At 42.5% G+C, this 51,192-nt stretch overlaps 1 protein-coding gene, 1 non-coding gene and 1 pseudogene across 4 annotated transcripts; 2 read left to right on the top strand and 1 right to left on the bottom strand.

The window, feature by feature from the left end:
* The first annotated feature begins 10,321 nt into the window (after nucleotides 1-10,321).
* Nucleotides 10,322-24,542, top strand: 4921509C19Rik (RIKEN cDNA 4921509C19 gene). 3 transcript variants are annotated; one of them, XM_006499820.2, is made up of 8 exons: nucleotides 10,322-10,601; nucleotides 12,790-14,722; nucleotides 15,234-15,307; nucleotides 15,537-15,750; nucleotides 16,466-16,529; nucleotides 16,857-17,059; nucleotides 17,138-17,375; nucleotides 24,359-24,542. In XM_006499820.2, exons 2-3 carry the CDS (start codon nucleotides 12,834-12,836, stop codon nucleotides 15,265-15,267), a joined length of 1,923 nt encoding a protein of 640 aa, XP_006499883.1. In that variant the 5' UTR covers nucleotides 10,322-10,601; nucleotides 12,790-12,833; the 3' UTR covers nucleotides 15,268-15,307; nucleotides 15,537-15,750; nucleotides 16,466-16,529; nucleotides 16,857-17,059; nucleotides 17,138-17,375; nucleotides 24,359-24,542. The 3 variants fall into 3 exon arrangements, with proteins under 3 accessions (XP_006499883.1, XP_006499881.1, NP_941057.1); XM_006499818.2 differs by having other exon boundaries at nucleotides 16,466-17,059; NM_198655.2 differs by lacking the exons at nucleotides 16,466-16,529; nucleotides 16,857-17,059; nucleotides 17,138-17,375; nucleotides 24,359-24,542 and having other exon boundaries at nucleotides 10,439-10,601; nucleotides 15,537-16,048.
* Nucleotides 26,135-27,689, bottom strand: Gm14150 (predicted gene 14150; annotated as a pseudogene).
* On the top strand, nucleotides 50,661-50,796 carry Gm24868. Its single transcript, XR_003954233.1, has one exon. It is a non-coding gene; the product is annotated as a small nucleolar RNA SNORA17 (small nucleolar RNA).
* The last annotated feature ends 396 nt before the right edge of the window (nucleotides 50,797-51,192 follow it).

Genomic DNA, 51,192 nt, shown 5'->3' with positions numbered 1-51,192 from the left:
TCAGCACTGGGGCACACTGGCACTGGCACTCTGGGGTGCCAGCATTCATGTGTGGAGGACAGGTAATTTCCCAGCTCCCCCACTCCCACCTTGCTGGCTCTAACAAGGACACCCTTTGGCTTACATGGTGTCAGCGGTGATGTCTGTAGTATGTACCTCTCTTATTTGGGAGTCCTGAACTTAGCACAGGTGCCTGTGTGGCCAGCCCCCAACAAAACACTGAACTCTGGGTCTGTCACAGATTTCTAGTAGACAGCACAGCATGGAAGCCCTCACAGCTTTTGACCAAGTTCAGACCTATCTGGTTTCATGGAATGAGAACTCTGGGAGCATCTTGACTCTGACTGCTAAAGGGAGGAAGGGCTCTTTGTCACACAATTTGGTAAACATGGTCATATGACTTGTTGAAAGAGGGTCCTTTGAAGCTGGAGTTCTCAGTACCCTTAATTTGGGAATATCTGTCTGAGTTTCTAGGTTAAAGGGTATCCACTAAATTTAAACTATAAGACCTTTCTTGTGAGCACTATTTGTCAAAACCTCAGGAAAGCACAGATATCTGTAAATTGATCCATTTGTCGAGTGTTCTGAGAAGAGAGGGCTTGTTCTGTACATGATGAGTGTGGCTCTTTGCTAAAGAAGGTTTCATCGTGAGACACATACAAGGTTTCTGTTGCTTCTCTATGGTGTGTCTTCCTGAGGGCTCTCCATAGTACATACACATCTTGACTCCTCTTTCTTCAACACATCGCATGTGAATGTCTGCGGCCTGGACATCTGTGACCACTGTCCTTATAGAAGGTAATCACTTCTGAGCATGGTCAGATATCTCCTTCTGTGTCTGGCGCATGCGGCAGTTGAGGAACGACTGTGGATTTGGGTTGCTGCCTGATAAAAGGTGGGAAGCAGAGAGAGCTACAGGGAAACTAAGGACACAAGAGGCAGATACACATCTTCATGTCCGTAAATGCTGCTGCCTCTATATTCAGCTACCAGAGGCATGATGTTAAGTGGTATCTTTATATAATAGAGGTGATATGAAGCATGCTAGCTGACGGGTACAGAAGGTGGGAATCTCTTATAGATCATTTTAGCTCACAGTTCAGGAGATAGAGTCTTCCACATCAGAGAAACAAGCAAGGAGAGATGTGGTCCCGATATCTTACCCAAGAGGACCTGATGCTAATGACCTGATGCCATGGTTTGGTTTGAAGGTAAGGCATCCCCCACAAGCTGTGTTTGAACATTTGGTCTTCAGTTGGTAGCACTCTTTTGGGAGGTTGTGGGGCCTATAGGAGTTGGGAGCCTTGCTGAAGGTAGTGGGTCACTGTGGGGCGGGGTTGGATTCTGAGCTCATATCTAGCCTAGGAAGGGCTCTCTGTCTTCTAGGCCACTGTCATATAGGGAGCTTCACCACATACCAGCTTCTCCAGCAGCCATGCCTTCCTGTTTGTGGAAGACTCTATATCTGAGCAAAAGTAGCACTCCCATTGCCTCTATCAGATATTTTATCACAGCAATAAAAAAGTATTTAATGTATCTAAGTCCCTCCTAAGAGACCCATCACAAGAAGTGTCTATAGCCATGCAGTAGTCCCTTTGGGGGACATTCAAGAGCCAGACTATCTCAAGGGTGTCTTAGGCTGTAGTGAGAAGGCCGCCATTAATCAAAGTGACAGTTTATTGGCACAGGGAGGCATACCCTGCACCCTGAGTATAAGGTCACTTGTATGCAGTCTCCTTGATGCCCAGCCATTGCTGAGGAGCAATCTGCCTCTCCCTTTAAAGGCATTGATGTTTTGATTATAGAATTGATAACCATTATTAAGTATGGTGATGCATCCACATTTTTTTTTACTTCATGCATTGTATCTTTTCATAACAATGCCGATTTGACCCTTCTGAAATATTCAGACTGTTTGTTTGACTTGTGCTATATTGCTAGATCTTCTTGGTTCCCACAGGGCTTCCATTGAATCTGTAAAGGTGATGGCACTCATGCAAATCTGTAGCAGTGTGGCTTCCAGGAGTTGTAAGCCTTGCTCCAGACCCATGCCCCTCAGGTGCTGATGTCACAACCACGAATGCTCACTGTGTTTCCAGTGGTAATAACTTCTAAGTCTTGATGCCATAGTGGCTTAGGTCACAGAGAAAATCAAAATTGTACTCTTTGTAGAGAGAAAGCCCCAAATAAAAGAGCCCCAAATGAAGGGCAAAATCTTATACTCGAGTGTCAGCTCCTTGCTGCTTGAAGCCTGACAGTGTTTGTGATGCAGTTTACAAACATTTAGGACCGATCCAAATAGCCCTGGGTAACTTACCCAATGGTCAGTTTCAGAAAAGGAAGCCAACCATGTCAGCAACCATAGTTGTCTGTCCTCCTAACTACTCAAATAAGAGGCCAAACAAACTTCCCAGGAGACAAGGACAGATATTTCCTAATGACTATAAAACAGACCCCATTCACTCTTAGGCAAAATATTCTCTCTCAGAATTCACCTGCTGTGTGTCTGCCTGAAGTGCCTATCAGTCATTAAAACTTCCATATAAATCTTGGCATGGAAATATTTTATCGTGCTCGTTGAGCTCCTTCATCTCACAATGACAACTTTACTTACTGGAATGCCCTCAGACCTTATGTAAGGACTTTCTACTTTGTCTTTGAGATTCCACCTGATGTCTGTCAGTGGACCTAATATGACTTCTCTCAGGCAGAGCACATCTAATGGTAACCAGCTCCAGTTTGTGGGGCATGGTGTTGGAACATGTGTCCTTCCAAATTTATGTTGAAGCAGTGATAATATTTGGGGCCTTTGGAGATGTCAACCCAGAGGGTTTACCATAATGATAGAATGTGTCACCTATAGAAAAGGGCCTGACACCAAACCCCAACTCTATTGCTGATGCCATGTTGTGCTTGCAGACAGGAGCCTGGCATGGCTGTCCTCTGAGGGGCTCAACCAGCACCTGACTGAGACAGATGCAGATACTTACAGGCAAACATTGGATTGAGCTCAGAGACCCTGATGGAAGAGTTAGGGGAAGGACTAAAGGTGCTGAAGGGGGTTGCAACCCCATAGGAAGAACAATAGTATTAACTAACTACACCCATCAGTGCTCCCAGGGACTAAATCACCAACCAAAGAGCATACATGGGCTGGTCCTTGGCCTCTGGTACATATGTACTAGAGGACTGCCTTGTCTGGCCTCAGTGAAAGAGGATGTGCCTAATTCTGCAGAGATTTGATGCTCCAGGGAGGGGGTACAAAGGGGGGATGAGGTGGGGATGGGTGGGTGAGTGAGGGAGGTAGAGAGTAGGGGCCACCTCTCGGAGGCAAAGGGAGGGGATGGGCTGAAGAACTCTTGAAGGGGGGTCCAGAAAGGGGGACAACATTAAGAATGTAAAACAACAAGAACAAGAACAACAACAAGAACAAGAACAACAACAACAACAAGGTCCCCAAACTCCATCAACTGTTTGGCTGTGGGTGCCTGTATCTGTCTGTATGAGTCAGATGCTGGGTGGAACCTCTCAGAGGACACCATGCTCCTGTCTGCCAACATAACAGAGTATCATTAAAGTGTTAGGGATTGGTACTTGCCCTTGGGATGGGTCTCAAGATGGCCTGGTTATTGGTTGGTCTTCATGTGGGTCCCAAACAGCTGGAATGGGGGCTACCCCAAAAGCTGTTGGCTGTACGTGGGATATGTTATTTTATCTGGACTGCCCTGGCTGGCCTCAATAGGAGAGGAAGTGTCTAGCCTTGCAGAGACTTGAAATGCCAGGCTTGGGGGAATACCCAGGGGAGCCCCACCCACTCCGAGGAGAAGGGGAGGGGAGTTGGGGAAAGGATTGTGGAAGAGGGTGACTAGGAGAGGGTTAGTGAGTAGGATGTGAAATGAATAAATAAAAACAAAATTAAATTTAAAAAAAGTTTAGGAAATCCTTGGGGGCCAGAGGGAAAGGGAACTCTATCCTGTGTCAGCAGGACTTGGCAGGCTGAATTCTATATTTACAATGTATATAAGATGTACACTTAGAGGTCACACAGTGTCTTCTACTTTCCCATGGTTAAATTGTTCTCTAAATTACATATAAAGGATTTGGGAAAGAATAAAGTGAAGCAGAAGGGTGCTTTGCAGTCTTTTCTCTCATAGTAAGGATCCTGAAAACATCAGAAGGAAAAATATGTTCATAGCAGTTCCTTGCCCAAAAAACATTAGTATTTCCCCCCTTGACATATTTAAGTAGCTCCTTTAATATCTCAAAGAAAATATTCTCAATTTTTCTATCAAATTTCAACAGCACTGTTAATTAAAGAAAAAAAAGAAGGAAGGAAGGAAGGAAGGAAGGGAGAAAGAAGGAAGGAAGGAAGGAAGGAAGGAAGGAAGGAAGGGAGAAAGAAGGAAGGAAGGAAGGTAGGAAAGCTGGCTGATCAAACTGCTTGTCTAGGGTTGGTGAGATGGCTTCACTCATCAGTCCAGCCTCATGACCTAAGTCTGATTCCCTGAGACACATGTTGTGGAAAGAGAAAAGTGACTCCTTTAATTGTCCTCTGATATCTACATGTACGTATACCATGATGTATACACACAGAGAGATACACAATTGTAATTTTAGAAACTAAAAGTATGTATCTGGTCTATCTTATCATATAAACTCATTATAAGATCAACAGATAATACACAGGCCCTGGAGAGACAGTACTGAGATTAAGAGCACTTGTTCTTGCAGAGGGCCTGGGTTCAGTAGCAGCATCCCCAGCATAGCGCGCTCACAATACCTGACCTCAAGCTGTACTACAGAGCAATTGTGATAGAAACTGAATGGTACTGGTACAGCGACGGGTAGACCAATGGAATAGAATTGAAGACCCAGAAATGAACCCACACACCTATGGTCACTTGATCTTTGACAAGGGAGCTAAAATCATCCAGTGGAAAAAAGACAGCATTTTCAACAAATGGTGCTGGCTCAACTTGTGGTTATCATATAGAAGAATGCGAATTGATTCATTTCTATCTCCTTGTACTAAGGTCAAATCTAAGTGGATTAAGGAACTCCACATAAAACCAGAGACACTGAAATTTATAGAGGAGAAAGTAGGGAAAAGCCTCGAAGATACAGGGTACAGGAGAAAAATTCCTGAATAGAACAGCAATGGCTTGTGCTGTAAGATCGAGAATCGATAAAAGGGACCTCATAAAGTTGCAAAGCTTCTGCAAGGCAAAAGACACCATCAATAAGACAAAAAGACCACCAACAGATTGGGAAAGGATCTTTACCTATCCTAAATCAGATAGGGGACTAATATTCAATATATATAAAGAAGTCAAGAAGGTGGACTCCAGAAAATCAAATAACCCCATTAAACAATGGGGCTCAGGGCTGAACAAAGAATTCTCACCTGAGGAATACCAAATGGCTGAGAAGCACCTGAAAAAATGTTCAACATCCTTAATCATCAGGGAACTGCAAATCAAAACAACCCTGAGATTCCACCTCACACTAGTCAGAATGACTAAGATCAAAAATTCAGGGGACAGCAGATGCTGGCGAGGATATGGAGAAAGAGGAACACTCCTCCATTGTTGGTGGGATTGCAAGCTTGTACAACCACTCTGGAAATCAGTCTGGCGGTTCCTCAGAAAATTGGGCATAGTACTACTGGAGGATCCCGCAATATATCCAGAAGATATATTGGGCATATATCCAGAAGATATTCCAACTGGTAAGAAGGACACATGCTCCACTATGTTCATAGAAGCCTTATTTATAATAGCCAGAAGCTGGAAAGAGCCCAGATGCCCCTCAACAGAGGAATGGATACAGAAAATGTGGTATATTTACACAATGGAGTACTACTCAGCTATTAAAAAGAATGAATTTATGAAATTCCTAGGCAAATGGATGGACCTGGAGGGCATCATCCTGAGTGAGGTAATCCAATCACAAAGGAACTCACACAATATGTACTCACTGATAAGTGGATATTAGCCCAGAAACTTAGAATACCCAAGATATAAGATACAATTTGCTAAACGCATGAACTCAAGAAGAATGAAGACCAAAGTGTGGACACTTTGCCCCTTCTTAGAATTGGGAACAAAACACCCATGGAAGGAGTTACAGAGACAAAGTTTGGAGCTGAGATGAAAGGATGGACCATATAGAGACTGCCATATCAGGGGATCCATCCCATAATCAGCTTCCAAATGCTGACACCATTGCATACACTAGCAAGATTTTGCTGAAAGGACCCAGATATAGCTGTCTCTTGTGAGACTATGCCGGGGCCTAGCAAACACAGAAGTGGATGCTCACAGTCAGCTATTGGATGGATTACAGGGTCCCCAATGGAGGAGCTAGAGAAAGTACCCAAGGAGCTAAAGGGATCTGCAACCCTATAGGTGGAACAACATTCTGAACTAACCAGTACCCCGGAGCTCTTGACTCTAGCTGCATATGTATCAAAAGATGGCCTAGTCGGCCATCACTGGAAAGAGAGGCTCATTGGACTTGCAAACTTTATATGCCCCAGTACAGGGGAATGCCAGGGCCAAAAAATGGGAGTGAGTGGATAGGGGAGTGGGAGGGAGAGTATGGGGGACTTTTGGGATAGCATTGGAAATGTAAATGAGGAAAATACCTAATAAAAAATATATAAAGAAGAATGCGAATTGATCCATTCCTATCTCTTTGTACTAAGGTCATCTCTAAGTGGATCAAGGAACTCCACATAAAACCAGAGACATTAAAACTTATAGAGGAGAATGTGTGGAAAAGCCTTGAAGATATGGGCACAGGGGAAAAATTCCTGAATAGAACAGCAAAGGCTTGTGCTTTAAGATCATGAATCAACAAATGGGACCTCATAAAATTGCAAAGCTCCTGTAAGGCAAAAGACACCATCAATAAGACAAAAAGACCACCAAAAGATTGGGAAAGGATCTTTACCTATCCTAAATCAGATAGGGGACTAATATTCAATATATATAAAGAGCTCTAGAAGGTGGACTCCAGAAAATCAAATAACCCCATTAAACAATGGGGCTCAGAGCTAAAATAAGAATTCTCACCTGAGGAATACCGAATAGCTGAGAAGCACCTGAAAAAATGTTCAACATCCTTAATCATCAGGGAACTGCAAATCAAAACAACCCTGAGATTCCACCTCACACTAGTCAGAATGACTAAGATCAAAAATTCAGGGGACAGCAGATGCTGGCGAGGATATGGAGAAAGAGGAACACTCCTCCATTGTTGGTGGGATTGCAGGCTTGTACAACCACTCTGGAAATCAGTCTGGCGGTTCCTCAGAAAATTGGACATAGTACTACTGGAGGATCCCGCAATATATCCAGAAGATATATTGGGCATATATCCAGAAGATATTCCAACTGGTAAGAAGGACACATGCTCCACTATGTTCATAGCAGCTTTATTTATAACAGCCAGAAGCTGGAAAGAACCTAGATGGCCCTCAACAGAGAAATGGATACAGAAAATGTGGTACATTTACACAATGGAGTACCACTCAGCTATTAAAAAGAATGAATTTATGAAATTCCTAGGCAAATGGATGGACCTGGAGGGCATCATCCTGAGTGAGGTAACCCAATCACAAAAAAATTCATGAAATATATACTCACTGATAAGTGGATATTAGCTCAGATACTTAGAATACCTAAGATACAAGATACAATTTGCAAAACACATGAAACTCAAGAAGAACGAAGACCAAAGTGTGGACACTTTGCCCCTTCTTAGAATTGGGAACAAAACACCCATGGAAGGAGTTACAGAGCCAAAGTTTGGAGGTGAGACGAAAGGATTGACCATCTGGAGACTGCCATATCGGGGGATCCATCCCATAATCAGCTTCCAAATGCTGATACCATTGCATACACTAGCAAGATTTTGCTGAAAGGACCCAGATATAACTGTCTCTTGTGAGGCTATGCCGGGGCCTAGCAAACATATAAGTGGATGCTCACAGTCAGCTATTGGATGGATCACAGGGTCCCCAATGGAGGAGCTAGAGAAAGTACCCAAGGAGCTAAAGGGGTAACCCTATAGGTGGAACAACAATATGAACTAACTAGTACCCCACAGAGCTCATGTCTCTAGCTGCATATGTATCAGAAGATGGCCTAGCCGGCCATCAGTGGAAAGAGAGGCCCATTGGTCTTGCAAACTTTATATGCCTCAGTACAGGCGAATTCCAGGGCCAAGAAGTGGGAGTGAGTGGGTAGGGGAGTGGGGGGGGGGGAGGGTATGGGACTTTTGGAATAGCATTGGAGATGTAAATGAAGAAAATACCTAATTTTAAAAAACCCAGGATAGCGAAAACTATTCTCAAAAATAAAAGAATTTCTAGGGGAGTCACCATCCTTGACCTCAAGCTGTACTACTGAGCAATAGTGGTAAAACCTGCATGGTATTGGTACAGTGACAGTAAACAGCTCTAGTTTTGGGGCTTCATGTTGGAACATGTGGCTCACAAAAATCTATGTTGAATCTTCAGTCTGATTTGAGGCCTTTGTGGTAGCAACCCAGGTGTTCACTATCATGAAAGAATATAGAATAGGGCCTGACACCAAATCCCAACACTATTGCTGATGTCATGTTGTGCTTGCAGACATGGGTCTTACATGGCTATCCTCTATGGGGCTCAACCATCATCTGACTGACATAGATGGAGATACATACAGGTGCCAAACATTGGACTGAGATAGAGAACCTCTATGGAAGAGTTAGGGGAAGAACTTAAGGAGCTGAAGGGGATTGTAACCTTATATATATGAAAAGAAAAAGAAATGAGAGTTTCATTTCCCAGGACCATGTGAGAATACACAACAAAATACCATGTTAGAGCAAGTAAAAGGCCTTATATACCCTTAGCATCCTGGCACTCAATACACATCAAACATCCTGAATATCCTGTTCTTAACTTCCAATCCCCAAAAGTACAAGAAATGAATTTCTGTTGTTTATATATTTCCCAGTCTAAGGCAATTTGTTGTAGAACAGGATGAGATTTTAACATTTGAAGATTCTCTATCTCCCATGCCTACAGCTTTTGCTGTCTGTAGGACTCTAGGCTGATGTTCTTCTTTTTTGATCATCACGACGATGTCTGCCTTCTGTGTCCTGGGCTTCTAGGTCTCTGATGAGAAATCTAACAAGAGCCTTTTGGGGAAGCTATGTCCAAACTCCCTTCCTCTAAGTCCCACATACTTTAGTAACTTTCCCTAGGGTGTTTGAAAAAGAATATTTTGTGACAGGACAACAACAGTGAGGGGCTTAGTTTGGACAGCAAGTATATAGAGAGAAATGACTACTTTGAACATAGATATGTTGAGGTTTGTAACAGACAATTGTTAGCACAGATTTTGGGTCCTACTCCCAAAGGACATAGGAACATCCTCTGGGTTCTCTTTCTTACTGATAAGTATCAGTCTGTTGTGGATGGTCCTGGTGCTGTTTGTATTTTGATGCTAATTCTGATCTCCTGGGAGGGGCTGTGGACAAGGAGGGAGTCACATACCCAGGTGACTTCTTGTGAACCAATCCCTTAATAAATGAAGGAGCCAATTACTGGGCCAGTAGGAGGGACTTCCCAGTTGGACAGAGAAAGAGAGGAAGCAGGAGAGAATTAGGCTTTTTGGAAGGTTTTAGCATGAGGACAAGATGTAATGAATAGTTTCCCCATTTCAATGGCAGATCCGGCCCGTGGGAACCTAGCAAGCTGGGTGGAGACATTTCAGGAGCTCTGGGTCAGAGAGTCTCCGTGTGATAAAAACAGGTTGGTCATTGCTTGCCAGTGACTGGCCAGCCAGGCACCACAGGACAGAGTTTTGCCGGTGCCTGGCAGCGGTGTGGAAACTTGTTGGTTCTTTTTTAAATACTTCCTGCAACCAGAGTCTATACCCATTAAAGCATAGAGGTTTGGGGGCCTATATTATCATTATTCCTATTACTGTTTCTGTTTCCTTTAAAGTGGAGACCGTTCTTGTTGTGGTTTGAATTAAAAAAAATCCCCTATAGACACTTGTGTCAGAACTCATGGTCTCTAGCTGGTAATACTGTGAAGGGAAGCTGGAATCTAGCGTTAGAAGGTGGGCTCTAGCTCTAGGAAGGAGTTTTCTGACCTGGCATTGGACATGGGGTGACCAGCAGTACTATGTGAACAGCCACATGTTACCACTCTACATCATGCTTTCCCTGTTCCCTCAAAGTGTGAGCCAAAATGAACCATTCTGTTGCTTCTGCTTGGGCACTTGGTAGCAGTGACTGCAGAGTAGCTAATACAGTCTTCTGGACCAGGAGTGTGGCCATCCCTCATTGGTCCATGTTTTGCTCTGACCTCACAAAGAACCACTGTGAGAAATGACAGACACCTGCCCATATAATGTACTGCCCGAGGCTGGTTTGGTGTGGAGAGTGGTTTGGTGGTGGTTTGGGAGACGTGGACTGTGGTGATAATTTTGGACTTGGATACTGGTAACGTTTTGGACTCGGATTCTGGCAACGGTTTTGGACTCGGATTCTGGAGAAGGTTTGGACTCGGATATTGGTGAACCTGCTTGGACTTTGACACGGTGAGCCCTTTTCTCACTTTACTGCTTGAGGTTGACAGGTACTGGATTTAGTTTTTTTTGTTTTTTTTGTTTTTTTTTTGTTTGTTTTTGTTTTTGTTTTTTTTTTAGTTTCTCTTTGATTTTAGATTTTATTTTTTTACATCGTTTAAATTATCATCATTAATTATCTTCAATTTGTGTTTTTCTACCTACTCATTTTCATTGCTGTTTATTTACTTTTTAAAGCTTTTGTTAATAAATATTAAGCATAAAGTAGGACAGTTCCATAAAACATTTCTGAATATGCACATAATGCACTTTAAGAATATTCACCTAATCTAAGAACCTGTACCCCAGTCCCTTCTTTCTTCTTTACGTTCCTAATGAATCCCTTTTACTACAGGCACCTTGCCCTAACTATGCTTCAGCACTTGAGAGCCAGCATCTCTGGACTGGCTTGTCAAACACTACAGTGATTTTCAGCTCCATGTTCTTCTTTTTAAATGACAATTCCATTCTTCAGCTGAGCATGTGATTCTTGCTCTTCCATTTCTATGCGTCGTTGTCAATCGTTGGTGGTTGTTGCAGCCCTGGCATGACTGGATGAATCCATCTTGATCAGGAAGTTTGGTCCTTTCAAGGGCTGTTGAATTCTGTGTGAGGCATTAAGCTCTCAGACTAAGGATTATTGTGTCTGTGTTCACAGTTGTTGACTCTGTTACTATGACTCTTGTTACTGTGTCCATGTGGCCTCAGTATCTGCATAATACATTCTCTAAGGATGAATCTTGATTGCTCCTGCTCCTCTTTCTAGTTTAATGAATAGTTTCAGAAGTACTGGTGTGGGTGCTTTAAAGATTTGATGGAAATCACCAATGAGTTTGTCTGGTCTGGCCTTTTTTGTTTTCATTGTTGTTAAGAAATTCTTTTAAATTACTATTTAAATCTTGTTGCATTTTTGTTTGAGATTAGATTTTTGAGAATTTTACATGATATTTTGGTTGTATTTATCCTTTCCCCTAAGTCCTCCTAGATCCTCCGCTCGGCATTTCCTACTATCCTGGTTTAGGTCTTTTATTTTGTGTCTGGCCATCAAGTACAGTTTCTCTTGTCTTTATCCTCTCAGGTATGTGGCCTTCCACTGAAAAGTAGTCTGTCCAACCTTATCCTTAAGGGGCCACATCCTTAAAATTGATAGCTCTCCTGACAGCTATCAGTTTTGAAGGGCTCATCAGCTAGGTGTGTGATTTCTTGTCCACCTCCCCTCTTCATGCTGAGATTTTGACTGACTTGAGCCTGAGCAGGTCACAATGCTGTGAGTTCATATGGGCAACTCCCTCCTTTACCCAGAAAACACTGTAACTTTTTGCCATCAACTGCCTCTGACTCATACAGTCTTCAGTTTAGATGTTTTCCCTCTTTTTAGTTTTAGTTGGTAGTTTAACGTGTATCTAGAGGTTCATCAATTTCTTCTAGATTTTTCCATTTCATTGGAACATTTTTAAGAGATTCCCTAGTGATTGTTTGGATATCTGGATTCCATTTGTATTTGTTGTATACTGCATTATCTTCTCTCTAATATTGTTAATGCGTATCTTCCTATTTCTATGAGTTATCTTGGTGAAGATTACTTGTTATTGTTATCTTTAGAATAAACAAGTCTTTGTTACCATATGCTTGGCCCAGGGAGTGGTACTATTAACAGGTGTCACCTTGTTGGATGAAGTGTGCCACTGTCCAGGTGGGTTTTGAGCTCCTACTCCTAACTTCTAAGAAGAGACAGTCTTCTCTTAACACTCTTCAGATGAAGATGTAGAACTCTCATCTCCTCCTGCTTCATGCCTGCCAGGATGCTGCCATATTCTTACATTGGTGATAATGGACTGAACTCCTGAACCTGTAAGGCAGCTCCAAATATGTATTGTCCTCTATAAGAGTTGCCTTGGTCACGGAGGCTATTCACACCTAAGAATTCCAAACTAAGACAGTTACTTTGGTCTTTGTATTATTTTTGTCTCCATTTCATCAATTCATATTTTGAACTTGATTCTAATTCTTTTGGATTTTGCTTGTTCTAGTATTTCTATAACTGTGACATGCATCATTAGATCATTTGGACCACTTTTGTGTTTGTATTAGCACAGGAATTTAAGGCTATAAATGTTTCTCTTAGACCCATATCTACTTCCCTTTTATCTTGCATCCCTAGGTGTTGTGGCCATTGACCACAAACCAACTGACCTATCAGTGAAGATGAAGAGATGGCAAGCGTGTCAGGACCTCAGGTCTAACACCTTTGAAGACGCTGCCTTAACAGAACACTATGAAATATTAACAACCCTTGGCCAAGGAACATTTGGGGAAGTAAAACTGGCGAGCCATCTCGTCACCCAGACTAAGGTAGCAATAAAAATCCTCCCCAAAAGCAGGAAAAACTCCCTTGTCCAACCCGAAATTGAAATCATGAAATCTCTTGACCATCCCCATATTATTAAACTTTTACACATAATCGACACCACCAGAAACATTTTCATCGTTCTGGAGCATGCTGTGGGAGGAGAGCTGATGAGCAGAATTGAAGAGTTTGGCTATCTAGCAGAGGTGGAGTGCCACAGGCTGTTTAAACAGCTGGTCTATGCCCTCCAGTATTGTCATGAGAAAGGGATTGTCCACAGGGATTTAAAGCCAGAAAACATTTTATTGGACCACAGAGGAAATGTAAAGCTTACTGATTTTGGATTGGGCACCAAGATAATCATGGGCCAGAAGCTGGTCACGTTCTGTGGAACCCTCCCTTACTGTGCCCCAGAACTGTTTGAAGATAGAGGGTATGATGGCCGGGCCACTGATGTCTGGAGCTTGGGGGTTGTGCTTTATTTTATGGCCACAGGGTGCCTTCCTTTCAATGGATATAGCTATGAAGCAATAAAGCAGAAGATCATTGCAGGAAAGTACCCTAGGAGTTTCAGTCTGTCACCAGAACTTTGGGAGGTGATAGCCAAGTTGCTAACTGTCAACCCTGGAGAGAGGCCAACAGTCCATGACATTGCCAGATTTAAGTGGCTAAAGCCTGACAACGAAGCTTCTCCCGCTTCTTTGGGAGAGAACATTGAGAGTCACCCGGACCCCTCTATAATGGTGCTCATGGGTGTCATGGGATACAATCCAGGAGAGATAAGAGAAAGTTTGCGGGAGAAAAAATTCGACCAGGTGATGGCTACTTATTTAATGCTCAAACAACAGTCAGCCTGGGAAAATAAGACAACAAAAAAACCAGATCCAAGGCTATGTGATAGAATGTTGAGAAGCACAGAGCCAACCATAAAAAACCAAACATCTGTAAGGAGGGCATCTAGTGTGCCTACACATTCCACCTTCAGTTTGCCCAATGAATCAGAAAGTCTTGAAAAGGGAAAGAGAACTACAATGAGCCACTCTATGCCACCCACGAGGAACTGCTTCAACGAGGAGACAACTCCACTCCACAGTATCTGCCCCCAGCTTGTCCAGAAGGCTCACTACAGGAGGAGCATCTGGGGGGAGACAGAGATCAGTGACACTTCAGAAGAAAGCTCTACTGGAGAGTCTTTGGAACATCCATCACTGAAAATCCACACCCTCCAGACATCCATGGGTGTGTCCAAAGCTGGATCTACCTATTCAAAGAGCAAGGGGTCTTCACAGTGTGTTTCTTCTCATCATACCTCTGTGGAAGAAGACCAGTGTGAGGGCACCAACATATCCAGAGAGATCAACCCACCTCTTTCACCAGTCTCGCCTCAGGAGAACCTCATGGGACAGCTCCACATTGTGACTACAGCTGGGTCAATGGACATCATGAACACACAAGTTACATCACCTCCATTCTCCAGGAAGGAGGCCAAGGGTGAGGGTCCTGCTCTACAACAGAGAGAGTCCAGACCATCCTCCCCAAATACACTCCAGGGACACCTCCATGGCAGGCGTCAGACTGTGCCCCAGGCCCCCTTTCAAAGACGGGTCTGGAGGACCCTGAGGAACGGTTTAATCAGAGGCCTGCGAACTTTATGTTGCTGCCTGCCAATCGAAAGGAGAGTGCACCCGACCAACAACAGAGACCTGGCTGTGAGTCAAAAGAGCCATGGAGGTAGCCATGGTATCAGGTAAGTGGAGAGACTACAATGCACTTCTACCTCTAGGTTTTTTTTGTTTAAAATAATGTCAATTTCTTTAAAGAAAAAAATATTTATTTACTGTATGTGCATGGAAGTTAACCGGCCAGAGTCAGTTCTGTCTTTACACCCTATCTGTCTTGGGGAATGGATTAATGTCCCCTCACTTGGCAGCAAATGCTTGCACTCACTGAAGAGTTCCCTGGACTAAATGATATGCTTTGAAATAAACAGGTTACAAGAATATACACTTTAGGGGTTGCCGGTAATGTATTATCACAGCTAAATCTAATCCCACCGTATCTTTGTGAGTAACTTCACCACATGTAGAGGGCAGAGGACAGTGTCTTGAGCCTGGCCAGGTGTTGGAGAAGGGTGGGTGAAGGGATCAGTGGAGCACTGGAGAAGAATCAGCCTGACGGCCCATGCCAGCACAGAGCCAGTAGAGTGAAGCAGAAGTCCTGAAGATTTCTACTAAGATCTCTCTTATGTCTGTTTGAAGAGCATTTAGAGGCACTGTGCTCCCTGAAAAATGATACCAGAGAGTGAAGAGCAGCCTACTGAGGATGCACACAGGTACAGGAGAGAGCCAGGGAGGAATTTCCCATGGTTGGGTGCCGGGGGGTGGGGGCACCATGTCTACACCACAGTATGAAACTAAGGGCAAATTCTTCCTGTGTCTGCAGATTAACAGAGTGTGTCTGGCTTGTGTGATACCCTTCTCAGGTCCTTTGCGACCTGAGGACTGAGCATGGATTGTGGGAGGAAGGTCTGAACTCATGGTTGTCCTGACTTTGCCCTCTAGGTTGGTTCATGTTGGCTGGTGATTCCACAGTTTTGCCAGGCAAGCAAAGTACTCCATAGATCTCAGTAATTCTGGAAACAAGGTACCATGACATGCAGGTCATCATTGGAAAACCAAACCTCAGAGGAACTTCCAGGCATGTAGAGATCATCAGCTGCCTGTCTCCAGATGTACCCATGGGACATTAGAAGAGCAAGTGGACACTGGAAGCAGAGTAGGACCCCAGAGTGTCTGATCTGATCTACTTGTGGTTGTGTTCAAGATGACTGGTGCTTACCAGTTTGGAGCCAGAAACAGAGCAAGGAGAGTGCAGGGAATGTCCATCTTGTGCTCATAAGCAAGATAGAGTGGGCATGAACAGCTAAGCCCATTGCTCATGGTGCAGTTCATAAAACCATCCTGGCTTGCTAGACAGCTTGATTCTAATCCACCATTACTCAGATACCCTCAAAACTCACCCTATTTGGACAGAAAGGGACACACACACACACACACACACACACACACACAGCGAGAGAGAAAGAAAGAGAGAGAGGAAGAGAGAGAGAGGGGGAGAGGGGAGAGGGGAGAGGGGAGAGGGGAGAGGGGAGAGGGGAGAGGAGGAGAGGAGGAGAGGGGAGGAGAGGGGGAGAGGGGAGAGGGGGAGAGGGGAGAGGGGAAAGAGGAGGAGAGGAGGAGAGAGGAGAGGAGGAGAGGAGGAGAGAGGAGGAGAGGAGGAGAAGAGAGAGGAGAGGAGGAGAAGAGGAGAGGGGAGAGAGAGAGAGAGCATTCCTTTGGCATTCTTTCTGCTATTGAAATTTTGTTGAAATGGAGAGAATCTGTATTCCAAAGTATTGTCATATATTTTTTTGTGACTCTAGTTGTCTCTCCAAATTTGTTTTGTCTTGTCTACACCCTTATCTGAAACATTAACCAGTTCATCTTCATAGGATCCATTTGAAGCCAAATCATGTCATGGTGCACACTACCCCAGGGCATATGAGAGCTTAAAAGGTAAAGTCCACCAACTGTGTTTTGAGTGGAGCCAAAGTGAAATATGAAGTGATTAATAGTTGAAGCCACAACAGGACCTGTTTCCAAGCATGTTCATGGATAAGAACCTGTTGTAAGAAAACAAGTTAAGACCCTCTGGTCTGAAAGCAGCGTTTTCCTTTGGGTGGTTTCTGGTCTCCTGCTACCTTCTACCACCTAAGAAAACTTAGGGAATTAAGTCATCAGATTCACACGCCTCCTTATGCCCACATGCTAGTATACGCTGCCTTTCTTATTTTCAACAGTATCTCACAAGATCCAAGCTGTTTTCTTTCTGATACTCCATAGGGATGTTGCTGTTAATGCAGCTATGTGTCTCCAGACAAGACTAGTGCCTTTACTTCCTGAATGGCCTTTTGCTGGGGCCCCAAAGGACTCCTAGGAACACACTCAACAAGGGACAAAGTCTGAGAACAGTTTCATCTGCATGGTGAACAGTGCAGGAGATGCCTGCCAAGCCCTAACACAGTAGACTGAAGATGGCCACACAGGTTATGCTTCCTTGCTCATGCCATGGGGAAGGCATGATTGGCTAACACTCGGTAATCTAACCAAACCCCTGTTTTCAGGTCTCATTGATGGAAGAGTGTCCTGCTGATTGGTAGGGAAGTGGCACGGGAGACAGAGGTGGCATCAGCAGCCAGGTGGACTGGGAGCAAGAAGAGAAGGAAAACATTTTCTCATCTCAGGAACACCCAGCACCTTACCATGACCCTCTGTTGTGCAAGAAGATTATAAGAGGCAACTTGGGGAACTTCCTCACTGGGGCAAAGTTCCTCCCTCTCCAGCAGAAGTCAAGTGATCAGGGTAAGGTGTAGCTCAAATCCCTTCCATCTACCAAGTACACTGCTGTGTATATGGGATAAGAGGTGTCAGATAGTGTGCTGCCCTCTCTGTCACCTAGGAATGGACACCACATCCTAAGTAAAACGTCTAAAGAAACAGTGTCATTTGCATGACCCAGACCCCAGACATATACAACACTGACAGGCATTGTACAGTGGAGAGGGGGATCCCTTTTATTGGGTCCCTTCTAAAGCAGTGGCATCAATCAATACCTACAGAAATGAACCATAAAGATGGCCTTTAAAAAAGGTCCTGGAAGGACTATCCAGAGACTGCTTCACCCAGGGATCCATCACATATACAACCAACAAACCCAGACACTATTGCTTATGTCAGAAAGATTTTATTGACAGGACCCTGATATAGCTATCTCTTGTGAGGTTATGCCAGTGCTAGGCAAATACAGAAGTGGATGCTTACAGTCATCTATTGGATGGAACACAGGACCCCTAATGAAGGAGCTAGAGAAAGTACCCAAGGAGTTAAAAAGGTCTGCAACCCTATAAGAGGAACAATATGAATTAACCAGTACCACGCAGAGCTGTGTCTCTAGCTGCATATGTAGCAGAGAATGGACTAGTCAGCCATCAATGGGAGGATAGGTCCTTGGACTTGTGAAAACCATATGCCCCAGTACAGGGGAATGCCAGGGCAATGTAGCAGGAGTGGGTGGGTTGGGGAGCATGGCTGGAAGGAGTTTATACGGGACTTTGAGGATAGCATTTGAAATGTCAATGAAGGCGCCAGAGAACCGGACAGCTTCTGGGACGGGCAGAAGCACAGAGCCGCAGAGGCAGCAGCCTGGGCGGGCCGCAGACAACCGGCCACCATCCGGACCAGAGGACAGGTGTCCGCCTGGCTCGGGAGACGGCCTCAGCCTCAGGAGCAGCGGTCACCATCTTGGTTCCAGGACTCCCTGGAACTTAGGATTTTAGTCTGCACAGGTGAGAGTCTGCACCACAGAAGCTGACAGCTTCTGGGAACTGCCAAAGCAACACAGCTTCTGAGAGAGGCCCTGTTTTGGGCCTTCTTCTTCGACCAGGAGGAGGTCCAAAAACAAGATATCTGCGCACCTTCCCTGTAAGAGAGCTTGCCAGCAGAGAGTGCTCTGAGCACTGAAACTCAGAGGAGAGAATCTGTCTCCCAGGTCTGCTGAGAGACGGTAACAGAATCACCAGAAGAACAATCTCTAAACAGAGTCAACTATAACTACTAACTCCAGAGATTACCAGATGGCGAAAGGTAAACGTAGGAATCCTACTAACAGGAACCAAGACCACTCACCATCATCAGAACCCAGCACTCCCACTTCGCCCAGTCCAGGACACCCCAACATACCCAAAAACCTAGACCTAGATTTAAAAGCATATCTCATGATGATGGTAGAGGACATCAAGAAGGACTTTAATAAATCACTTAAAGAATTACAGGAAAACACTGCTAAAGAGTTACAAGTCCGTAAAGAAAAACAGGAAAACACAATCAAACAGGTAGAAGTCCTTACAGAAAAAGAGGAAAAAACATACAAACAGGTGATGGAAATGAACAAAACCATACTAGACCTAAAAAGGGAAGTAGAAACAATAAAGAAAACTCAAAGTGAGGCAACACTGGAGATAGAAACCCTAGGAAAGAAATCTGGAACCATAGATTTGAGCATCAGCAACAGAATACAAGAGATGGAAGAGAGAATCTCAGGTGCAGAAGATTCCATAGAGAACATCGGCACAACAATCAAAGAAAATGGAAAATGCAAAAAGATCCTAACTCAAAATATCCAGGAAATCCAGGACACAATGAGAAGACCAAACCTACGGATAATAGGAGTGGATGAGAATGAAGATTTTCAACTCAAAGGACCAGCAAACATCTTCAACAAAATTATTGAAGAAAACTTCCCAAATATAAAGAAAGAGATACCTATGAACATACAAGAAGCCTACAGAACTCCAAATAGACTGGACCAGAAAAGAAATTCCTCCCGACACATAATAATCAGAACAACAAATGCACTAAATAAAGATAGAATACTAAAAGCGGTAAGGGAAAAAGGTCAAGTAACATACAAAGGCAAGCCTATCAGAATTACACCAGATTTTTCACCAGAGACTATGAAAGCCAGAAGAGCCTGGACAGATGTTATACAGACACTAAGAGAACACAAATTCCAGCCCAGGCTACTATACCCAGCCAAACTCTCAATTACCATAGATGGAGAAACCAAAGTATTCCACGACAAAACCAAATTCTCACATTATCTCTCCACGAATCCAGCCCTTCAAAGGTTAATAACAGAAAAAAACCAATACAAGAACGGGAACAATGCCCTAGAAAAAACAAGAAGGTAATCCCTCAACAAACCTAAAAGAAGACAGCCACAAGAACAGAATGCCAACTTTAACAACAAAAATAACAGGAAGCAACAATTACTTTTCCTTAATATCTCTTAACATCAATGGTCTCAACTCCCCAATAAAAAGACATAGACTAACAAACTGGCTACACAAACAAGACCCAACATTTTGCTGTTTACAGGAGACACATCTCAGAGAAAAAGATAGACACTACCTCAGAATAAAAGGCTGGAAAACAATTTTCCAAGCAAATGGTATGAAGAAACAAGCTGGAGTAGCCATCCTAATATCTGATAAGATTGACTTCCAACCCAAAGTCATCAAAAAAGACAAGGAGGGGCACTTTGTTCTCATCAAAGGTAAAATCCTCCAAGAGGAACTCTCAATTCTGAATATCTATGCGCCAAATACAAGGGCAGCCACATTCATTAAAGAAACTTTAATAAAGCTCAAAGCACACATTGCACCTCACACAATAATAGTGGGAGACTACAACACACCACTTTCACCAATGGACAGATCATGGAAACAGAAACTAAACAGGGACACACTGAAACTAACAGAAGTGATGAAACAAATGGACTTAACAGATATCTACAGAACATTTTATCCTAAAACAAAAGGATATACCTTCTTCTCAGCACCTCATGGTACCTTCTCCAAAATTGACCACATAATAGGTCACAAAACAGGCCTCAACAGATTCAAAAATATTGAAATTGTCCCATGTATCCTATCAGATCACCATGCACTAAGGCTGATCTTCAATAACAAAAAAAATAACAGAAAGCCAACACTCACGTGGAAACTGAACAACACTCTTCTCAATGATACCTTGGTCAAGGAAGGAATAAAGAAAGAAATTAAAGACTTTGTAGAGTTTAATGAAAATGAAGACACAACCTACCCAAACCTTTGGGACACAATGAAAGCATTTCTAAGAGGGAAACTCATAGCTCTGAGTGCCTCCATGAAGAAACGGGAGAGAGCACATACTAGCAGCTTGACAACACATCTAAAAGCTCTAGAAAAAAAGGAAGCAAATTCACCCAAGAGGAGTAGACGGCAGGAAATAATCAAACTCAGGGGTGAAATCAACCAAGTGGAAACAAGAAGAACTATTCAAAGAATTAACCAAACGAGGAGTTGGTTCTTTGAGAAAATCAACAAGATAGATAAACCCTTAGCTAGACTCACTAGAGGGCACAGAGACAAAATCCTAATTAACAAAATCAGAACTGAAAAGGGAGACATAACAACAGATCTTGAAGAAATCCAAAACACCATCAGATCCTTCTACAAAAGGCTATACTCAACAAAACTGGAAAACCTGGACGAAATGGACAAATTTCTGGACAGATACCAGGTACCAAAGTTGAATCAGGATCAAGTTGACCTTCTAAACAGTCCCATATCCCCTAAAGAAATAGAAGCAGTTATAAATAGTCTCCCAGCCAAAAAAAGCCCAGGACCAGACGGGTTTAGTGCAGAGTTCTATCAGACCTTCAAAGAAGATCTAATTCCAGTTCTGCACAAACTTTTTCATAAGATAGAAGTAGAAAGTACTCTACCCAACTCATTTTATGAAGCCACTATTACTCTGATACCTAAACCACAGAAAGATCCAACAAAGATAGAGAACTTCAGACCAATTTCTCTTATGAATATCGATGCAAAAATCCTCAATAAAATTCTCGCTAACCGAATCCAAGAACACATTAAAGCAATCATCCATCCTGACCAAGTAGGTTTTATTCCAGGAATGCAGGGATGGTTTAATATACGAAAATCCATCAATGTAATCCACTATATAAACAAACTCAAAGACAAAAACCACATGATCATCTCGTTGGATGCAGAAAAAGCATTTGACAAGATCCAACACCCATTCATGATAAATGTTCTGGAAAGATCAGGAATTCAAGGCCCATACCTAAACATGATAAAAGCAATCTACAGCAAACCAGTAGCCAACATCAAAGTAAATGGAGAGAAGCTGGAAGCAATCCCACTAAAATCAGGGACTAGACAAGGCTGCCCACTTTCTCCCTACCTTTTCAACATAGTACTTGAAGTATTAGCCAGAGCAATTCGACAACAAAAGGAGATCAAGGGGATACAAATTGGAAAGGAGGAAGTCAAAATATCACTTTTTGCAGATGATATGATAGTATATATAAGTGACCCTAAAAATTCCACCAGAGAACTCCTAAACCTGATAAACAGCTTCGGTGAAGTAGCTGGATATAAAATTAACTCAAACAAGTCAATGGCCTTTCTCTACACAAAGAATAAACAGGCTGAGAAAGAAATTAGGGAAACAACACCCTTCTCAATAGTCACAAATAATATAAAATATCTCGGCGTGACTCTAACTAAGGAAGTGAAAGATCTGTATGATAAAAACTTCAAGTCTCTGAAGAAAGAAATTAAAGAAGATCTCAGAAGATGGAAAGATCTCCCATGCTCATGGATTGGCAGGATCAATATTGTAAAAATGGCTATCTTGCCAAAAGCAATCTACAGATTCAATGCAATCCCCATCAAAATTCCAACTCAATTCTTCAACGAATTAGAAGGAGCAATTTGCAAATCATCTGGAATAACAAAAAACCTAGGATAGCAAAAACTCTTCTCAAGGATAAAAGAACCTCTGGTGGAATCACCATGCCTGACCTAAAGCTTTACTACAGAGCAATTGTGGTAAAAACTGCATGGTACTGGTATAGAGACAGACAAGTAGACCAATGGAATAGAATTGAAGACCCAGAAATGAACCCACACACCTATGGTCACTTGATCTTCGACAAGGGAGCTAAAACCATCCAGTGGAAGAAAGACAGCATTTTCAACAAATGGTGCTGGCACAACTGGTTGTTATCATGTAGAAGAATGCGAATCGATCCATACTTATCTCCTTGTACTAAGGTCAAATCTAAATGGATCAAAGAACTTCACATAAAACCAGAGACACTGAAACTTATAGAGGAGAAAGTGGGGAAAAGCCGTGAAGATATGGGCACAGGGGAAAAATTCCTGAACAGAACAGCAATGGCTTGTGCTGTAAGATCGAGAATTGACAAATGGGACCTAATGAAACTCCAAAGTTTCTGCAAGGCAAAAGACACCGTCAATAAGACAAAGAGACCACCAACAGATTGGGAAAGGATCTTTACCTATCCTAAATCAGATAGGGGACTAATATCCAACATATATAAAGAACTCAAGAAGGTGGACTTCAGAAAATCAAACAACCCCATTAAAAAATGGGGCTCAGAACTGAACAAAGAATTCTCACCTGAGGAATACCGAATGGCAGAGAAGCACCTGAAAAAATGTTCAACATCCTTAATCATCAGGGAAATGCAAATCAAAACAACCCTGAGATTCCACCTCACACCAGTCAGAATGGCTAAGATCGAAAATTCAGGTGACAGCAGATGCTGGCGAGGATGTGGAGAAAGAGGAACACTCCTCCATTGTTGGTGGGATTGCAGGCTTGTACAACCACTCTGGAAATCAGTCTGGCGGTTCCTCAGAAAATTGGACATAGTACTACCGGAGGATCCAGCAATACCTCTCCTGGGCATATATCCAGAAGATGCCCCAACTGGTAAGAAGGACACATGCTCCACTATGTTCATAGCAGCCTTATTTATAATAGCCAGAAGCTGGAAAGAACCCAGATGCCCCTCAACAGAGGAATGGATACAGAAAATGTGGTACATCTACACAATGGAGTACTACTCAGCTATTAAAAAGAATGAATTTATGAAATTCCTAGCCAAATGGATGGACCTGGAGGGCATCATCCTGAGTGAGGTAACACATTCACAAAGGAACTCACACAATATGTACTCACTGATAAGTGGATATTAGCCCAAAACCTAGGATACCCAAGATATAAGATACAATTTCCTAAACACATGAAACTCAAGAAAAATGAAGACTGAAGTGTGGACACTATGCCCCTCCTTAGAAGTGGGAACAAAACACCCTTGGAAGGAGTTACAGAGACAAAGTTTGGAGCTGAGATGAAAGGATGGACCATGTAGAGACTGCCTTATCCAGGGATCCACCCCATAATCAGCATCCAAACGCTGACACCATTGCATACACTAGCAAGATTTTATCGAAAGGACCCAGATGTAGCTGTCTCTTGTGAGACTATGCCGGGGCCTAGCAAACACAGAAGTGGATGCCCACAGTCAGCTAATGGATGGATTACAGGGCTCCCAATGGAGGAGCTAGAGAAAGTACCCAAGGAGCTAAAGGGATCTGCAACCCTATAGGTGGATCAACATTATGAACTAACCAGTACCCCGGAGCTCTTGACTCTAGCTGCATATGTATCAAAAGATGGCCTAGTCGGCCATCACTGGAAAGAGAGGCCCATTGGACACACAAACTTTATATGCCCCAGAACAGGGGAACGCCAGGGCCAAAAAGAGGGAGTGGGCGGGTAGGGGAGTGGGGGTGGGTGGGTATAAAAAAAAAAAAAAAAAAAGAAATGTCAATGAAGAAAATATCTAATAATAAGTTTTTTAAAAAGGTCCTGGATACTGAAGGGTGAATGATTTCTGATTTTAGGCATTGTGTGTCCGAGTGAATATCAACCATCGAGGATATCCACAGAGATCTGGGTGTAAGATCTGCTTAGGCAGTAGTGTCACCAAGAGTATCATATGCTGGAACCTGGACACAAATTGTGTGGTTTAAACAACTCAGAATACACAGACTATTTTGTATGTACAGTAAACTTTCTGTGTTTGAACTGTGTGTTACGGTGTCCTATTTTATATCTGTATAAACGTCTGGATGCTGGAACAAGGTAACATGTCTGTCTTCCAAATGCACCATTCTTCCAGCGGTGAGAGCACACTAATCTTCATGATGCACTGTGGTGTTCATCCTGTGCATTACATATTTGCCCTCTTCCTCCTACATACTGCCTAGAATGCATCCTGCAAACATTTCTCCATCATGCTATTGTTTATCAGTAGTGGAGATTTGTGTTTTAGGCTTCAATTAGGCAACATTGGTCTGTTTTGTAGATTATTTTCTTAGCAAAATGTCCTTCAAGTCTACTCAATTTAAGCACAATTCTCTCCTTTATTTTTTATGAGACAAGGTCTTGCTATGTAGCCTAGGCTGGCTAAGAACTCCTGACCCTCCTGCTTAGAATGCTTGGTACTTTTGTGACAGGTTGCACCTCCTGGATTTGAAAGCCCAAATATATTCTTCCTCAATAGACATGTGGAGGTAGGGTAGCCACCTTGTTAAAGGACTCGGTTTGGAACAATTCATATGAGTTCTAACTCCTTCTGCAGTTGTCCTATCTCAGTGTTTTCAAAATCTTTTTATAATTGGGTATGGAGATGTTCACCAGGGCCCTGACTTCTGTTCAAAAAACACTGTGTTTTTGTAGCCTGAAATCTGGGTAACCCACAGCTTGTATTTCTGCCCAGCCATTCATATCCTGTTGAGATGGCAGAGATTTCTTTAGGGCACAAGGGATGCTTTGCACTGCCATGTGAACTAGAGATGGAGAGGCTTCCAAGATGACAGGAGCCCTGGCTTCCTGCAACCAAATCACTGTTTAAAAGAAAATCTAAACAAGCTTGTGTCTCTTCCTGAGGAGGCACAGCCAGCAGGTGCCATCTGGAAGATCCTCTTGGTGTTGTGAGGAATTTGGTACTGTTCTGTATCAGTTCTCTGCACACTGGTTGACTCCAGAGCTTGTCTTTCTTTTCTTTCTTTCTTTCTTTCTTTCTTTCTTTCTTTCTTTCTTTCTTTCTTTCTTTCTCTCTCTCTCTCTCTCTCTCTCTCTCTCTCTCTCTCTTTCTTTCTTTCCTTCCTTCCTTCCTTCCTTCCTTCCTTCCTTCCTCTTTCTTTCTTTCTTTCTTTCTTTCTTTCTTTCTTTCTCTCTCTTTCTTTCTTTTTCTCTCTTTCTGTCTTTTTCTCTCTCTTTCTTCCTTCCTTTCTTCCTTCACTTCTTTCTTTCTTTCTTTCTTTCTTTCTTTCTTTCTTTCTTTCTTTCTTCCTTCCTTCCTTTTTTCCTTTCTTTCCTTCCTTCCTTTTTTCCTTTCTCTTCCTTCCTTCCTCTTTCTCTCTCTTTCTTTCTTTTTCTCTCTCTTTCTTCCTTCCTTCCTTTCTTTCTTTTCCTTTCTTTCTTCCTTTCTTTCTTTCTCTTTCCCTTTCTTTCTTTCTCTCTTTCTTTTTCTCTTTCTTTCTTTCTTTCTTTCTTTCTTTCTTTCTTTCTTTCTTTCCTTTCTTCCTTCCTTCCTTCCTTCCTTCCTTCCTTCCTTTCTTTCTTTCTTTCTTTCTCTCTCTCTCTTCTTTCTTTCTTTCTTATTAGATATTTTCTTTTTTCTTAAAGCTTTTACTTTGAGACATCATGGAAGACTTAAGAGGTACAACATGGAGAAGACATGATCAGAGAATGGAAATGGCATCAGTGCCTGCAACTAATACTGGAGCAGTTTGACGACACAGGGGCTCAAGGAATGGACTTAGTATTCCTCTTCTTTTTCCTCCCCCTTGCCTTCCACAGAATCCACACCAACCTCCTCATAATCCTTCTCTAGGGCAGTCATGTCCTCACGGGCCTCAGAGAACTCACCCTCCTCCATGCCCTCACCCACATACCAGTGCACAAAGGCACGCTTGGCATACATCAGATCAAACTTGTGATCTAGGCGAGCCCAGGCCTCAGCAGTGGCTGTGGTGTTGCTCAGCATGCACACAGCTCTCTGCACCTTGGCCAGGTCACCACCGGGTACCACAGTGGGAGGCTGGTAATTAATGCCAACCTTGAAGCCAGTGGGGCACCAGTCTACAAACTGGATGCTGCGCTTGGTCTTGATGGTGGCAATGGCAGCATTGACATCTTTGGGAACCACATCACCACGGTACAGCAGGCAGCAAGCCATGTATTTACCATGGCGAGGGTCACATTTCACCATCTGGTTGGCTGGCTCAAAGCAGGCATTGGTGATCTCTGCTACAGAAAGCTGCTCATGGTAGGCTTTCTCAGCAGAGATGACAGGGGCATAAGTGGCCAGAGGGAAGTGGATGCGAGGGTAGGGTACCAGGTTGGTCTGGAATTCTGTCAGATCAACATTCAGGGCCCCATCAAATCTGAGGGAAGCAGTGATGGAAGACACAATCTGGCTAATAAGGCGGTTAAGGTTGGTGTAGGTTGGGCGCTCAATGTCGAGGTTTCTACGACAGATGTCATAGATGGCCTCATTGTCTACCATGAAGGCACAATCAGAGTGCTCCAGAGTGGTATGGGTGGTGAGGATAGAATTGTAGGGATCAACCACAGCAGTGGAAACCTGGGGCCTGGGTAAATGGAGAACTCCAGCTTGGACTTCTTTCCGTAATCCACAGAGAGCCGCTCCATCAGCAGGGAGGTGAAGCCAGAGCCAGTTCTCCCCCAAAGCTGTGGAAAACCAAGAAGCCCTGGAGACCTGTGCACTGGTCAGCCAGCTTGCGAATCCTGTCCAGGACAAGGTCAATGATCTCCTTGCCAATGGTGTAGTGGCCACGGGCATAGTTATTGGCAGCATCCTCCTTGCCTGTGATGAGCTGCTCAGGGTGGAAGAGCTGGCGGTAGGTGCCAGTGCGAACTTCATCGATGACCGTGGGTTCCAGGTCTACAAACACTGCCCGGGGCACATGCTTGCCAGCTCCTGTCTCACTGAAGAAGGTGTTGAAGGAGTCATCTCCTCCCCCAATGGTCTTGTCACTTGGCATCTGGCCATCAGGCTGGATGCCATGTTCCAGGCAGTAGAGCTCCCAGCAGGCATTGCCGATCTGGACACCAGTCTGGCCAACGTGGATGGAGATGCACTCACGCATGATAGCAACGGGTTAGAAGGCGAGGGTGAGAGATAGAAGCAGACACCCGGTCTCGGTTACCGTTCCCGACAACTAAGAGTCGAGGTAAGTAACGCAATCAGATATTTTCTTTATTTACATTTCAAATGTTATCCCCTTCATAGTTTCCCCTCCAAAAATCCCCTATCCCCTCCCCTCTCCACCTGCTCCCCAACCCACCCACTCCCATTCCTGGTCTTGGCGTTCCCCTATATTGGGGCATAGAGCCTTTGCAGGACCAAGGGTCTCTCCTCTCATTGAATACTAACTAGGCCATCCTCTGCTACAAATATAGCTAGAGCCACAAGTTCCACCATGTGTTTTCTTTGATTGGTGGTATAGTTCCAAGGAGCTCTGAGGGTATTGGTTAGTTCATATTGGTGTTCCTTCTATGGGGCTTCAGTCCCCTTCAGATACCTGGGTATGTCTCTGGATCCTTCATTGGGGACCTTATGTTCCGTCCAATGGATGACTGTGAGAATCCACTTCTGTAATTGCCAGGCACTGGCAGAGCCTCACAGGAGACATGCTTTCACATTTTGAGGAATCTCCACACTAGGTCTTATAATGGTTGTGTAGATGTTTGCTCTGCCAGCACTGTGCTAGGGTGTCTATTTTATTTGCTGGAAAATTATTTTGTCCTTTGATAATTTTCACACTCGTTTCCTATGGTGACACTTATGACAACTCAACTATCAATGGTTTGCCATATTTCCTGGAAAAATGCAGTTCAATTCACAAATGCTAACTTATGCCTCGGCCTTAGTTTGTTGCCCCTACTTTTCTAATATCAATTTTAGAGTTTCGTGTCTTCTTTAAGGTCTTCAGTCTATTTGGAGTTGATTTTTATGCAGGCAGAGACAAAGATGCAGATACAATCTTGTACATTAAGTGCCCAATTTTCTTTTAACCACCATTTGAGGTTTACATAGAAAAATTCCATGCCAGTCTGGGCTAAGAACTGAGATTATATCTGTACACAAATAAATACATAAATAGAAAATGCAGCAGATGAGTAACTAGGATTCAAATAATTTTCCCTTTTCCAATCATCTCTTAACTATGGGATCACAAATAATTATGAAGATGCTGAAACAGGAGGTTGTTCAGCCTCTTGGATTCTAAACTATACTGAAGGTAAACATGAGCTCCATTTAAGTGTTAATTTGAGTGTTTTGTACAACATTTGCCTTCTATTAGAGACGTGGGGCATTTAGAAGTCAGCCTATATATGCACTCATTGATAAGTGGATATTAGCCCAGAAACTTAGAATATCCAAGATACAATTTGCAAAACATATGAAACTCAAGAAGAAGTAAGACCAGAGTGTGGATACTTGCTCCTTTTCAGAATGGGGAACGAAACACCCATGGAAGGAGTTACATAGTCAAAGTTTGGATCTGAGAAGGAAGGAAGGACCATCCAGAGACTGCCCCACCCAGGGATCCATCCCATATACAACCACCAAACCCAGACACTATTGCATATGCCAGGAAGATTTTGCTGAAAGGACCCTGATATAGCTGTCTCTTGTGAGGTTATGCCAGTGCCTGGCAAACACAGAAGTGGATGCTCACAGTCATCTATTGGATGGAACACAGGGCACCTAGTGAAGGACCCAAAGAGCTAAAGGGGTCTGCAACCCTATAGGAAGAACAACAATATGAACTAACCAGTACCACCCAGAGCTGTGTCCCTAGTTGCATATGTAGCAGAGGATGGTCTAGTCAGCCTTCACTGGGAGGAGAGGTCCTTGTTCTTGTGAAGATCATATGCCCCAGTACAGGGGAATGCCAGGGCCAGGAAGCAGGAGTGGGTGGGTTGGGGAGCAGGGCGGGTATAGAGGTCTTTGGAGATAGCATTTGAAATGTAAATGAAGACTAATAAAAAAGTCAGCCTATAACCAAAAATAATTGCCTATCACCCTCTGACATTAGAAAAATTAAGAATTTTATTTAATTGCTACAGTTGTTATCTTTCTATGATTTTGTAACTTGGTCTACCCTCATCACAGAGTTAGGCAATGGCTGATGAGACTCACAGCAGCATCTTTTTTTTAAAAAAATTTTATTAGGTATTTTCCTCATTTATATATTCAATGCTATCCCAAAAGTCCCCCATTCCCTCCCCCCAACTCCACTACCCACCCACTCCCACTTCTTGGCCCTGGCATTCCCCTGTACTGAGGCATATAAATTTTGCATGACCAATGGGCCTCTCTTTCCACTGATGGCCGGCTAGGCCATCTTCTGATTCATATACAGCTAGAGACACGAGCTCTTGGGGGGTATTGGTTAGTTCATATTGTTGTTCCACCTATAGGATTGCAGATCCCTTCAGCTCCTTGGGTTCTTTTACTAGGTCCTCCATTGGGGGCCCTGTGATCCATCCAATAGCTGACTGTGAGCATCCACTTCTGTGTTTGCCAGGCCCTGGCATAGTCTCACAAGAGACAGCCATATCTGGGTCCTTTCAGCAAAATCTTGATAGTGTATGCAATGGTGTAAGCATTTGGAAGCTGATTATGGGATGGATCCCCCGATATGGCAGTCTCCAGATGGTCAATCCTTTCGTCTTACCTCCAAACTTTGTCTCTGTAACTCCTTCCATGGGTGTTTTGTTCCCAATTCTAAGAAGGGGCAAAGTATCCATACTTTGGTCTTCATTCTTCTTGAGTTTCATGTGTTTAGCAAATTGTATCTTATATCTTGGGTATTCTAAATTTCTGGGATAATATCCACTTATCAGTGAGTACATATTGTGTGAGTTGTTTTGTGATTGGGTTACCTCACTCAGGATGATGTCCTCCAGGTCCATTCATTTGCCTAGGAATTTCATAAATTCTGAGTAGTACTCCATTGTGTAAATGTACCACATTTTCTGCATCCAATCCTCTGTTGAGGGGCATCTGGGTTCTTTCCAGCTTCTGGCTATTATAAATACGGCTTCTATGAACATAGTAGAGCATGTGTCCTTCTTACGGGTTGGAACATCTTATGGATATATGCCTAGAAAGGTATTGCTGGATCCTCTGGTAGTACTATGTCCAATTTCTGAGGAACCACCAGACTGATTTCCAGAGTGGTTGTACAAGCTTGCAATCCCACCAACAATGGAGGAGTGTTCCTCTTTCTCCACATCCTCACCAGCATCTGCTGTCCCCTGAATTTTTGATCTTAGCCATTCTGACTGGTGTGAGGTGGAATCTAAGGGATGTTTTGATTTGCATTTCCCTGATGATTAAGGATGTTGAACATTTTTTCAGGTGCTTCTCAGCCATTTGGTATTCCTCAGGTGAGAATTCTGTTTTTTAGCTCTGAGCCCCATTTTTTAATGGGGTTATTTGGTCTTCTGGAGTCCACCTTCTTGAGTTCTTTTTTTTTTCTTTTCTTTTTTTTTTCTCCATTTTTTATTAGGTATTTAGCTCATTTATATTTCCAATGCTATACCAAAAGTCCCCCATATCCAACCACCCCCACTCCCCTACCCACCCACTACCCCTTTTTGGCCCTGGCGTTCCCCTGTACTGGGGCATATAAAGTTTGCGTGTCCAATGGGCCTCTCTTTCCAGTGATGGCCGACTAGGCCATCTTTTGATACATATGCAGCTAGAGTCAAGAGCTCCGGGGTACTGGTTAGTTCATAATGTTGTTCCACCTATAGGGTTGCAGATCCCTTTAGCTCCTTGGGTACTTTCTCTAGCTCCTCCATTGGGAGCCCTGTGATCCATCCATTAGCTGACTGTGGGCATCCACTTCAGTGTTTGCTAGGCCCCAGCATAGTCTCACAAGAGACAGCTACATCTGGGTCCTTTCGATAAAATCTTGTTAGTGTATGCAATGGTGTCAGCGTTTGGATGCTGATTATGGGGTGGATCCCTGGATATGGCAGTCGCTACATGGTCCATCCTTTCATCTCAGCTCCAAACTTTGTCTGTAACTCCTTCCATGGGTGTTTTTTCCCACTTCTAAGGAGGAGCATAGTGTGCACACTTCAGTCTTCATTTTTCTTGAGTTTCATGTGTTTAGGAAATTGTATCTTATATCTTGGGTATCCTAGGATTTGGGCTAATATCCACTTATCAGTGAGTACATATTGTGTGAGTTCCTTTGTGAATGTGTTACCTCACTCAGAATGATGCCCTCCAGGTCCATCCATTTGGCTAGGAATTTCACAAATTCATTCTTTTTAATAGCTGAGTAGTACTCCATTGTGTAGATGTACCACATTTTCTGTATCCATTCCTCTGTTGAGGGGCATCTGGGTTCTTTCCAGCTTCTGGCTATTATAAATAAGGCTGCTATGAAGATAGTGGAGCATGTGTCCTTCTTACCAGTTGGGGCATCTTCTGGATAGATGCCCAGGAGGGGTATTGCTGGATCCTCCGGTAGTACTATGTCCAATTTTCTGAGGAACCGCCAGACTGATTTCCAGAGTGGTTGTACAAGCCTGCAATGCCACCAACAATGGAGGAGTGTTCCTCTTTCTCCACATCCACGCCAGCATCTGCTGTCCACTGAATTTTTTTTTCCATTTTTATTAGGTATTTAGCTCATTTACATTTCCAATGCTATACCAAAAGTCCCCCATAGCCACCCACCCCCACTCCCCTACCCACCCACTCCCATTTTTTGGCCCTGGCGTTCCCCTGTACTGGGGCATATAAAGTTTGCATGTCCAATGGGCCTCTCTTTCCAGTGATGGCCGACTAGGCCATCTTTTGATACATATGCAGCTAGAGTCAAGAGCTCCGGGGTACTGGTTAGTTCATAATGTTGTTCCACCTATAGGGTTGCAGATCCCTTTAGCTTCTTGGGTACTTTCTCTAGCTCCTTCATTGGGGGCCATGTGATCCATCCAATAGCTGACTGTGAGCATCCACTTCTATGTTTGCTAGGCCCAGGAATACTCTGACAAGAGACAGCTATATCAGGGTCCTTTCAGCATAATCTTGCTAGTGTATGCAATGGTGTCAGCATTTGGAAGCTGATTATGGGATGTATCCCCGGATATGGCAGTCTCTACATGGTCCATCTTTTTATCTCAGCTCCAAACTTTGTCTCTGTACCTCCTTCCAAGGGTGTTTTGTTCCCACGTCTAAGGAGGGGCATAGTGTCCACACTTCAGTCTTCATTTTTCTTGAGTTTCATGTGTTTAGGAAATTGTATCTTATATCTTGGATATCCTAGGTTTTGGGCTAATATCCACTTATCAGTGAGTACATATTGTGTGAGTTCCTTTGTGAATGTGTTACCTCACTCAGGATGATGCCCTCCAGGTCCATCCATTTGGCTAGGAATTTCATAAATTCATTCTTTTTAATAGCTGAGTAGTACTCCATTCTGTAGATGTACCACATTTTCTGTATCCATTCCTCTGTTGAGGGGCATCTGGTTCCTTCCAGCTTCTGGCTATTATAAATAAGGCTGCTATGAAGATAGTGGAGCATGTGTCCTTCTTACCAGTTGGGGCATCTTCTGGATATATGCCCAGGAGAGGTATTGCTGAATCCTGCGGTAGTACTATGTCCAATTTTCTGAGGAACCGCCAGACTGATTTTCAGAGTGGTTGTACAAGCCTGCAATCCCACCAACAATGGAGGAGTGTTCCTCTTTCTCCACATCCACACCAGCATCTGCTGTCCCCTGAATTTTTTTTCCATTTTTTATTAGGTATTTAGCTCATTTACATTTCCAATGCTATACCAAAAGTCCCCCATAGCCACCCATCCCCACTCCCCTACCCACCCACTCCCCTTTTTTGGCCCTGGCGTTCCCCTGTACTGGGGCATATAAAGTTTGCGTGTCCAATGGGCCTCTCTTTCCAGTGATGGCCGACTAGGCCATCTTTTGATACATATGCAGCTAGAGTCAAGAGCTCCGGGGTACTTGTTAGTTCATAATGTTGTTCCACCTATAGGGTTGCAGATCCCTTTAGCTTCTTGGGTACTTTCTCTAGCTCCTTCATTGGGGACCATGTGATCCATCCAATAGCCGACTGTGAGCATCCACTTCTATGTTTGCTAGGCCCAGGCATACTCTGACAAGAGACAGCTATATCAGGGTCCTTTCAGCATAATCTTGCTAGTGTATGCAATGGTGTCAGCATTTGGAAGCTGATTATGGGATGTATCCCCGGATATGGCAGTGTCTACATGGTCCATCTTTTTATCTCAGCTCCAAACTTTGTCTCTGTACCTCCTTCCAAGGGTGTTTTGTTCCCACTTCTAAGGAAGGGCATAGTGTCCACACTTCAGTCTTCATTTTTCTTGAGTTTCATGTGTTTAGGAAATTGTATCTTATATCTTGGATATCCTAGGTTTTGGGCTAATATCCACTTATCAGTGAGTACATATTGTGTGAGTTCCTTTGTGAATGTGTTACCTCACTCAGGATGATGCCCTCCAGGTCCATCCATTTGGCTAGGAATTTCATAAATTCATTCTTTTTAATAGCTGAGTAGTATTCCATTGTGTTGATGTACCACATTTTCTGTATCCATTCCTCTGTTGAGGGGCATCTGGGTTCCTTCCAGCTTCTGGCTATTATAAATAAGGCTGCTATGAAGATAGTGGAGCATGTGTCCTTCTTACCAGTTGGGGCATCTTCTGGATATATGCCCAGGAGAGGTATTGCTGGATCCTCCGGTAGTACTATGTCCAATTTTCTGAGGAACCGCCAGACTGATTTCCAGAGTGGTTGTACAAGCCTGCAATCCCACCAACAATGGAGGAGTGTTCCTCTTTCTCCACATCCACGCCAGCATCTGCTGTCACCTGAATTTTTGATCTTAGCCATTTTGACTGGTGTGAGGTGGAATCTCAGGGTTGTTTTGATTTGCATTTCCCTGATGATTAAGGATGTTGAACATTTTTTTCAGGTGCTTCTCTGCCATTCGGTATTCCTCAGGTGAGAATTCTTTGTTTAGTTCTGAGCCCCATTTTTTAATGGGGTTATTTGATTTCCTGAAGTCCACCTTCTTGAGTTCTTTATATATGTTGGATATTAGTCCCCTATCAGATTTAGGATAGGTAAAGATCCTTTCCCAATCTGTTGGTGGTTTCTTTGTCTTATTGACGGTGTCTTTTGCCTTGCAGAAACTTTGGAGTTTCATTAGGTCCCATTTGTCAATTCTTGATCTTACAGCACAAGCCATTGCTGTTCTGTTTAGGAATTTTTCCCCTGTGCCCATATCTTCAAGGCTTTTCCCCACTTTCTCCTCTATAAGTTTCAGTGTCTCTGGTTTTATGTGAAGTTCCTTGATAAACTTAGATTTGACCTTAGTACAAGGAGATAAGTATGGATCGATTCGCATTCTTCTACATGATAACCGCCAGTTGTGCCAGCACCAATTTTTGAAAATACTGTCTTTCTTCCACTGGATGGTTTTAGCTCCCTTGTCGAAGATCAAGTGACCATAGGTGTGTGGGTTCATTTCTGGGTCTTCAATTCTATTCCATTGGTCTACTTGTCTGTCTCTATACCAGTACCATGCAGTTTTGATCACAATTGCTCTGTAGTAAAGCTTTAGGTCAGGCATGGTGATTCCACCAGAGGTTCTTTTATCCTTGAGAACAGTTTTTGCTATCCTAGGTTTTTTGTTATTCCAGATGAATTTGCAAATTGCTCCTTCTAATTCGTTGAAGAATTGAGTTGGAATTTTGATGGGGATTGCATTGAATCTGTAGATTGCTTTTGGCAAGATAGCCATTTTTAAAATGTTGATCCTGCCAATCCATGAGCATGGGATATCTTTCCATCTCCTGAGATCTTCCTTAATTTCCCTCTTCAGAGACTTGAAGTTTTTATCATACAGATCTTTCTCTTCCTTAGTTAGAGTCACGCCAAGATATTTTATATTATTTGTGACTATTGAGAAGGGTGTTGTTTCCCTAATTTCTTTCTCAGCCTGTTTATTCTTTGTATAGAGAAAGGCCATTGACTTGTTTGAGTTTATTTTATATCCAGCTACCTCACCAAAGCTGTTTATCAGGTTTAGGAGTTCTCTGGTGGAATTTTTGGGGTCACTTATATATACTATCATATCATCTGCAAAAAGTGATATTTTGACTTCCTCTTTTCCAATTTGTATCCCCTTGATCTCCTTTTGTTGTTGAATTGCTCTGGCTAATACTTCAAGTACTATGTTGAAAAGGTAAGGAGAAAGTGGGCAGCCTTGTCTAGTCCCTGATTTTAGTGGGATTGCTTCCAGCTTCTCTCCATTTACTTTGATATTGGCTACTGGTTTGCTGTAGATTGCTTTTATCATGTTTAGGTATGGGCCTTGAATTCCTGATCTTTCCAAGACTTTTATCATGAATGGGTTTTGGATTTTGCCAAATGCTTTCTCCTCTTCTAACAAGATGGTCATGTGGTTTTTGTCTTTGAGTTTGTTTATATAATGGATTACATTGATGGATTTTCGTATATTAAACCATCCCTGCATCCCTGCAATAAAACCTACTTGGTCAGGATGGATGATTGCTTTAATGTGTTCTTGGATTCGGTTAGCGAGAATTTTATTGAGGATTTTTGCATCGATATTCATAAGAGAAATTGGTCTGAAGTTGTCTATCTTTGTTGGATCTTTCTGTGGTTTAGGTATCAGAGTAATAGTGGCTTCATAAAATGAGTTGGGTAGAGTACCTTCTACTTCTATTTTGTGAAATAGTTTGTGCAGAACTGGAATTAGATCCTCTTTGAAGGTCTGATAGAACTCTGCACTAAACCCGTCTGGTCCTGGGCTTTTTTTGGCTGGGAGACTATTTATAACTGCTTCTATTTCTTTAGCGTATATGGGACTGTTTAGATGGTCAACTTGATCCTGATTCAACTTTGGTACCTGGTATCTGTCCAGAAATTTGTCCATTTCGTCCAGGTTTTCCAGTTTTGTTGAGTATAGCCTTTTGTAGAAGGATCTGATGGTGTTTTGGATTTCTTCAGGATCTGTTATGTCTCCCTTTTCATTTCTGATTTTGTTAATTAGGATTTTGTCCCTGTGCCCTTTAGTGAGTCTAGCTAAGGGTTTATCTATCTTGTTGATTTTCTCAAAGAACCAACTCCTCGTTTGGTTAATTCTTTGACTAGTTCTTCTTGTTTCCACTTGGTTGATTTCACCCCTGAGTTTGATTATTTCCTGCTGTCTACTCCTCTTGGGTGAATTTGCTTCCTTTTTTTCTAGAGCTTTTAGATGTGTTGTCAAGCTGTTAGTATGTGCTCTCTCCCGTTTTTTCTTGGAGGCACTCAGAGCTATGAGTTTCCCTCTTAGAAATGCTTTCATTGTGTCCCATAGGTTTGGGTACGTTGTGGATTCATTTTCATTAAACTCTAAAAAGTCTTTAATTTCTTTCTTTATTCCTTCCTTGACCAAGGTATCATTGAGAAGAGTGTTGTTCAGTTTCCATGTGAATGTTGGCTTTCCATTATTTATGTTGTTATTGAAGATCAGTCTTAGGCCATGGTGGTCTGATAGGATACATGAGACAATTTCAATATTTTTGTATCTGTTGAGGCCTGTTTTGTGACCAATTATATGGTCAATTTTGGAGAAGGTCCCGTGAGGTGCTGAGAAGAAGGTATATCCTTTTGTTTTAGGATAAAATGTTCTGTAGATATCTGTCAGGTCCATTTGTTTCATAACTTCTGTTAGTTTCACTTTGTCCCTGTTTAGTTTCTATTTCCACGATCTGTCCATTGATGAAAGTGGTGTGTTGAAGTCTCCCACTATTATTGTGTGAGGTGCAATGTGTGCTTTGAGCTCTACTAAAGTGTCTTTAATGAATGTGGCTGCCCTTGCATTTGGAGCGTAGATATTCAGAATTCAGAGTTCCTCTTGGAGGATTTTACCTTTGATGAGTATGAAGTGTCCCTCCTTGTCTTTTTTGATAACTTTGGGTTGGAAGTCGATTTTATCCGATATTAGAATGGCTACTCCAGCTTGTTTCTTTAGACCATTTGCTTGGAAAATTGTTTTCCAGCCTTTCACTCTGAGGTAGTGTCTGTCTTTTTCCCTGAGATGGGTTTCCTGTAAGCAGCAGAATGTTGGGTCCTGTTTGTGTAGCCAGTCTGTTAGTCTATGTCTTTTTATTGGGGAATTGAGTCAATTGATATTAAGAGATATTAAGGAAAAGTAATTGTTGCTTCCTTTTATTTTTGTTGTTAGAGTTGGCATTCTGTTCTTGTGGCTGTATTCTTTTTGGTTTGTTGAGGGATTACTTTCTTGCGTGTTCTAGGGCGTGATTTCCGTCCTTGTATTGCTTCTTTTCTGTTATTATCCTTTGAAGGGCTGGATTCGTGGAAAGATATTGTGTGAATTTGGTTTTGTCGTGGAATACTGTGGTTTCTCCATCTATGGTAATTGAGAGTTTGGCCAGGTATAGTAGCCTGGGCTGACATTTGTGTTCTCTTAGTGTCTGTATACCATCTGTCCAGGCTCTTCTGGCTTTCATAGTCTCTGGTGAAAAGTCTGGTGTAATTCTAATAGGCCTTCCTTTATATGTTACTTGACCTTTCTCCCTTACTGCTTTTAATATTTTATCTTTATTTAGTGCATTTGTTGTTCTGATTATTATGTGTCGGGAGGAATTTCTTTTCTGGTCCAGTCTATTTGGAGTTCTGTAGGCTTCTTGTATGATCATGGGCATCTCTTTCTTTATGTTTGGGAAGTTTTCTTCTATTGTTTTGTTTAAGATATGAGCTGGTCCTTTAAGTTGAAAATCTTCATTCTCCTCAATTCCTATTATCCGTAGGTTTGGTCTTCTCATTGTGTCCTGGATTTCCTGGATGTTTTGAGTTAGGATCCTTTTGCATTTTGTATTTTCTTTGATTGTTGTGTCGATGTTCTCTATGGAATCTTCTGCACCTGAGATTCTCTCTTCCATTTCTTGTATTCTGTTGCTGATGCTCGCATCTATGGTTCCAGATCTCTTTCCTAGGGTTTCTATCTCCAGCATTGCCTCGCTTTGGGTTTTCTTTATTGTGTCTGCTTCCCTTTTTAGTTCTAGTATGGTTTTGTTCATTTCCATCACCTGTTTGGATGTGTTTCCTATTTTTCTTTAAGGACTTCTACCTGTTTTGTTGTGTTTTCCTGCTTTTCTTTAAGGGCCTGTAACTCTTTAGCATTGCTCTCCTGTAATTCTTTAAGCTACTTATGAAAGTCCTTCTTGATGTCCTCTATCATCATCATGAGAAATGTTTTTAAATCTGGGTCTAGATTTTCGGTTGTGTTGGGGTGCCCAGGACTAGGTGGGGTGGGAGTGCTGCGTTCTGATGATGGTGAGTGGTCTTGATTTCTGTTAGTAGGATTCTTACGTTTGCCTTTCACCATCTGGTAATCTCTGAAGCTAGCTGTTATAGTTGTCTCTGGTAAGAGCTTGTTCCTCAGGTGACTGACTCTGTTAGCCTCTATAAGCAGACCTGGGAGGCTAGCTCTCTCCTTAGTTTCAGTGGGCAGAGTATTCTCTGCAGGCAAGTTCTCTTCTTGCAGGGAAGTTACCCAGATATCTGGTGTTCGAACCTACCTCCTGGCAGAAGTTGTGTTCCACTCACCAGAGGACTTAGGATGCCGTTGGGAATCCTGTGTGGGCCCTTGCGGGTGTCAGGCAACTCCGCTGGCAAGGCACCCCAGTGCTCGAGTGGAGTGGAAGGGACTTGTGCCCCAGGTCAGGCCCGGGTAGTCTGCTTCCCTATTTACCGCAGTCTCAGGTTCTGCGCGATTGGATTGGGGCAGACTCTGTGTTCCACTCACTAGAGGACTTAGGATCCCGTGGGGAATCCTGTGTGTGCCCTTGCGGGTGTCGGGGGACTCTGCTGGCAAGGTAGCCCGGGGCTCGAGTCCCTTCTTGAGTTCTTTATATATATTGGATATTAGTCCCTTATGTGCTTTAGGATAGGTAAAGATCCTTTCCCAATCTGTTGGTGGCCTTTTTGTCTTATTGATGGTGTCTTTTTCCTTGCCAAAGCTTTGAAATTTTATGAGGTCCCATTTGTTGATTCTTGATCTTACAGCATAAGCCATTGCTGTTCTATTCAGGAATTTTCCCCCTGTACCCTTTACCTTCGAGGGTTTTCCCTACTTTCTCCTCTATAAGTTTCAGTGTCTCTGGTTTTATGTGGAGTTCCTTAATCCACTTAGATTTGACCTTAGTACAAGGAGATAGGAATGGATCAATTCACATTCTTCTACATTTTAACCACAAGTTGTGCCAGCACCAATTGTTGAAAATGCTCTTTTTTCCACTAGGTGGTTTTAGCTCCCTTGTCAAAGATCAAGTGACCATAGGTGTGTGGGTTCATTTCTGGGTCTTCAATTCTATTCCACTGGTATACTTGTCTGTTGTTATACCAGTACCATGCAGTTTTTTTTCTTTTTATCACAATTGCTCTGTAGTACAGCTTTAGGTCTGGCATGGTGATTCCATCTGAGGTTCTTTTATCCTTGAGAAGAGTTTTTGCTATCCTAGGTTTTTTGTTGTTCCAGATGAATTTGCAGATTGCTCTTTCTAATTCCTTGAAGAATTGAGTTGGAATTTTGATGGGGATTGCATTGAATCTGTAGATTGCTTTTGGCAAGATAACCATTTTTACTATTGATCCTGCCAATCCATGAGCATCTTCTGAGATTTTCTTTAATTTCTTTCTTCAGAGACTTGAAGTTCTTTTCATACAGATCTTTCACTTCCTTAGTTAGAGTCATGCCAAGATATTTTATATTATTTGTGACTATTGATAAGGGTGTTGTATCCCTAATTTCTTTCTCAGCCTGTCTATTCTTTGTGTAGAGAAAGGCCATTGAGTTGTTTGAGTTAATTTTATATCCAGCCACTTCACCAAAGCTGTTTATCAGGTTTAGGAGTTGTCTGGTGGAATTTTTAAAGTCACCTATATATACTATCATATCATCTGCAAAAAGTGATATTTTAACTTCTTCCTTTCCAGTTTGTATCCCCTTGATCTCCTTTTGTTGTGGAATTGCTCTGGCTAGGACTTCAAGTACAATGTTGAATAGGTAGGGAGAAAGTGGGCAGCCTTGTCTAGTCCCTGATTTTAGGAGGATCGCTTCCAGCTTCTCACCATTTACTTTGATGTTGGCTACTGGTTTGCTGTAGATTGCTTCTATCATGTTTAGGTATGGGCCTTGAATTCCTGATCTTTCCAAGACTTTTATCATGAATGGGTGTTGGATTTTGTCAAATGCTTTCTCCTCTTCTAACAAGATGGTCATGTGGTTTTTGTCTTTGAGTTTGTTTATATAATGGATTACATTGAAGGATTTCCATATATTAAACTATGCCTGCATCACTGGAACAAAACCTACTTGGTCAGGATGGATGATTGTTTTAATGTGTTCTTGGATTCGGTTAGGGAGAATTTTTTTTTTTTTTTACAAAAGCAGAAAAAAATCACACCTGTTTAATTAGTTTGGTATTCTATAAAGAGTCTACTTTTGTAATTGACAAAAAAAAAGAATCATGAATATACAGTGCTCAAAAGTGAATTCTAATCCAGATTCATAATAAACCTGACATGTTTCAGGCAGTATTCATCTGTCTTACATCAGAAAACTTCAATGCAGCCTTGGTTTGAAAACATAAAACATTACTTCATGCTACACAGAACAGATAAATGCTGTCTGAAATGACTCTGCTCCGATCTAAAATTACTTGGTCTTGTTGTACTGTTCTTTTGATTATCATTGTTTTAGTACATGTATACAATTTTTGGTTAGTGAGAATTTTATTGAGTATTTTTGCATCGATATTCATAAGGGAAATTGGCCTGAAGTTCTCTATCTTTGTTGGATCTCTCTGTGGTTTAGGTATCAGAGTAATTGTGGCTCCATAGAATGAATTGGGTAGAGTACCTTCTGCTTCTATTTGGTGGAATAGTTTGTGCAGAACTGGAATTAGATCTTCTTTGAATGTCTGATAGAACTCTGCACTAAACCCATCTGGTCCTGGGATTTTTTTGGTTGGGAGACTATTAATGACTGCTTCTATTTCTTTAGGGGATATCGGACTGTTTAGATCATAACTTGATCCTGAATTTACTTTGGTACCTGGTCTCTTTCTAGTAATTTGTCCATTTCATCCAGGTTTTCCAGTTTTGTTGAGTATAGCCTTTTGAAAAAGGATCTGATGGTGTTTTGGATTTCTTCAGGATCTGTTGTTATGTTTCCCTTTTCATTTCTGATTTTGTTAATTAGGATGCTGTCCCTGTGCCCTCTAGTGAGTCTGGCTAAGTGTTTATCTATCTTGTTGATTTTCTCAAAGAACCAGCTCCTCGATTGGTTGATTCTTTGAATAGTTCTTCTGCTTCCACTTGGTTGATTTCAGCCCTGAGTTTGATTATTTCCTGCTGTCTACTCCTCTTGGGTGAATTTGCTTCCTTTTGTTCTAGAGCTTTTAGGTGTGCTGTCAAGCTGCTAGTGTGTGCTCTCTCTACTTTCTTTTTGGAGGCAACCAGAGCTATGAGTTTCCCTCTTAGAAATGCTTTCATTGTGTCCCATAAGTTTGGGTATGTTGTGTCTTCATTATCATTAAATTCTAAAAAGTCTTTAATATCTTTCTTTATTCCTTCCTTGACCAAGGTATCATTGAGAAGAGTGTTGTTCAGTTTCCACGTGAATGTTGGCTTTCTATTATTTCTGTTGTTATTGAAGATCAGCCTTAGTCCATGGTGATCTGATAGGATGTATGGGACAATTTCAATATTTTTGTATCTGTTGAGGCTTGTTTTGTGACCAATTATATGGTCAATTTTGGAGAAGGTGCCATGAGGTGCTGAGAAGAAGGTATATTGTTTTGTTTTAGGATAAAATGTTCTGTAGATATCTGTCAGATCCATTTGTTTCATAACTTCTGTTAGTTTCACTGTGTCCCTGTTTAGTTTCTGTTTCCACGTTCTGTCGATTGATGAAAGTGGTCTGATGAAGTCTCCCACTATTATTGTGTGAGGTGCAATGTGTGCTTTGAGCTTTACTAAAGTGTCTTTAATGAATGTGGCTGCCCTTGCATTTGGAGTATAGATATTCAGAATTGAGAGTTCCTCTTGGAGGATTTTACCTTTGATTAGTATGAAGTGTCCCTCCTTGTCTTTTTTTGATAACTTTGGGTTGGAAGGTGATTTTATTCCATATTAGAATGGCTACTCCAGCTTGTTTCTTCAGACCATTTGCTTAAAAATTGTTTTCCAGCCTTTCACTCTGAGGTAGTGTCTGTCTTTTTCCCTGAGATGGGTTTCCTGTAAGCAGCAAAATATTGGGTCCTGTTTGTGTAGCCAGTCTGTTAGTCTATGTTTTTTTTTAATTGGGGAATTGAGTCAATTGATATTAAGAGATATTAAGGAAAAGTAATTGTTGCTTCCTATTATTTTTGTCATTAGAGTTGGCATTCTGTTCTTGTGGCTCTCATCTATTTGGTTTGTTGAAGGATTACCTTCTTGCTTTTTCTAGAGTATGGTTTTCGTCCTTGTATTGGTTTTTTTCTGTTATTATTTTTGAAGGGCTGGATTCGTGGAAAGATAATGTGTGAATTTGGTTTTGTCGTGGAATACTTTCTTTTCTCCATCTATGGTAATTGAGAGTTTGGCTGGGTATAGTAGCCTGGGCTGACATTTGTGTTCTCTTAGTGTCTGTATAACATCTGTCCAGGCTCTTCTGGCTTTCATAGTCTCTGGTGAAAAGTTTGGTGTAATTCTGATAGGCCTTCCTTATATGTTACTTGACCTTTTCCCCTTACTGCTTTTAATATTCTATCTTTATTTAGTGCATTTGTTGTTCTGATTATTATGTGTCAGGAGATATTTCTTTTCTGGTCCAGTCTATTTGGAGTTCTGTAGGCTTCTTGTATGTTCATGGGCATCTCTCTCTCTTTTTTTTTTTTCAAGTTTGGGAAGTTTTCTTCTATTATTTTGTTGGAGATATTTGCTGACCCTTTAAGTTGAAAATCTTCATTCTCATCTATACCTATTATCCGTAGGTTTGGTCTTCTCATTGTGTCCTGGATTTCCTGGATGTTTTGAGTTAGGATGTTTTTGCGTTTTGCATTTTCTTTGATTGTTGTGCCATTGTTCTCTATGGAATCTTCTGCACCTGAGATTCTCTCTTCCCTCTCTTGTATTCTGTTGCTGATGCTCGAATCTATGGTTCCAGATTTCTTTCCTAGGGTTTCTATCTCTAGCGTTGCCTCATTTTGGGTTTTCTTTATTGTGTCTACTTTGCTTTTTAGGTCTAGTATGGTTTTGTTCATTTCCATCACCTGTTTGGATGTGTTTTCCTTTTTTTCTTTAAGAACTTCTAGCTGTTTGTTTGTATTTTCGTGTTTTTCTTTAATGACTTGTAACTCTTTAGCAATATTCTCTTGTATTTCTTTAAATGAGTTTTTAAAGTCATTCTTGATGTCCTCTACCATCATCATGAGATATGCTTTTAAATCCAGGTCTAGCTTTTCGGGTGTGTTGGGTTGCCCAGGATTGGGTGAGGTGGGAGTGCTGTGTTCTGATGATGGTGAGTGGTCTTGGCTTCTGTTAGTAAGATTTTTACATTTGCCTCTAGCCATCTGGTAATCTCTGGAGTCAGTTGTTATAGTTGTCTCTGGTTAGTGCTTGTTCCTCTTGTGATTCCTTTAGTCTCTATCAGCAGACCTGGGAGACTAGCTCTCTCTTGAGTTTCAGTGGTCAGAGCACTCTCTGCAGGGAAGCTCTCCTCTTGCTTGGAAGGTGCCCAGATATCTGGCATTTGAACCTGCCTCCTGGCAGTAGTTGTGGTCCACTCACCAGAGGTCATAAGATTCCGTGGAGAGTGCTCTGGGGACCTTGGGGTTGTCCGCAGACTCCAAGCCCAAGGTAACCTGGTGCTGGGGCCGAACGGAAGGCACAGCAGCATCTTTTAATTGACATATATTACCTCCAGACAGTACACAACAGATTATCTCTAGAGCACACCATAAAGAAATCTACTTGGTTACAATTATTGCTATTATGGTTTTGGATTTGTCTTCTGAGTCTCATGGCTTGTACTCTCCATCAGATTCCTCTGTGGAATTCTATAGACAGACAAAGGTGGTGTTACCATAAATGTTGGAGATGCAACTTTTTCAAATGCATGTGAGTAAAAGTACCCATGGAGGACAGAGGTGATGTATACATGGAGCTGAAATTAGAGCTGCTGTGAGTCACACTGTGTGCCGGGAGTTAAACCTATCAGCAAAGGCTGGGAAATTGGGGTGGGGGGGAGTTCCAGTAGAGGGATTGGAACTACAGGAGATAGTCAGAGGTGGGAGATTTACTCTGGACAAACTCCAAGGAAGATTGACACAGGATATCAAGGAGAGTTAATTTGCCTCTTGGCAGACATAGTATAGTTTATGTGGGTTAAATATGTTACAAGGTAGTCAGGAAACAAGCCTAAGTTGTGGCCTAGGCCTTTTACATTAATAATAAGCCTCCAAGTAATTATTCAGGAACTGGTGTGTAGGTGGGAAAGTCCATGGTTATTGTGTATTTTTACGACTGTCCCCTTACCTCAACAAATCACTAGCATCCATGCTCAGGGGGTTGGTGGCAATGTAGCTACTGTCTTAGAGAAAAATCCAACCCTGTCTTCCCTCCTAAGTGGAGTCCTTCAAAGTTGGACTACATGCTGACAGCAGAAGACAGTGTCCTGAGGCTGGGCAAGGGTGCTAGAAAAGGGTGTGTGAATGGAGCAATGGATTACTCTGGAAGAATCAGCCTGAAGGCCTGTGCCAGCATAGTGCCAGCACAGACCACCATGGGTCCTATAGATTTCTCCTAACAGGGCCCTTCCTTTTGTGTTTTTCCAGTGCTCTTGCAGGCACTGTGGTCCCTGGAGGATGATACCAGAGAGTGGAGAGCAATGTGCTGAAGATACAGACTAGAGCAGAAGAGCCCAGAGCCAGGTAAGAATTTCAGGTGACTTTGCCATTGGTAGGCTCTGTTTAAATCACAGGTTGAAAGTAGAGGAAAAGTTGCTGATGCTCTATTCTGCCCCTGGAATATAAAAACTCACTGAATGGGCACTGGGGGTATGCACCTCTTCTTTGGATCTGGGATGACCCCCATGCACTGGAACAATAAATTCCTCTTGCTTTTTGCATCGATCCAGGCTCCACGTGGTTCACTCAGGGGTCCCTGGTAAGCTAAGGATCCCTGGAGTCTTACAGCAGGAGCTGAACAAAGGTGAGGCCCTTGGTCTGGATGAGGTGTGAATTCTAAAGTGTGCACAGTGCTGTTTGACAGGGGAGGCTCTCTCAGATCCCAGGAAGCATGGTGATTTCAGTGGAGTGGCAGAGCTGTGACTCCACTGGGATAGCTAGAGAATGTTGGAAGAATAATGAAGGACAATAGAAGGCATGCTTGCAGGCCAATTTGGTAGAAGAATTATTTTGAGTCTGTGGCCATTAGAATGCAGATGTAAAAAGAGTTCTGCCCATGCCTTGTGTGCTGATGTCGATGGGTTTAGGTGGCTCTCTTTTTTCACTAGCTGTCAATCATTGAGATTCCCCAGGTCTTAACCTCCTCAGGAAGTACCAGAGGGACCCACCTACCCCACTATCTCACCTTGTTTTTGTTTTGTTTTGTTTTGTTTTACCCCTTTGTCTACGTATAATTTGCTGTCTCAGAAGCTCAAAGTGCCTTCCCATTGTCATTTTTAGACAAATTTACTTTCTTGGTTGTAATGTTAAATAAGAGCAAATTCTAATCTCCCCTTCAGGTTACTCCCTGAAGCTCTCATGTGTATGTGCTGTGTATCCATTAATGAACTAGTTGAAAGGAAGAAAGAAAGAAAGAAAGAAAGAAAGAAAGAAAGAGAGAGAGAGAGAAAGAGAGAGAGAGACAGAGAGAGAGAGAGACAGAGAGAGAGAGAGAGAGAGAGAGAGAGAGAGAGAGAGAGAAAGAAAGGAAGGAGGAAGGATGGAAGAAAGAAAGGAATGAAAGTAGAGGAAAACCGTTTTTCCTTGAGGACTGAATGCAGGACTGAATGCAAATTCTGGCAAGTTCTGCCTATGCTCATTCTGCCCATGCCATGTTGGGATACCCATGCTGGGCACCAGTCCCAGAATAGCCGTGGACCAGTGTACTCTTCTTCACAGACTCAGAAGCCCCTGGATCAAAGATCCAATGGAGTTCTAGTCATTACCAAGGAAACTGAGAAGAAACAGCAGACTTTAGAGCACCTTCATGCACTGTGAGAATGTCAATTCAGCTGGCTGGCTCCAGGTTTACCTGTCAGCCGAGCAGCCAGTGGTCCTGAAGGCAGAGCAAGGAACCCAGAGGTCCTGACTTGTTGCATGTGACCAATAGATATGTTTGAGGTAGCAACAAAACTGATAAGCCATGAATGTCCATTGGAGTCCATAAGCGAATACAAAGTGGACAGAGACAGCTTAGCCCTACAGCTCTGCTGCAGGTCTCCAAAGCATCATTACTACTGCAGTCACACTGAAAGAGATCCTGAAGCCCTCACAAATCTTCCACCTCTAGTCTCTGAATGTGCATTTGCCCTAAAACGTTAGTCATTTGATGGGTATTCTTTACATTTGGTTGGACACACAACACACACACACACACACACACACACACTCTCACAAACACACACACACAGGGAGAGAGAGAGAGAGAGAGAGAGAGAGAGAGAGAGAGAGAGAAAGAGGGAGAGGAGAGAGAGAGAAGACAGAGTCCTAACATGTCTCATCAGTTTTTTTCCTTTCAACAATAGAATTCCTTTTTTCAGGGATCCTTTTGTAATTTTCCATAATTAAATTTATTTTATTCATTTTTCTCTCATAAATTAATTGCTGAGTAAGTCTCTCCTCTCTTCATTCTTCCACGTTCCCCTCTGCACCTCTTGTCTCTATCATATTCACTCCTCCTCCTCCATAGCCCTTGATATAAAAGAGCTGGCCTCTTAAGGATCCAGTGAACATGGCCTAACAAGTTACAAGAAAACTATGCACAAACCCTCTTATCACAGCTGGAAGAGGCAAATCAGGAGGAGGAAGAGGGTCTTAAGCGCATCCAAGAGGGTCAGAGATGCCCGCACTGCCACAGTGGTCTGTCCTGTGAGAACACTAAGCTACACAACCATAAAATACATGCAGAGTATCTAACTCAGACCCAGATAGTGAGTCCACTTGAGTGCAGTCCATTGGCTCTGTAGGCCTTCTTTCTGGTAAAATTTATTTACTGTTCTGTATGCTGCTTGTATCTCTATAGGCATCTCCTTCTTTAGAGTGGAAAATTATCTTCTCTGATTTTGTTGAAAATATTTTCTAGGCCTTTGAAAAAGGTATCTTCTTTTTTTTTGCTATTATTCATAGGTTTGGTCTTTTCATGGTATCCCAATTTCCTGTTGTTTTGTATCAGGGATGTTTGGAATGCAACATTTTTTTTCTATAATCCCCTTTCTTTTTTTTTTTAATTAGGTATTTTCCTCGTTTACATTTTCAATGCTATCCCAAAGGTCCCCCATACCCACCCCCCAACCCCCTACCCACCCACTCCCCCTTTTTGGCCCTGGCGTTCCCCTGTACTGGGGCATATAAAGTTTGCAAGTCCAATGGGCCTCTCTTTGCAGTGATGGCTGACTAGGCCATCTTTTGATACATATGCAGCTAAAGACAAGAGCTCCCGGATACTGTTTAGTTCATATTGTTGTTCCACCTATAGGGTTGCAGTTCCCTTTAGCTCCTTGGGTAATTTCTCTAGCTCCTCCATTGGGGACCCTGTAATCCATCCAATAGCTGACTGTGAGCATCCACTTCTGTGTTTGCTAGGCCCCGGCATAGTCTCACAAGAGACAGCTATATCTGGGTCCTTTCAGCAAAAACTTGCTAGTGTATGCAATGGTCAGCATTTGGAAGCTGATTATGGGATGGATCCCTGCATATGGGAATCACTAGATGGTCCATCCTTTCATCACAGCTCCAATTTTTGTCTCTGTAATTCCTTCCATGGGTGTTTTGTTCCCATTTCAAAGAAAGGGTGAAGTGTCCACACTTTGGTCTTCATTCTTCTTTAATATCATGCGTTTGGCAAGTTGTATCTTATATCTTGGGTATCCTAAGTTTCTGGGCTAATATCCACTTCTCAGTGAGTACATATTGTGCGAGTTCCTTTGTGATTGGGTTACTTCACTCAGGATGATACCCCCCAGGTCCATCCATTTGCCTAGGAATTTCATAAATTCATTTTTTAAATAGCTGAGTAGTATTCCATTGTGTAAATGTACCACATTTTCTGTATCCATTCCTCTGTTGAGGGGCATCTGGGTTCTTTCCAGCTTCTGGCTATTATAAACAAGGCTGCTATGAACATAGTGGAGCATATGTTCTTCTTACCGGTTGGTACATCTTCTGGATATATGCCCAGGAGAGGTATTGCTGGATCCTCCGGTAGTAGTATGTCCAATTTTCTGAGTAACAGCCAGACTGATTTCCAGAGTGGTTGTACAAGCTTGCAATCCCACCAACAATGGTGGAGTGTTCCTCTTTCTCCACATCCTCGCCAGCATCTGCTGTCACCTGAGTTTTTGATCTTAGCCATTCTGACTGGAGTGAAGTGGAATCTCAGTGTTGTTTTGATTTGCATTTCCCTGATGATTAAGGATGTTGAACATTTTTTCAGGTGCTTCTCTGCCATTCGGTATTCCTCAGGTGAGAATTCTTTGTTCAGCTCTGAGCCCCATTTTTTAATGGGGTTATTTGATTTTCTGGAGTCCACCTTCTTGAGTTCTTTATATATATTGGATATTAGTCCCCTATCTGATTTGGGATAGGTAAAGATCCTTTCCTAATCTGTTGGTGGCCTTTTTGTCTTATTGACGGTGTCTTTTGCTTTGCAGAAGCTTGGAATGCAACATTTTTGATGGATATATTTCATTGTAAGTTCAGTCCTGTGATTCTCTTTTCCATCTCTTGCATTTTATAGGTGATGCCTGCATCTATAGTTCCTGTTTTCTTACCTAGATATTCCATTTCCAGAATTTCTCCATTTTGTGTCTTCCTAAGTTCAATGTCTTCAAATGCTTGTAAGTACTAATGTTTTAAAGAGGACACCAGGTGTTTTTCCTCCATGATTTATTGTCATATGGGGTCCTCTCAGTGGGGTGATGAGGTTCCATGTTCCAGTGCAGGCAGAGGTGGCAGGGAATGGTTCCACTCTTTCCTTTCTGAATTCTAAGATTTATAGGGTCTAAGTTCACTCAACCTTATGAGGTCTTTTATCTGTTTGTAAGCTTCTTTTCCCCCAGGGTGATGGTGGTCGGATGTGTGTGTGTGTGTGTGTGTGTGTGTGTGTGTGTGGTCTTTACTGTCATAGAACTTGTTCTGTAGACCAGGTGGCCTCCAATTCACATTGATCTGCCTATCTCTGCCTTTCCAATGCTGAAATTAGAGGCACACACCACCAGTGCTTGGCTAAAGATTACATTTCAAAAGGTGGCAGGACCAAGTGAAAATCCACACCCACACAATCAACTTGGATCCAGGACGGACAGCAGATATAAAAGTGAACTCAAATGAATCTTAGTTCTAAAGTAAGATCTAAAATTATAAAATCTCTAGATAAAGATTTCTTAGGATAGCTGATAAAGGAACAGTGTAAAGTAATAAAGAGGAAATATTTAAAAATGCAAGAAATTCATTCTTTTTTGTACATAATAATGTTACTTTTATTTACAAAGTTTGTGAAGCAAGGGCTATAGTTTTCTCTTACACTGTTTGCAGCTACGTAGGCCAAAAGGAATGCTTCTTGTCTAACTTGGTTTCTCAGGAGGCTTCACACATGTGCTCAATGGTCATCCAATCAGAGAAAATCATGTTCTTCCTCTTCCTGAGCTTGACCTTCAATTCAGAATTGAACTCACTACATCTCTTCACATCTTCCTTTCCACTAGGGCACATTTATCCACTAGGGCCCAATAGATCAATTTTCCGGGCAGTTCACTGAAGAACACAAGTCAAAAATAAGTACAGGGAAAGATAGTCAGCACCCTACACCTAGAGGCATTGTAGCTTTGGCTCTGTGTTCCATGTGTATCAGTAGAAGGCAGAGAAGAGAGAGGCTAGTCTGTATTCAGCACTCTGACTTGTAAACATTCTGTACCTAATTATTGGTAGCCTGACACTCCTTGAAAAAGAAATGTCCTTTTGTCCCAGATTGGCTTCCAGGGTGGGGAGTGAGCACAAGACAGACAATACCCACGTGGGCCCACTTTAATGGCCTGGATCAGGAGTGAGTCCAAGATGACTATCAGTATAGCCCCACGGATCCCAGACAGGGAGCTGACCTGGGATGACCACCAATCTGGTGCTGTGCTGACCTGGGGTAGCAGACTATGCCAGAGGTGAAGTCAGAGGAGTAGATCTGGTCCTGCAGATCTAAACTACAGGGTCTCCATGGCACAAGGTAACAGAATTATGTGGGGAAGGATATCGGGAGGTCCCAGTGAGAATCAAGTTACTTTTGTGGTAGAAGAGAGAAGCTTGAGGGGACACACGGTATTTAGAAAGTGTATAAATATA

The sequence above is a fragment of the Mus musculus genome, chromosome 2, assembly GCF_000001635.26.
Source record: "Mus musculus strain C57BL/6J chromosome 2, GRCm38.p6 C57BL/6J".
In the NCBI taxonomy this organism is placed as follows: domain Eukaryota; kingdom Metazoa; phylum Chordata; class Mammalia; order Rodentia; family Muridae; genus Mus; species Mus musculus.
Note: the sequence above shows the minus strand (reverse complement) of the source record. Positions and strands in the feature narration are given on the sequence as shown.

Coding starts and splice junctions, on each gene's coding strand:
- 4921509C19Rik (XM_006499820.2), top strand. CDS start 12,834: ATGAAGAGATGGCAAGCGTGTCAGGACCTCAGGTCTAACACCTTTGAA. Junction 14,723..15,233: donor GGAGGTAGCCATGGTATCAG/GTAAGTGGAGAG, acceptor GTCTGTTTGAAG/AGCATTTAGAGGCACTGTGC.